This window comes from Dipteris shenzhenensis, chromosome 3, assembly GCF_047967505.1.
Source record: "Dipteris shenzhenensis isolate YYH24624 ecotype China chromosome 3, Dip_SZ_1.0, whole genome shotgun sequence".
Taxonomy (NCBI): domain Eukaryota; kingdom Viridiplantae; phylum Streptophyta; class Polypodiopsida; order Gleicheniales; family Dipteridaceae; genus Dipteris; species Dipteris shenzhenensis.
In genome coordinates this window covers 5,982,682-6,054,770 of record NC_141598.1, presented here as the reverse complement: position 1 = coordinate 6,054,770, position 72,089 = coordinate 5,982,682, and the positions used below count along the sequence as shown (strand labels likewise).

General features: G+C 41.3%; 1 long non-coding RNA gene and 1 pseudogene across 2 annotated transcripts; one reads left to right on the top strand and one right to left on the bottom strand.

Moving 5' to 3' along the window:
• Nucleotides 1–24,154: 24,154 nt before the first annotated feature.
• Nucleotides 24,155–25,326, bottom strand: LOC147903280 (uncharacterized). The gene is made up of 2 exons (XR_015543739.1): nt 24,998–25,326; nt 24,155–24,877 (listed from the first exon to the last, which is right to left on the bottom strand). It is a non-coding gene; the product is annotated as an uncharacterized LOC147903280 (long non-coding RNA).
• Nucleotides 25,327–36,832: 11,506 nt separating this feature from the next.
• On the top strand, nt 36,833–65,350 carry LOC147903279 (mannose-P-dolichol utilization defect 1 protein homolog 1-like; annotated as a pseudogene). The gene is made up of 9 exons (XR_015540802.1): nt 36,833–37,253; nt 37,878–38,031; nt 38,201–38,270; nt 63,787–63,853; nt 64,024–64,083; nt 64,209–64,269; nt 64,565–64,606; nt 64,947–65,092; nt 65,230–65,350. The product of XR_015540802.1 is annotated as a mannose-P-dolichol utilization defect 1 protein homolog 1-like (transcript).
• The last annotated feature ends 6,739 nt before the right edge of the window (nt 65,351–72,089 follow it).

Sequence of the window (72,089 nt, the reverse complement as noted above, 5' to 3'; positions counted from 1 at the left end):
CTAAGAAGCTAAAGAGTTCTAGAGAGCTATGTCTCTCTAGGAGGTTTCTAGCATGGTGTTGTCATGGATGGGGGCTTAAGCATTGTTGGTGGGCAAGGTGGGTGGAATGTCATCCTCTTGGTGCAGTACCATTGCAAATGCTCTGTTCAAAGTAAGCTTGCAATTGGACTCTAGCTACCATGGATACACCATTTTGATTCTCCCCTTCTGTGCTTAAGGTCACGTATCCCCTTAACGCAGTCCCACTCTATATATTATATAATATATAAATATAAATATATATTATAGTTTATAGCATATTATATATTTTATATTATAATATCATACATTATACCCGTTGCATTTGTATTTATTTATTTATATTTATATAGTTATATATTGATATAGATACATAATCTGTGTGTGTGTGGGGGGGGGGGGTGTAATGTATAAAATATAACGAGTAGCATGACCCATCATAGACGGGTTAGACACCCACTCCACTGGGTCTCAAGGTTTGGATCCTCGGGTGCCTCTAACTTTTATTTATAAATCTAAATATTGAATGCTTTTTAAGGAAATCTCAAGTTGTATCTGTAGCATTACTTTCAGTTTTGGGAAAACTAAAGCTGATGTTATAGTCTCTCATGGGCCTTTCCATATTTGTATGCCATTAGTGTTTCAGTTAATGGGCATTTTTTAAGACATGGATTTCCAATTACCACCTCTGCCAAGAGGAAAAGGTGAACACACACACACACACGTAGTACATGGGGTGCAATGTGGGAAACAAAGCACGTAGTGTTTACTGATGACAGAGCTACAATCCTACCAGTAAACACTGCGTGCTTTGTTGCCCGCATTGCACCCCATGTGCTCTCTCTCTCTCTCTCTCTCTCTCTCTCTCTCTCTCTCTCTCTCTCTCTCTCTGGGTGCCCAAACCTCTATAAAACCTCTCGAGCCTCCCTTCTCTTTCCCAACCTCCAAATCCACTCCACGTGCTAGGTTTGGGATTAGTCTCTAACATGTCACATACAATGCTCACACACTTACCTTAGGACAAATTGGAAGGCACAACCATGTACCACACCCACCACCCTCCCCTCCACCCATGTCATCCACCATACCATGTAGATGTGTGTTGTGCAAGAATGTGTGTGTGTGTGTTCCAAGTGTATCTACTTGTGTGTACGTGTGTGTTTGCATCTATGTACATATGTAGAGTGTGGTGTGTGTGTGTGTGTGTGTGTGTGTGTGTGTGTGTGTGTATGTGGCACGTGCACACGTGCATATACACATGAGTGTAAATCTATATGAAACTATCAATGTGTGTGCCTCACATGAAAGCACTTGTGAATGCATCATATGTATCTTTATTTGTGTGGCTATTGACATATGTGTATGTGTATGTGTATGTTTAACCTTGTGTGGGTATATGGCTATTGTGCTTGTGTGTATGGATGCATGTGTATGTAGGGGTGTTTGTTCTTGGGTATGACTTCACTAAAAATAAAATTGTGTTTGGATATGTGTTGCCATATAGTGACGTCTTCTGATGTTTGAAGCTAGTTGTCTCTCTTTGGGACTATGTTTCATAATATATACATTTGTGGAAAACGTGAGGGGGACTATGACATGGGACCCAAGGAAACACCCTTAAGGCCGTGTGAAAAGAGGACACAATAACTTGGACACCATGACATTATTGATTGGCGAGCATGCCATCCAACATCTCACAAATTGCAAAATATATTATTACCCAAGACCATAAATATATGCGTCAATAAATGCATAGATAGAAAAAAAAAGGGAGGCATCCATTTCTATTAGCTTTTCTTCACCACCATAGTTCTTTTGCTATGCCACCTCTTCTTCCTTCTTGCCACCACCAAACTTTTGACTTGCTCTATTGGACATTTCAATTATTTTCCCATGTACCCAAAGCCATTCAAAAAAAGAAAAAATAATGCCTTTTTGCTTTTTTAAATGGCTTTGGGTACATTTGAAAAAGACAAACAAAGAATGGCAGCCATGTGTGTTAGCTATTCTTTGTCCCTTTGTCATTTTTAATACCTCCTCTTCCTTCTTACTACCGATAGACTTTGGAATCATTGATGTCAAACATTTTAATCACTTCGCCATGCACCACCCACACTTTGCCACCTCCTCTGGATCCCCATGTTTTAGACTCCTCTACCTGCCACAAATAAGAAACAAAAGAAATAAGAACATAAGCGTAGGGGACATGTATTTTGTTGAGGAATATCTAATTGTCAAGCAATTTTTTGTGCGTAGAAGTGATTGCTACTTTTCAAAGTGAGTTCTCATTAAAAAGTTTGATGGGACAAGCTTTTCTTTGTGGAAAGAACAAATAAGGGATGTGCTTACTCAAAAGAAGCAGATAAAACCCTTGCAAGGGATTGCAGCTAAGCCTACAGCTATGTCCACAAATGAATGGAATGAGTTGGATGCATTGGCAAAGTCTACCATTAGACTTCTTCTTGGGGAGACAGTTTATTTCACATAGTCACTGAAAAGACTACGGAAGCTTTATGGAAAAAGCCGTGTGCTACATATGAGAAAGAGACTGCCTCAAACAAAGTCTATCTCATGAAGAGATTTTTTGAGTTGCACATGAAGGAGGGAGTCTCCATAGCTTTGCACTTGAATGAATTTAATATCATTTTTAGTCAGCTTCAAGCTCAAAAGCTGAATTTCGATGCAGAAATGAGGGCAATATTTCTCTTATGCTCATTACCATCTTCATGGGATACTTTCCGTACTGCTATCAGTAACTCTGCACATGATGGAGTATTGAACTTTGATGATGTGGTCGGTAGCTTGTTGGCTGAGGAGATTAGACAGAAGTCAATGGAAGGCAACAAGCAGGATGCAGCCTTAAATGTGCAAAGGGGCAGATCACAGTCCAAGGGGAAGTTTCAAGAAAAAGGAAAGTCCCGTAGCAAGTCTAGGTCACGGAACATTGAGTGTCACTATTGTGGCAAGAAGGGCCACATGAAAAAGGATTGCTACAAGCTTAAAAGAGAGCAAAAGGATAAGAAAGAGAATGCAAATTGGGGTGCAAATCAGAGGAAGAAAGTCCAAGGGAGAACAAAGGAAAAGTGAAGATCGAGGAGATCAATGCAGTCACACATGATAGTGACAATGACATTCTCTTCATGTCTAGTTTATTTGCAGAGTTGCTTACCACTTCAAATGATGCATATTCCCAGGATTGGATTTTCGATTTTGGTCCTTCATTCCATGTTACTCCCCATAGGGAATGGTTCTCCACTTATGACAGTGGAAAGACACGATGTGTGCATCTTGGAAATGACTATGCATGTGACATAGTGGGAGTAGGTGACAAAGTTTTCTTTTGCAAATGGGTCTACATTTATTTTGAAAAATGTGAGACATGTGCCTAAGCTGACCAAGAGTCTCATTTCAACGGGTCAGCTAAATGATGTTGGTTTTTAGACCATCTTTGGTTTTGGGAGTTGAAAAATTCAGAAGGGCTCTATGCTTTTGGCCAGGGGTGCCAAGTGTGGGACTTTGTATCCTTCACATGTATCAGGGGTGTTTGATCATGTTGTTGCAATAATTGAGTAGCCAAGCACTTCTTTATGGCATTGCCAGTTGGGCCATATGAGCCAAAATGGGATGAAACTCTTATTTCATTTGGGTTATGTACCGCATTTGACTTTCTCTGATTTTGAATTTTGTGAGCACTGTCTTTATGGGAAGCAGATTAAATCAGCCCATAAAAGAAGGGGAAAGAAAGAGTTTGAAAAGCTTGATTTGGTGCATTCATACGTATGTGGTCCCATGCCTACACGGTCATTAGGCGGGGCTGAATACTATGTGACATTCATTGATGATGCAACTAGGAAAGTGTGGGCTTATGCTATAGCTAGGAAGAGTGATGTGTTCCAGGTATTTCAAAAATGGCTAGCCTTGGTTGAGAATCAGTCAGGTAGAACACTTAAATGCCTATGGACTGACAATGGTGGAGAGTATCTCTCTCATGACTTTCAGCATTTCTGTGATACACGTCGGATTAAGAGGGAGCTCACATCCCCTGGGAGCTCACATCCCCTCGTACTGCAAAGCCAAATCTAGTTGCAAAAAAGATGAACCATACCATTCAAGAAAGGTTGCAATGCATGCTTTCCAATGCAAGTCTATTTGGTGGTTTTTGGGTTGAGGCAATGAAGACTGCAGTGCATGTGATCAATAGATCACCTAGTAAGAGTTTGGATGGTGGTATTCCTGAAGAGGCATGGAGTGGCACGAAGCCCTCTTACTCTCATTTGCGTATATTTGGGTGTGATGCATATGCACATGTGCCAAAAGAGCTTTGAAAGAAGCTAGATCCTAAGTCTAGGAAATGCATCTTTCTAGGTTATGGTGAAAGTGGAGAGATGGGCTACCGTCTCTGGGATCCAGAAGCAAAGAAGATCATACGCAGCCATGATGTAGCCTTCAATGAGAAGAAGATGCATAAGGCACCCATGAGGGATGGGGAAATGAGGAGAGTCACTTTCCAAGACATGAATCCACCTGCATATGTTGACAGACAGCAAGCTGTCCATGCACCAAATGTGCAAGAAATGGTACCACCAAGTACTCCCATAGGTATGCAATCAAGGGTAGATGATGGATCATCTATTAGTGGAAATGATGAGCCAAATGTGACTGATATGCAGGTGGGACAGCAAGCTGAAATGTCCTTGAGAAGATCATCTAGAGTGTCTAGACCACCTGATAGGTTTGTTCTAGGGGTAGACTATGTGATGCTTACTGAGTGCGAGGAGCCTTCTAACTACAGAGAGGCTATGACGCACGAGGATCAACACAAGTGGGAGTATGCTATGCAATCAGAGATGAGTTCACTTATGAAGAATAAGACTTGGGACTTGGTTTCTTTGCCACATGGAAAGAAAGAATTGCCATGTAAATGGGTCTACAAGATGAAGGTCACAGGTGATGATGTGCCTAGGCACAAGGCGCGTTTGGTCGCTAAAGGGTTCAAGCAAGAGAAGGGTGTGGACTTTGATGAGATATTCTCTCCAATTGTGAAGATGACCACACTTAGATGCATGTTTGGTCTAGTGGTAGCAGAGGATATGGAGCTTATGCAGATGGATGTCAAGAGAGCTTTCTTGCATGGGGATCTGCATGAGGAAATTTACATGGTGCAGCCGGAAGGCTTTGAGGAAAAGGGCAAAGAGCATTTTGTTTGCAAGCTAAAGAAGAGTCTCTATGGTCTTAAGCAAGCGTCTAGAGAATGGTATCAAAAGTTTGATACTTTCATTCGATCCCAGTTTTAGAAGGAGTGAAATTGATCACTACCTCCACACTAAAAGGGCTAAGGATAATAGCCCTATACTCCTGGTAGTATATGTGGATGATATGCTATTGGCTAGCAACAATACTTGATTCATTAAAGGCCAAGTTGCATGAGGCCTTTGATATGAAGGATTTGGGACTTGCATGTCATATTCTTGGTATGCACATCACGCGTGATCGGAGTAGGAAACTCCTTTGGCTTTCATAGAAGGAGTATGTTAGAAAAGTATTGCAGCGTTTCACTATGGAGGGGGGGGAAGGCAATGAGTACTCCATTGCCTCCATATGTGAAACTGAGTCATACAGATAGTCCCAAATCAGATGAGGAGAGGGCCGTGATGGCCAAGGTTCCTTATGCATTAGTAGTTGGGAGTCTTATGTATGCTATGATAGCTACTAGACTAGACATTGCATTTGGAGTGGGAATTGTTAGCCGATATATGGCTAATCCAGGAAAGAGGCATTGGGAGGCGGTTAAGTGCATCATGAGGTACATGAAGGGTACCAAGGAGATGTGCATCTACTTTGGTAGAGGAGACATGTGTGTACTTGGGTACACATATTTAGACTATGCAGGGCATGTGGATAGTAGGAGATCCACTTCTAGTTATGTGTTCATCTTTGCAGGTGGTGCACTATCGTGGATGTCTCATGCACAGAAGTGCATTGCTTTATCTACCACAGAGGCTGAGTATGTGTTGCAGCCATAGAGGGTTGCAAGGATGCTATATGGCTTGATTGGCTAGCGGGAGATTTGGGGATGTAAGAAAATAATACAACATCTATGCTCAATAGATAACGAGATCTCGTACACAAGATAGAAAGCTGATAGTATGGAGGATTAAAAATTTGATTACTATAGAACTGATACAATAGATGGCGCTGCCTCCCAGCCATGCGCTCCTGTGAAAGAAGCTTCGATGGTGAGCTGGAAATAGTAGAGGACGAAGACTGAATGCTAAGGAATCAGGGTTGTTGTAGCCAATGATGAAATGGGCTTCACGGGCTTGCTCTTATATAGCCACTAATCGTAGTCGGTTGGACCCAATTGGGTGACTGACCCAGTCTGCCCAAAACGGTCGACTAGGGATCGGTCCTGAAATAGGCCACTGGCCACATGATAGAACCGTGGCGTAAAATAGAGCAACCGACCTTTGGTCACCGTTCGGCCCAGAGCCATCCGGGATCATCAGGGGCTCCAAACGGACCCTGCAACCCGAGAGTGGTGGGCTGCCCCAGGAAATGCTCCATCTACCCTCAATGCAGTCAGTCATGGGATGCCTTCCCGCACTTGCATGTGGCCTTGTTGGCAGTGTGCCAACTCCGTCAAGCCATCAGGCCACACATGGCCCCCATCTGGTGTTCGAACCAGGATCTACGAGATAACTGAGCTACTCAAATTCCTTCTCCTCATATGGGGGGCTTATAAGTAGAGTTAGCTGGTTCCTGCGTAGTTACATGAGAGTGGAGCATTGATATCTAACACCCCCCCTCAATGTCCACCCGTAAGTGAACTTACTTTTTCGGCCCAATGCCAAGTCGATGAAGATGCCTCTCCAGCAAGTCTCTTCCAAGAGCCTTCGTGAAGATGTCCGCAGCATTCGTGAAGATGTCCGCAGCATTTGTGAAGATGTTGACCTCTACATCCATGATGCGTACAAAGTGATATTGTATCTCAATGTCTTTTGTGTGAGCGTGGAACACCGGGTTTTTTGCAATCACCATGCAACTCTGATTGTCATATGATAACTGTGTAGGCTTGTTCTACACTACACCCATGTCCCCTAAAATCCTCCTCAACCACACTGCCTCGCAAGAATCAAAGCATGCTGATTTGTACTCAGCCTCGGTAGAAAGGTTGCTTCTTGCTGACCCATGGCACAGCTCCAGATCCAAGTGAGAAACAGGAACCTGTCACTGACCTCCTGCTGTCCACGTCTCTTGCCCAATCCGAGTCACAGAATCTGGTCAAGATGTTGCCCTTGGTATAGGTGATGCCATAATCAAGTGTGCCTTTGATGTATTTCAGCACCCGCATCCCTGCCCTCCAATGGTTCTCTCAGGGCTTATTGGAAAACCTGCTTAGTACACTAGTCGCAAAGCTGATGTCCGGCTATGTGTTGCACAAGTAAATCAAACTGTCCACAAGCCTTTTGTACTTCGCTTCATCCACTAGTGGTGATGAATCCTCATTTGAGAGCTTCACGTCAACCTCCATAGGGGTGCCAACTGTCTTGCACTCAGCCAAGCCAAATGCCTTCAGTATCTCTCCAGCATACTTCAACTGTGAAATGAAGATCTGTTTCGGCTCTTGCCAAACTTCAATCCCCAAATAGAAATGCATCAGTCCGAGGTCTGTCATTTGAAACTCTCTTCCTAGCATATGCTTTGTCTGCGAGATCTTCTCTTTATGGTTCCCTGTGATGACAAGGTCGTCCACATAAAGGACCACGATCATACACTTGCCTCCTTCTCTGAAGATATATAAATTTGCATCAGATGGGCTCCTCCTAAACCCGTTTTGTAGAAAGTGGGCATCAATGCACTGGTACCATGCTCATGGGACGTGTTTCAGCCCGTAAAGTGCCTTCTTTAGTTTATAGACTTTACCTTCTGAACCGGGGATCACAAAACCTGGTGGTTGTTCCATATATACCTCCTCCTTGAGATCTCCATTCAGAAAGGAGGATTTTACATCCATTTGAAACACGGGCCAACTTCCCTGGGCTGTTAAAGCCAAAACACTGCGAATTGTGGTTAGTCGAGTTGTGGGAGCAAAAGTATCCTGGTAATCAAAACCATGTACCTGTGTAAATACTTTTGCCATGAGCCGAGCCTTGTACTTATCCAACGTGCCATCGGACTTATACTTGGTCTTCTACACCCACTTGGTGCCAATTACCTTGCATTTTGGTGGACGATCCACAAGGTCCCAAGTGTTTTTCTTCATTATGGAGCCATACTCTGACTGCATAGCCTCCATCCACCTATCATCACCCTGTGCCTCTTCAAGACACTTGGGTTCATCAGCACGGATCACTTCTATCATCAAAGCATAGTTGACCAAGTGTTCCTACACCCTTCTTTGCTCCTCTAATCTCTTGGACTGGCAGTGTTTGGATGGTTTCTCCTCAATGGTTGGAGGTTCTCTGCCATCCAAAAGCTACTTTACCCACTTCAGGAGTGGCCGTTGCCATTGTGGTTCTGCAGGCTCTTCTTCATCTTCTTTATCTTGAATCCTCCCAAGCACTGTTGGGGGAGTTCGGTCTACTGTTGGTGGTGGTACTGGATGGATATCCTGGTCCTGGTTGTTTGGCAAGGAAGCATCCTCCTCCAATTAATGCAGCTGTTCTAAGAAGACCACATCACAACTTACTATTACCTTCTTGGTAACAGGCTTATAGAGATGGTAACCCTTCGCCTCTTTATTGTAGCCCAAGAAAATACACTTTCGGCTCTTCGGTTCCCATTTGGTCCCGTTAGCATCAGGGACATGCACAAAATAGTCACATCCAAAAACTCTGAAATGTGCAACTGAAGGTTTCTTACCAAAAAAGGCCTGCAATGGAGTCATCCTGTTCACAGCCTTCGTGTAGCTACGATTGAGAATGTAAACTGACGTGTTACATGCTTCAGCCCAAAAAGTCTTTGGCAAATCTTTCCCTTTCCTCATACTCCTACCCATTTCACAGATGACGCGCATCTTGCATTCTGCTACTCCATTTTGCTGTGATGTATGTGGCAGGGGTTTCTGCCTCTTGATCCTGTGACTTTTGTAGTAACTTTCGAATTCAATTGATGTGAACTCTCCACCTCTGTCTGATCTTAATTTCTTCACCTTCCTACCCGTTTGTTTCTCGACCATTACATGCAATTCCTTGAACTTACTAAAAGCCTCGTCTTTAGTCTTCAGGAAGTATATCCATATCCTTCTACTGTAGTCGTCGATCAACGTCATGAAGGAGTAGGAACCACCCAAAGCTTCCGTCTCCATCTTTCGGTAGAGGTCCGTGTGAACGAGCTGTAGAGGAGCCTTTGCCCTGCTGGCCTCTTTAGGAAAGGGCTGCCGATGCTACTTGCCCATCACGCAAGCTTCACATACATCGGGCAGATCTGTAATTTTTGGTAGGTCTGCAATCATTCCACTTTTATGCATCTCCTTCAAAGAACTAAGGTTTAGATGACCAAACCTCTCATGCCACAGCTTAGTTTTCTTCACATTGGCTCAAGCAATTGGCTCAAGCACTGAAAGCTGAGAGTTCATAGATGTTGTTGTGCCGTGTACCTTTACCAACGACCTTCCCTTGAAGATCCAAAATCTGTGCACCATTCTTATCAAATTGAACTTTGATGTCCCGATCCGTGATCGCAGAAATGGACAACAAGTTCCTCTTGATATCTGGCACATAAAGAACATCGGACAACTGTTTTACAACTCGATCTGACTTGAGAGCAATCGTACCTTTTCCTTTTGCTGGATATTTTGCATCATTGTCTGCTACTAGGATGTCATTCCCTACCGGCTGTAGAGAGGTATACCAATCCTTCCAACTGATCATGTGGCACGATGCACCACTGTCAATAATCCAAGGTTCATCCACAGGTAGATGAACTGCCTTCGTGCAAATCTTCTCAATTGCTATGAACAGCTCTACTGGTACTGCCTGTGTACTATTGCTGGACTCTTTCTTTACTCCGTTCTTCTCATCTGCAATCTTCTTTCGGCATTCATTCTACTTGTGCCCTACCTTGTTGCAATAGAAGCACTTGATCTTCTTCTTTCTCTTTTTATCATCAGAAGAAGATGGGTTACCAGAGTCCTTACCTAAGCTTACCTTTCTTTGATCCAATGCAGAAAGCCGAATCTTATCCACTCCTCATCTTTTGATGCATCTCCTCCTCCAGAAGCATCGTGTTGAAATCCTCAAAGTTGAGGGGCAGATTTCTATTCTGTGTATTCTTCGCTGTAACAGGGCCATCGTACTTTGGTGGGAGAATCCGTATGCACCTTCATGCTAGATTCTCACTGGTGATGGTGATGCCAATCGCAATCATCTGATCACACATATTCTTCACCCTGGTGATGAACTTCTCTGTCGCTTCAGACTTAGACAATTTCTCATTCGTGAGTTGAGTCTCCAAATTCTGAATCCACGTGTGATTCATGGTCTCGTACTGATTTTTCAAGACCGTCCATGCCTTCTCCGCTATGCTGACATGTTGACTTAAATCACTTACACTATAGACAATAGAACACAGCGCATCTGCATTTCTTCTTGTCCAAGCGAGAATCTCATCCGCAGTTGGTACTATCTGTTGTCCTGCATTGGCTGGATCCGGTCTCGCAACCGGCCTCACATCCACCCCAGTAGCAGTATCCCAAAGCTCATATGCGCTTAGGATGGTCTTCATCTTGAACTTCCAGAGTGGATAGTTAGAGCCGTCCAACTTTGCACTTTCGCCGAACAGTGGGATTCGCAATCTTGCAGGCTAGGCCATCTCTCACAATCTGCTCGCAAATAGAAACACACTACCAAATCTTCTTGCTAAAGTCTAGGCTCTGATACCATGTAAGAAAATAATACATTTGTGCACAACAGATAACAGGATCTCGTACGCAAGAGAGAAAACTGATAGTATGGAGAATCAAAATTTTGATTACTATAGGACTGATACAATAGATGGCGTTGCCTCCCAACCGTGCACTCCTGTGAAAGAAGTTTCAACTGTGAGCTGGAAACAGTAGAGGACGGAGGCTGAATGCTAAGAAATCAGGGTTGCTATAGCTAGTGATGAAATGGGCTTCATGGGCTTGCTCTTATATAGCAACTAGTCGTAGTCAGTTGGACCCAATTGGGTGACCGACCCAGTCCACCCAAAACGGTCAACTGGGTGTCGGTCTTGAAATAGGCCATCGACCACACGATAGAACTGTGGCGTAAAATAGAGCAACTAACCTCCGGTCGCCATTCGACCGAGAGCCATCTGGGATCATCTGGGGCTCCAAACGGGTCTTGCAACCCGAGAGTGGGCTGCCTTAAGAAATGCTCTGTCTACCCTCAATGCGGTCAGTCATGGGATGCCTTCCTGCACTTACATGTAGCCTTGTTGGCAATGTGCCAACTCCATCCAGCCATCAGGCCACTCACGGCCCCCATCTAGTGTTCAAACCAGGACCTACCGGATTACCGAGCTACTCAAATGCCTTCTCCTCATATGGGGGGCTTACAAGTAGAGTTAGTTGGCTCACGTAGTTACATGAGAGTGGAGCATTGATATCTAACAGGGGATTCATACAAATGTACCAACATTGCATAGTGATTCCATGAGTGCTATTCAGCTAGCACGGAATCTGGTCTTTCATGCAAAGACTAAACACATTGAGGTCAGGTACCATTTCATCAGGGAGGTACTTGAGGACAAGTGCATAGAGCTTGTCAAGGTTCATACAAATGATAACCATGTAGATATGCTGATGAAGAGTCTACCTAGTCAGTAGTTTGAGTATTGTCATGTATTGATGGGCATTGGATAGTATGCTCACTAGTTGTTCTCCCTTAAAGGCACATTGTCCTCTAAGTGGGAGGTTGTGGGGGTTAAATGTCACTGTGCCTTTACCCCAATTATGTACAATACTCACATATATAAATGAATGAAAAAGAAGATTAGGGTGTTCTGCACCCACCAAAAACTTGTGTGGCTCTCTGTTTATCTCTCTCTCCCTCTTCCGTTCTATTTGTTGGGAGCACTCTCAATTAAAGCATCCTCAATACTTGGTAAGTCCAATCAAACCTATTATGCTCACCGATTGCCATCAAATTATTAAACAGATGACTCTCTTGATTCGGAAGTTCAAAGTGACACTACTATACATAATCATACGAGAGTAATGAAGCTTCATTAAGCATATGACTCTATTTATTCGAAACTTTAAAGCGACACTATTCGACATACTTGTGAAATAATAATGAAGCTTCATTCTTATATTATTACTACAAATGAAATTGTGACTGTCCTAAATGTGTCCTAAACCAGCCCAGTGGTTGCTTGTCAACCAACTCGGTGATTGAAATTGTGACTGTCCTAAACCAGCACAGTGATTGAAATTGTTTTGCTTCTAGTAGCTTGATTAGTTCAATTATTAGGTGATTAGTTCCATTTAGATTCATTATATACATTAATTAGACCGATTTTTTGCATGTACTATGTTTTGTCTTGTTTTAGTAGTGTAAAATTGGCGCTCACTGTACTGTTGTTCCATTTAAAAGAGGGCTCATTGTTCTGTTGTTCCCGCATGTTGGGTCAGCAGACAGAAGTGGACATAGAATACAAGATGACAATCCATACAAAAAGCTCCACTAAATAGTTCAAAAATTTAAAGTACAATTCGTAAGGTATATAGAAAACCTAGATATGAAGAAATACACTAGACTAGAATAAATGAGCTAAGCCTAGCCTACAATACCATACCACTGTAACATTCCTATAGTCGCTCATCTGGTGTACTATTTTTCCTTGTCTTGTTATTATATTTTGAAATTAATTTGTGTGGGTCTAAGTTGTCAAGCAAGTCTCTCAAACTCGTTTGACACTTACCATCGTTTGCTTCATGTCCATCACAGTTATGTCATATGGCATGTGTATTGCTTCATCATATAAAATGGTCTTTTCAATCAGGGAGTCGACAGGCTATACTTGTTTCCCAGACTATGTTACATGCATCCCTTCCCTTGTGTAGATCATTTGCCACTTATGATCATGGCCTCACTTATCCCATCCAAGTCTAGCCTACCTACACCAGTATACCAAGTTTACCTTCAACTAGACACTAGACCCACAATGGTATAATCTCTTTGCTCCCTTTCAGCTGACATCCATTTACTCCCTTAAAATAAGAAAGCCGTAGTTCCCATTAAATTTGTCCACGTATAGCATCTGTCCATATACAGAGATAGTTTGAGAGGGTGAACCTGGCCATCCAACACCTCTGCGCAACTGGCTCTCCATGTATGCCATGTTTCAATTTTGCATCCAAGATAGCCTAGACCCTCATTGAAGGAAGCTATGAATTCATCATATGTGTCTTTATTTTTGTGGTTTTGGACATATGTGTATGTGTATGTTTAACCTTGTGTGGGTATCTGGCTGTTGTGCTTGTGTGTATGTATGCATGTGTGGGTGGGGTGGTATGTCCATGGGTGTACATGTGCACAAACAAAAGCCTACCTCCCACATACATACATTTACGTTTTTGTGGCTATGTTATGTTGGCATGTTGCACATGTTCTCTTGCACAAATTACTTCCTTGTTCACATTTACTTGTGTAGAAAACTTGGGGGGTGATGACTTAGGACCCAAGCAAGCACCCTTAAGGCAATGCACATGTGACATGATAACTTCGGCACCATGACATTGTTGATTGGTCAACATGCCATCCCAACATATCACAAATGACAAATTTTATTATTATCCAAGCCATAAATATATCAATAATATCCGTCAATAAACAGACAAACAAAGGGAGGCATTCATTTCAATTAGCCTTTCTTCACCACCATAGTCCTTTTGCTACCATCACCTCTTCCCCCTCCTCACTAGCACCAAGGCTTTTGACTTGTCCTCTTGGACATGTCAATCATTTTTCCATGTGTGTGCCACTAAAAAAAGAAAAATGAAACAAAGAACATGCATTGACAAATAAACATACAAAGAATTTCAGCCACCATAATGTTAGCTTTTCTTTGTCACTCCAGCATTTTCAATACCTCTTCCTCCTCACTAACACTAGACTTTGGAATCAATGATGTCAAACATTTCAATCACTTCAGTATGCACCAACCATACTTTGCCAACTCCTCTGGATCCCCATGTGTTAGCCTCCTCTACCCACCACAAATAAGAAACGAAAAAATAAGAACATAAGCGTAGGGGACCCATGTATTGTTGTGGCCTTCTCTCTACACAATGCATATGGTGCATCTTCTCTCTCTCTCTCTCTGTTTCTCTCTCTCTCTCTCACTCTCTCTCTCTCTCTCTCTCTCTCTCTCTCTCTCTCTCTCTACACACATAGATACATACACGCATGCACGCATGCCCACACACATGTGCATGTGCATGCGTGTTCACACACGTGACACATGTGCATGTGCATGCACGTTCACACACACGTGCACATGCGCACATACACACACAAACGCATAGACACACAAATTTTTTATGAAATCTATGTCTCTCTCTCTCTCTCTCTCTCTCTCTCTCTCTCTCTCTCTCTCTCTCTCTCTCTCTCTCTCTCTCTCTCTCTCTCACGCACACACACACACACACACACACACATGTGCATGCGCCCGCACACAAACACACACATCTCTCTTCTACATGTGAGATGCTCACACACTCACCTTATGACAAATTGGAACGTACAACCATATGCCATCATCACCCACCACCCCTCCCATCCACCCATGTCAACATCCACCATACCATGTAGGTGTGTGATGCAAGCAAGCATTTGTGTTCCAAGTATGTCTAATTGTCTGCACCCATGTGTTCTCCATGTGTTTGCATCTATGTACATACATACATACATATATTATTTATGTGTGTATGTACATATGTATATACTCTGTGTGTGTGTGTGCACGCTTGTGCACACATGCATGCGTGTATGCATGTGCGTGCACATATCCACGAGTATAAATGTGCATGAATGTACCAATTTGCATGCCTCACATGAGAGCACTTGTAAATGCATCATACAATGTCTTTATTTGTGTGGGTGTTGTTGGCATATGTGTATGTGTATGTTTAACCTTGTGTGGGTATACGGCTATTGTGCTTGTGTGTATGTATGTATGTGTGTGGGGGGGTGTTTGTGCTTGGGTATGTGTGTACATGTGCACAAACAAATGCGTACCTCACACACACATACATTTACGCTTTTGTATCTATTCTATGTTGGCATGTTGCACATGTGCTCGTGCACAAATTACTTCTTTTTTCACATGTACAATTACATCTCTCTCTCTCTCTCTCTCTCTCTCTCTCTCTCTCTCTCTCTCTCTCTCTCTCTCTCTCTCTCTCTCTCTCTCTCTCTCTCTCACTCACATGCACTTCCTATTCATTTCTTCCTTAACATTCACTTTACATTTTTCCCTTTCCATTCCACAACCCCCCCCCCTCCTTTTTTCCTTGCATTTACACTCTGTGTCCTTTCGCTCTCATTACACTCCCTATTTCCCCTGACCTCCAAAAATTTCCCCTATTTTTCCTTTACCCCCCCCCCCCTTTTTTACATCAAAACTCTCAATCCTTTACACACCCTAATTTCCCTTTTTTTTTTTCCCCTATATTCCTTGTTTTCATATCTTCTCTATTTTCTAATTACCCTATTTTTCCTACCTTCCCTGCTTTCCTTTTGCCTAATCTCCCTAATTACCTTTCTTTCTGAAAACCTTTTTATTTAATTTCCTTATTTTTCCTACTTTTCTATTTTCTCTATATTACCTTTTTTCCTATTTTTCTATATTTTTTATTTAACCTTTTTCAATATATTACCTTTTTTCATATTTTTATTACTTTTTTTCTATATTGCCTTTTTCTATTTTTCTATATCACCCTTTTCCCTATATTTTTCCATTTCCCTATTTAATCTTTTATATCTTAAACTAAAATTTTTAACTTTTCTAAACCCCCCCAGCCCGCACGGCCGCCCCCCTTCTTTTTCTACTCCTTCATTAAAACTCCTCATTAAATACCCCTAGTTTTGCACAGCCCTTACCTTTTCTCTCTCCCTCACTATGTGTTAAAGCCCTATCTAAATCCTTGAAGCACGAACCTAATACCTTGCCTCACATCCCACTAAACCCCTTACCTCCCCCGACTCCCTGACTACCCTACCCTCCCTATATATTAACCCCCACCCTTCTCCTACTTCTCACTACACTACGGTCCTCCCCTCACACTAGCCCTCTACACATAGCTCTCCAGTTTCCCCCACTACCTGTGCACTCTCTGCTTGCTCTCGTAGCTTCCTTGGTAGCCCTCCCTTCTGCACCACCTTCCCCGATCACTTACTGCCTGTGACTACTACTCCTACTCTACTCCGTGCCCATGCTACTCTAGTACTAGCTAGTGCTACCTTCCATTGCAACCTCCCATAATCCTCTCCTCTCCTTCATTAGCTGGTCAACGAAATCTACATGCCTTTTGCAACTAGTGCATCTACTTCCCTTATACCTTTTCTCTCGTTTGTCCACCGGGCGATGCTGCTAGCACGATGCTCGATTCACACCATCATTCCACCTCTGAATTCTGTGCGACGATTCTACCATGGACTTTGAGGTTCCTTCCATTGTTACTGCTTTAGTGTTTATTCTCTTGTCCCCCCTCCCCCTTGTCTAGTTTCCTTCCCTTGTTACTGCTTTAGTGTTTATTCTCCCCCCCCCCCTTTCTAGTTTCTTCCGTTAAACCCCCTTTAACCCCTCTCGGCTCTTTAGTTTAAACAATTAATATTGGTCTTTCCCTTCCTCTTTTGCACCTTTAACTTTCCTTTCCTTCCTTTCTCTTTACTCCTCTTTTTAGATAGTTTTTTCTAAAAAATCCCCTACCTTTTACTGACTTTCCCCTTCCCCCTATTTACCTTTAATTTTCTTGCCCTTCTTTTTCTCTTTACTGGTCTCGTTCCCTTTCTATTAGTCTTTGTAACCCCCCTTCTATATAAATACACCTAAACCCCCTCTATCTCTATACATAATTCCCCCCTTATTTTTAAATTTCTAGTTTGTCTCCTTACCCTTTCTTTTGTTCAAAATAAATGCACCCAAACCCCCTCTATCTCTATACATAACTCCCCCCTTATTTCTTAATTTTCTAGTTTGTCTCCTTACCCTTTTCTTTTTAATTGCCATATCCCTTATTCCTTCTCTTTGGCTTTATCTCCTCTAAATAGTCTCTCCAAAATTTTCCTTTCTCTCCCTATTTTCTATTTATTTATGACTGTCATTTTGACCATTTAACCTAGTTTCTCTTTCATTGGTTACGCATATGTCTATTTCTTCACCATACCCCCCACTTCATCACCCCCATTATTCTCTTAACATAATTCTACACACCCCTAAGGTTAAAATGATCATACTAGGGACCAGGTGTAGCCTTGAAGAGAAGCGGTGGCATCATACTAATTATGGTTTATAGGCACTATGAGAATCTTCTTCATCCCTTTCGTAGCATTTTCCTTCATAGTGTTGCCTTGTAACATGGATAATTTTCGTACACTATCCCCTATACCAGTTGCAACCTCTACTTTCGGGGGCTATGAATTTCTGTATCATATCTCCTACAAGCTGCAAGGTTCAGGACATCCTTATACCCTGAGCATCTTTGCTGACAAGCGCTGCACCTCCCTTATCCCTAATGGGGACATCCAAGGTATGCAACAATAATGCATTTCTTTCAACCCTCTTTCATTTTGCCACGTAATAGTTTTTGTTTTGCTCGTGTTCTCACAATACTTCCTATACTTCAGTAACTGGCTCCCTGTATCGTCTGTGTTAGGAGAAGTAGGTATTTACTTTAGCGTTTATCGTGCTCCATTTGCTTTCTAATCCCATTCATCACCTCATGGTGGCTTGACGATAGCTTTCGACCTCCTCCATTGCTTTAGTTCCCAAAGTTAAAGCTCTTGATGATGATCTACACTACTCAATCAATTGAGATAAGCGTTGATCTACTTCGGCTCTTTAATTTTGCAAATTGCCCCATCTGGTTCTCCCGAGGTATGCACTGCTACCCTTCTCATCAATGATTTGCTACATTTATAGTTGTCTCATATTCAAAAGAAAGTGAAATATTTTCATGTTCTGTACACTAACAAAATTCTAACTAAAACCCCTCCTAAGTCCCTTTATAGAAATACTCTACTTTTACATTTGAATTCCCTTTCAGACACTGTTCAATCCTTTGACACTTTTGCTTTTAGTTGGAAATATATGCCTCCCCTTAGATCCCTTCTCTACAAGCCTAAACTCACTTTCTTAGCAGAAAACTTCACCTTGTCTTGTCTTTGCACTTCTCTCAAAAGGTTTAAACCCTTTCTCAAATCCTTTAATAACAAACTCCATATTTGTACCTCTGACCCTAGCTTCTTTCATCATCCCTTTCTCCGCTCCCACATTCGTTATGGCCTTAATCACATTCCTATCACACCTCTAGATCCACATCTCGCTCTTCAAGCACTCATCCAAACCTTTCACGATGTCTGTTTCTCCCTAAATTTGGACCCTAACCCCCTTTTAGAAAGCCTCTCCCTTCTTTTTTGGAAATATTTCTGTGCCTTCTTTCCCCTCCGTAAAACCCAAAAGTCACCTCTTGAAGATAAAACTCTTCTTGATGAAGTTAACTGGCATCTTGGCCATGTTTTCATCACCAGTCTAGATAAGGCCTCCCAAACCCCCATCATTCTTTGCAAATTTTTAGTACACACCCTAACCCGGCTTGAAAGATTAAACTCCTCTGAATTCCTACCCTCATCCAACACCCCTTCTACCACTCTTTCATCCCTTGCTTCTAGTCTTGTTTCGCTCAATCTTCCTTTCTCTTTCAACTCTTTACCCTATCTCATGTGCAGCTACAAGGCACACAAACATAGCTTTCGTTGGCTTACCAATGCCCATAACTGCATCTTCTCCTCACTTACTAATCTCTTAGCCTCAGGGCTCAAAGAGCTAAAAAACGTCATCTCCGTAGAGGGAGAAAAATGACATTCCACTCATAAAAACTTTCTCAATGTATCCACAAACATGCTTTGGGGCATTAATTCTAACTTACAATTCCTTGTAAATTTACCCCTTGAGATTCACTCCTTATATACTGTTGACATAGCAAATCGCTACGAAGCCATTCCCCATTTTGGCCCTTTTAGCCTTATGGAATCCCTTACCTATTTTTGCGAACATGCTTCAAAAGTAGGCTACAAAGGCTTCTATCTCACTTTTGATAGTATCCAGCTCACAAAAAGGGCTAATGTAAAAACTCTCTTTAGCTTTGATACTTTTCTAAGCTACAACCACCTTCTTCTTGATTCCTGTGTTATCCAAGCTGGCTCTCTCTGCTAGACCCAATCTAAAGGCATCCCTATGGGCTTCTCTTGTTCACCTCTTTGGTGCCACTTGTATCTCACTTCTTCCGAGTTCAAGTTCATAAAGAAGTTAGCATGTCTTGGCCTTTTTGGCTTTCTCTTTCTCTTTCTCCTTACCTTTAGGTATGTCCGGTGACATACTCTTCATCATCAATAATCCTCTCATCACCGATTTCCTCGACCCCTCCAAACCTCTTAATGAGGATGACCCCCTTACCATCTACCCTCTTTACATCATCTCCCTCAAATGCAGCTTAACCTCCTCCTTTATCAACACCAACCAAAATCTCATTGAACTCTCTTGCACCTTTTTAAACACTCACATCTCCCTCTCCCCCCCTTTTCTTGGAGATTTATCTTCCACATTTGTTTGGAAGAAAAAAACTCCTCAATTTTCCCACCATCTCCCTTATTTGCTGCCATAACAACCGACCTTTTTCATCATCTTACAAAGTCTGCCTAACCTTTATTCTCCCTATCCTTTACTCATGCTCTGATGAATTTGATGCCTTTTTTCACTTATCGTAACTTATTGACGTTTGCAAGGACAATGGCTTCCTTCCCCACAGAATCAGTAAAATTATCCAAAACTACATTGCCTCAAACTCATTTCCACACCTTTAACTTAATTTACACACACTTCTTTCCCTTTTCGTGTAAACAGTAGGTCATCACACTATGTGATGACCTACTATCTCACCTTGTGTGATGTACTCTACTAGGGCAAAGGAGGGTACACACACACACACTTCCTATTCATTTCTTCCTTAACATTCACTTTACATTTTTCCCTTCCCCCTCCCAACCCCCCCCCCCCTTTTTACATCAAAACTCTCAATCCTTTACACTCCCTAATTTTAAAAAATCCCCTGTATTCCTTGTTTTCCTATCTTCTCTATTTTCTAATTACCCTATTTTTCCTACCTTCCCTGCTTTTCTTTTCCCTAATCTCCCTAATTACCTTTCTTTCTAAAAACTTTTTTATTTAATTTCCTTATTTTTCCTACTTTTCTATTTTTTCTATATTACTTTTTTCCTATTTTTCTATATTTTTTATTTAACTTTTTTCAATATATTACCTTTTTCTATTTTTCTATATCACCCTTTTCCCTATATTTTTCTATTTCCCTATTTAATTTTCTATATCTTAAACTTAATTTTTAAACTTTTCTAAAACCCCCGCCCCGCGCGGCCGCTTCCCTTCTTTTTTTACTCATTTAAAACTCCTCATTAAATACCCCTAGTTTTGCGCAGCCCTTGTCTTTTCTGTCTCCCTCGCTATGCGTCAGAGCCCTATCTAAATCCTCGAAGCACCGACCTAATACCTCGCCTCACATCCCACTAAACCCCTCACCTCCCGACTACCCTACCCTCCCTATATATTAACCCCCACCCTTCTCCTACTTCTCACTAAACTATGGTCCTCCCCTCACACTAGCCCTTTACACTTAGCTCTCTGGTTTCCCCGCTGCCTCTGCACTCTCTGCCTGCTCCGCAGATTCCTCGGTAGCCCTCCCTTCTGCACCACCTTCCCCGCTCACTTATTGTCTGCGACGACTGCTCCTACTCTACTCCGCGCCCACACTACTCTAGTACTAGCCACTACCTTCCATTGCAACCTCCCATAATCCTCTGCTCTCCTCCGTTAGCCGGTCAACAAAATCTACACGCCTTCTGCAACTAGTGCGTCTACTTCCCTTATACCTTTTCTCTCCTCTGTCCATCGAGCGATGCTGCTAGCACGGTGCTCGATTCACGTCATCATTCCACCTTCGAATTCCGCACGATGACTTTACCATGGACTCTGAGGTTCCTTCCATTGTTACTGCTTTAGTGTTTATTCTCTCGTCCCCCCCCCTAGTCTAGTTTCCTTCCATTGTTACTGCTTTAGTGTTTATTCTCCCCCCGCCCCCCCCCCTCCCTTTCTAGTTTCTTCAGTTAAACCCCCTTTAACCCCTCTCGGTTCTTTAGTTAAAAAAATTAAACCCCCTTTAACCCCTCTTGGTTTTTTATTTTTCAAAAAAACCCCTTTGACCCTGTCGGTTTTTAAAACCCCCTTTCATCTCTCTCCTATCCCTAATCCCCCAAGCTTCTATTCAACCCTTTAATACCATCCCTCATCGACATCTTAATCCCCCTCCTTATTCCCCCCTTGTTTCTAAAAATTCCCCTACCTTTTTACCGGTCTTTCCCTTCCTCTTTTGTACCTCTAACTTTCCTTTCTTTCCTTTCTCTTTACTCCTTATTTTAGATAGTTTTTTCTAAAAAATCCCCTACCTTTTACTGACTTTCCCCTTCCCCCTATTTTCCTTTAATTTTCCTTTCCTTCTTTTTCTCTTTATTGGCCTGCTTCCCTTTCTATTAGTCTTTGTAACCCCCCTTCTATATAAATACACCCAACCCCCTCTAGCTCTAACATAATTCCCCCCTTATTTTTAAATTTCTAGTTCGTCTCCTTACCCTTTCTTCTATTCAATATAAACTTATCTCTATACATAACTCCCCCCTTATATCTTAAATTTCTAGTTTGTCTCCTTACCCTTTTCTTTTTAATTGCCATATCCCTTATAGACCTTCTCTTTGGCTTTATCTCCTCTAAATAGTCTCTCCAAAATTTTCCTTTCTCTCCCTATTTTCTATTTATTCATGATTGTCATTTTGACCATTTAACCTAGTTTCTCTTTCATTGCCATACCCCCCACTTCATCAACCCCATTATTCTCTTAACATAATTCTACACACCCCTAATGATCACACCTTACAATTTTTTAATTTTTTCAACTAGCTTTGTAAGTCTTAAGCATTTAACTTTATTGTGACTCCGATAACAAGGGGTGTTTATGACACCTATCTTCCAACTAAGGTTTAACTGGTTCTCACCATGTTTTTCTTGTTGAATGATGGCAAGTAGGCAGACTCCCCTCTTCAATAAAAGTGATGCTGCCAATGACTTTTTCAAAGCATTACTGCTCGCTTTATTTCTTTTAAAAAAATTGTTCTTCCTTTAATGATGTCAATTTCTTTTCTATGGATATTTATTGCAAAGTACTTCTATTAAAACATCTCTTTTTTCACTCCAAATTTTGTCTACTTTTCACTATGAAAGGGGTGTTGTTAATGTCTACTACACACACACACACACACACATGCACGCACTCATGCAATCGCACACGCACCTGCACACACATCCAAGCATGCATACACACATGTCTTTATGTTTAGATCTAAAAATTCCATCAAATTAAAGAAACATTTCTCTCACCAAAGTCGTCTGTTTGATCGAATTCCTATGACCTCCAAGATCATCAACTCCCTTTTCTCTTAACATCTGATACATTTAATAGAAAATAGATATAGCTCGAGGCACAGAGTTGTATGCAGTTTTTACAAAGGGAGGATCTTGGAGGTATTGAGCTTAGGAAGGCAAAGCCAAAAATTTGAAGCAGAACAAGATTTTGTAGAAAAATTATGGTTTTTTGGCCACACAACCTTGCCATGAATTTTAAGGAGAAAACCAACAGAGAGTCAAGGTCATGAGAGAACTTGTGGCTTGCAGAGCCAAAACAAAGCCCTTCTACACATGAAAGGAGAACAGAAACAGAGAAACAATAGCAAATGCATGGCAGGGCCATTGGCAAGTTTACCTGCAATCCAACACACGTAGACCTACTCAACATCCTGCTAAGATAAAGAGATTGTGCTAGCTTCATATTTGAGTCTCCAAATCCGTTTTGGGTGTGCTATAGGATCAGAATTGTTGATTAACCTGGTCCTTGTATCATAGACTTCATCCTATCCTTGTTTAGAAGATACAATTTTCCATGAGCTGAGTACTGAAAAGAATCTTTGTTAGCATCTAGGTGATGCATCGGCCTATTGCGCGAGTGGATGCACCGTATGGAACCTGAGATGTAAGCAGATCTTACCATCGTCAGGGGATGACAGAAGTTTCAAGGATCACGCAACAACTGGCTTTTAATTCTTCGATAGGTAGTCTGAGATTCCTAGACTGTTCATCGATGATTTTATCATGTTTTATAAAATTGATTTTCCCGTCTCACTTCCTCCTTTTCTGGAGTGAAATCGTTTTTTAATATTGAATGTCTTACTAATTGCTACCAGAGTGTCGATGGAGAAAAATGCAAGATTGGTGATATGTAGGATCATTGGATTGTGAATCGGTAGAATTGATTGCAAAGGGAGCATCTCTCATCACCTTTGCTTCGTTGCTTTGTGCCCTTGATTGCGTCTTCTTTACATTTGTTTGCTCACTTTCCTGTTTCAAAACGATGTCGCTTAGGTGATCATTTACAATGTCGCTAAAGGAAAGTTGAATCACTCGGCCACGTTGTCTAACGCGCTTTTGGATTGCTCCATTCCCCTCTGCCATTGTGCCTAAAGCTGCACCACATTGTTTCGACAGTAGTGAGCAAGGCATCACTGGGGCTAAAGCCAATGGATCGGTCATTACAAACAACTTACAATCTCACACGAATCCTAAATGTCAAGAGGTATTAATAAGGAAAGCCAGAGTAAGCGCACACAGACTTTCAGAGATTTGAGATTTATTTTCGTCGGGTAAAAGCTATTTAAGCTTCTATACTTCTGATGTTGTGAAAGAACACAACTCAAATGCAATATCACATGAAGCTAAACGGCTTCAAGCCCATAAACGGAGATAAAAAAGACGCCCGTCGTAGATACTATGGAAACGCCTATGTGGAAGAGATTGGTCTTCACGAACAAAGTGGACTTGAAAGGAGGCCTCGGGATAGCCTGGTAGCACACCTGAGCAGCCAGCATCAATGCGTATTTGTCTGATGGAAGGAGTCGTGCGAGAATTGTGCTATCAGGAGGAGGTGGAGTGGTTGTGAGTTGGGCATGAAGTTGGAGGTGGGCTCACAGAGAGAGAACTGGAGGTAGAAGTTGGCTAGAGCTAGGTCAGCGTGCTCACAGAGATAGTCGGAGGCTAGCAGGTTTCCATGCTGGAGGTTAGCGTGGAGGTTGGCGTGTGCAAGAGCGCGAGCTCTAGAGGTCTGCATGAGGACTGCAACGTGAGCTCAAGGTTTGTCGCAGCTGTAGTGTGAGCGTGCTGCAAGTCCACAGAATTTCTCTGCACATAGTCTGAAGGTCCCGTCATCAGAGCACCGGAGCAAGCTAGAGGTCCATCATAAAATTGGAGGTCCATCACCAGCATGTTGTGTAGCGTGCTGCAAGTCCATCACCAGTGTGCCGGAGGTCCGTCTCATCATCAGAGGGAGCAGCTTCGTTTTGCTGAGTGCGCAGGCAGCGTAGGATGTCCTGCCACCACTAAGAGGGATCTGTGAGATAGTCTTGCCAGAAGCACTCTTTCGGGTGTCCCACCACTGAGAGGGATCCGTCTTGCCAGAAGCGCTCTGTGCTTAACCCATCTGCAAAGCATGACCACCATGAAAAGAAGTTTCCCCCGCTGACAGAAGGTTTCGTGAAACAATCTTGCGCTTTCCTTGACCCATCTGCAAAGAATGACCACAACCTATGTCCTGCAGTACCTGAACTCGAAGGTTTTGAGGTTGTTCGGATACAGCCCTTCACCACGGGTATGACTCATGAGGATAGGAAAGCACAGGTCGTAGGGGACAATCTCGCATGCCTGGCTTCTTCAGCAAGGGACCTCGGGGGAAAGGCAGGTCTGCGTTTGATGGAGGGATCCCGAGCGTTGCTCAAGTTGTTGGAGGTCTGACGAAGGGCTTTGATGGCATCACTACGGGAAGGATAGGCCTTGTCGAGAGAGAGCTAGTGCAAAGGGGTCCGAAGAGAGCGGGGAGAGAAGGCGAGCGATGCCAGAGAGGGAGGTGAGGGAGCGTCTCGTGAAGAGAAAAGGGGAGGGTATTGGAGGAAGAAAAGGACAGCCAGGAATCCGAGAGGCATTGGAATTTGGAGGAGGAAGTAAAGAAGCCAAGCAACCTTGGCTAGCGATGGAGGAAATTTGAATGTGGGCGGCAAGTTGTAGGAGAGTTAGAGCGAAATGCCGTGCTGCATTCGAATTGGAGGTGGTGTTACAAAAGCATTCAATGCTGATCTACCCTTTGTAGCCTCTACACTTCACAATCTCTTCACTCCAGAGTCCAGCCCCAACCTTCCACGTGGAAGCCTCCAGCCTCCTCCCTAGAAACTCCCTTTGTCTGACGTGGGCTTGCTAGAGCCTCCCTCCATCCTTAATATAAAGTATATATCAGATAAGATAAGATAAGATAAGATAAGATATATATTTAAAAATTATATAGATACTGAATATATGATATTATATATATATATATATTATAGTTCATATAAATTTATAATATATTATACCTATTACATTTGTTTCTTTATTTATTTATTTATATTTATATACTACTTTGCTAATAATTTGCCCACAAACACTTAGATTAATTTGCACCTCCCATCGTCAATGTTTCTTGCAAGTGAGGAATTGCATCAGACCGATACAATGCACCTAGACACTGATTTCAATCCCAAAGAGGATTTTGGGCACCTATTATGTGTGTGTGTGTGTGTGTGTGTTGGTCTGTGTAGTATATAAAAATATTGTGTGTGTGTGTGTGTGTGTGTTGGTCTGTGTATTATATAAAATATAATGTGTAATATATAATATATATTAAAGGAGAAGAAATTTTTTAAGAAAAAAATTCGCTATATATATATATATATATATATGTATGTATAATATATATAATAAAAATATATAGATACTCTCTCTCTCTCTCTCTCTCTCTCTCTCTCTCTCTCTCACACACACACACACACGTCTCTCTCACTTTGTTGATATATGTATATGTTTATATGATAAATAAGTATATATATACATACATACATACATACATACATATATATATAATATATATATATATCTACTACTTCTTGCGCTCTCTCTCTCTCTACGTCAACTATGCTACCATGTGGCATGTGCCGCTCGCCAATTGTTGCTCGACTGCCACGTGGACCATGGTTACTAACATGTTGTCTTCGTGGGACTCGAGCTGTTGACGATCGCCGGTTGCGTGCCTTTTCTGGATTAGATATTGCTCCAATGCTCCAACATCACCTCACAATCTGCCTTCGCGTGACAGAGTCCAGACTGCCTCGCCCTGCACGACTGTGCAACTTGTGAATGCAGCAACATTGCAACGTCTCTGGCTCTTTGCAACTGTGCAGCTCGCTGCCTCTGTCAGCTCCATGTGGATTGTGCAGCTCGTGAGTCTTGCCACCGCCACGTGTTCTGGACCGCAGTTTCTCTGCCTTTTGCCATGTGTTGAACCTCTTGAACCTCGTCCCACATCCCGAACCTCCCCCGAAGCTCCCCCAAAGCCTTTCCTCATTGTGATATCTCTCTTTCTTTCTTTCTCTCTCTCTTTCCTCCCCCTTCCCAAATCAACTAGTCCCTGTTTCTTTCTCTCTCTCTTCCTAATCAACTCATCCCTCTAAGGGCATTGCTCAGTACTACTAGTAGTCGCTTTGTTAGCACTGCCTTCCAGGTAGCGCTATAGTTACACTTTTATAAAAAAGTGTCCCACACACTTTCTTGCCAAGTGTCCAAGATCCATTTTGGTTCTCTCTCTCTCTCTCTCTCTCTCTCTCTCTCTCTCTCTCTCACACACACACACACACACAGAGTTTGCAAATCATTCAAACTTTGCTATGCACGAGCTTCCATCATAGGAATTTGAAGGCATTGTTCACGAGTACTTATACTCACTTGTTACGGTAGGCAGCCTAAAGGGATGTTTGGCTTTTAAGAGCTCTCATGAAGCCACTTGTCTCAATTTCGTACGTTGATTTTGTCAAGATCTAATGGTATGGATTGAGGAGTGCTTTGCTTTGTGCTTTTTGTGCTTTTTGTGTAAACAAAACTCTTGGTAAAAGCATATGAAACTTAAAAAGCATACACACACTTTTCATGATAAATCTATATAAACGTTCCAACTTTGAAGCTAGAGCAAAACTCGTTCTGATTGAGGCATTGTGAAGAATACCGTAAAAAGAATACTCGTTCCAAACTCCGGTTCCTCAGAAATCCCAAGATCAAAGGCTCTGTCAAAACACATCTGCTCAGGTACGTGTTTTTTTGTCGTTTGCATTGCTTTTTCTGTCGTTTCCATTGCTTTGCGACCTTCTCTTCGCTAGCTAGGATGCCGAGTTGGGCGATTTTTATTTTTACATGCTTCAAGGAGAGAAGCCTGGATCTCCAAAAGCGCGGCACTATTGGTAAGAACGGACACCCACAGCGAGTGCCAGAGATCAATCCCTCGTGTGTCCTACCCTCCCAGCCTCCTCCTTTGTGATTGCTTTATTCTTCCTGCTCCCCAGCCGCTCTCTTAAGCCTCCACGCTGAAACAAAGTTGCAAGCTTAGCGTAGCTTTGCAATTAAGTGCCCTTGGCCTTCAGTCAGTACTGGCAATCGATTTCTGTGGTTTGGAAGAAAACATAGCCAATGCTCCAACCTTCACGGTGGTCGCAGATGAGATACATCGCTCCCCTCACAGCCAGCCAACCATCCCTTTCTGTCACCCTCAGCTCCTCCTCCACGATCTGTGATCACCCTTGCCCCACGAACCGAAAAGAACAAAAAAAAAGGGAATTCGAGGTAGCTAATCCCTCGAGTCTAAAGGGAGCCATCCAAGCAACAGTCCCCAGCATAAGCAATGGTGTTTGAAGTAGCTCTGTGGCGCTAATTAGTTTGATAGATAGCCATTTCAATTAAATTGCAAGTTGCTCATGATCCGGGTGGTGCTTTAGATCGTAATGAAAAGTTTTGCTGAAATCCTTGCAATTATTGGCGCTTCTCAAAGCTGTAGAACTAACTAATTTACGCTGTAATGGATTAGTAAATTTATGATTCGATTATGACATCGCCTCAATGTAGATTGCGATGTCCTTAGAATTCATCTCCTACTTGTTCTTCTGCTTGCCTTCGCTCGAACTTCGCTCGAATACAACGTCAATATTGGCAACTGGTATACTTCCTTGTAGGCATTCCCGCTTGCTTTCACTCCAATAGAACGTCCTATGGGCATTCACGAAGCCATGCATATTTCCTTCAACTCGCAGCCTCACTTTTCGAGTTAGGAACTCTCGATCAGCGTACCTCCTAACTGGCTTTCCTGAGGGGTAGTTCCTCCTTTGTTAATGGTATTGGGTAGATGTGATTCAATCAAATGGTTACAAAATTCTATCGTCACTTCAGAACAATGCTCTACGCTTGACAATAATGCCCAGTAGATTCACTAAACACTTAATGCTAATGCCCATCTAGATTTGTATGTAGTCAAAATAGTGCCTTTCACAAGGTAAGCTCTTGTAATCGTAGTTCCCAGACCCCTCCATAGTACAAAGAATCATTTATTCTGAAGACTTATTTTCAAACAGTCAAATCGTTTGCAGCCTTCACTTAACATCGAATGGGTTTCTTCTGAGGAATGGAATAGAGAGAGGTAGCGTCAAGCTTGTGGCCGAAACCTTGGTAGGCCAAAATGCCCTTGTAAACTAAATTTTGGTTCAAATGACTTATGGGAGGCTTCATCGTGCATTACATTTTTTCCACATGATAAAATTTTAGAACTTGTAAAACTCATTGTACGATATCAACTTTTTATCTTGGGGTATTTCCGCAAGGATCTGCTCATATGGTATATTGTTTGATTTCGTCTTAATTACCTTAAAACCCAAAATAAAAAAATTACAGATGCATGATAATGTTTTTGCACATGCTATTAACTTTGTACCTTGGAGTATTTCTGTAAGGTTTTGCTCAAATGGTATATTGTTTGACCATGTTTCCAACATAAAATTTTTTAAATATTTGTTGAGTTCACTATGCAATATCAACTTTGTACCTTGGGATATTTCTGCAAGGATCTGCTCATATGTTATATTAGCATAATTTTGACTTTGCAATTATAATATTATCACATAATTTTAAATTTCCTGTCGCTTAACTTTGTATTTTGCTTTCGTTTAGGATGTGTTGAACGTATTGACATGGCAACCAAAGAACATTCCAAAGAGTTGAAGAGGCTTTTTGCTTATATTCAAAGAGAAGTACTCTTACTTGTCGCACACATAGACAAGACAATGATCAAAAAAATCGAGGACGATGACACTTTGTTAGATGTATTCAAACAAAATCTGATGCAAAGGCTAAATAAAATCAAAGAGGTGTCAAACATACGAGATCAAGTAAAAGACATATTCAAAGATGTAACTTGGTCAAAAGAATTGGAAAAGCATGTGACGACCATCATAGGAAACATCACATATCATGCACAATATGTAGATGAATCACTATCTTCGAATGAGAACTATTTGGCTTGGCATAGTATGTGGAAACAAAGGAAAACTCATGGTATACGAGCAAATTTGTATGCGCCAACTAAGAAGAAGATTGGTCCAAATCCGCACAATGCTTCTACGCAAGAAGTGGACAGTATTGCTACGACTTTTTCTATAGCAACCTATACTGCCTGGTTGCAAGATCATGCATATGAAATATATAAGGATAAAAAAATCGGTGCTGGGCAACTTTTCCTAGCAAGAATCAAAGAAGTATCAGGCATCAATCCGATTGCTTATTATGTAGCGAAGAGTTTTAAAGGCAATCCAGAGAAAAGGGAGTCTACTTTTATGAAGGAATCAACAATGCAAGTTAAACATAGCATCCTGGTTCGGCCAATTGCTATGTCAATAAGTGCACCACATTGGATTTTCACACCATATTTTAATGGAGGGGACACTGTGCACATTTTTCAAAGAAACCAAAAAAAGGTTCATGCATTCCAAGCCTGAGTTAGAGATAAAGCAAATTCCTGCAAATAACATAGAACAGTTTGTGACTCTGCTACCAAAACTTTGTTTTGCTCTTTGCCTTGGACTTTAGAAGCTGCACGAACAAGGTTGGATCCACAATGATTTGCACAGTGGAAATGTCCTTCTAGACTATGCAACTACTATGCGAGTGCAGATTGGTATTTATGACTGGGAACGCGCTACACATGTAATAAATTCAAAGGAGAACTTGTTAGCCAAACATTCTAGTGAGGAAGATACTAAGTACAAGAATAGAATTGAGCTCAAAAGAGAGAGACTTGGCAAGATGGTTTGGCTAGTTCCTGAGCTATATGATGGTACTACAAAAAAACCTTGGACACCTACTTCGGACATTTTTTCTCTAGGTTGGATATTCTCAGAGCTTTGTAAAATCAGCCTTTACATACTAATTTCAAGTGTGCGACTGATCCATGCAAACTACTTTTTTTAAAAGATCCAAGAAATCCCGTTATAAGCTAGATTAATAATTTATTGTCGAATGATACCATATTTTGACATTGTTTCTATTTCAAACGTATTGCAGATGCATATGGTTGGTTTGTACAAGAACTTGGACGACGCTCAACTTGGAGTACAGATATGCTCATTGAGATCTAGGTAATATATTAGTTTCCTACATAAACGTGATACTCAATCTCCGCACTAATACTCTCGGTGATTTTAACTTCAGTGCACGAGAAAGGGCCCATTCCCTCGGATTATAACTCTTTGGGGAAGGAAGCGCACCACCTCCCCGCCCACACTATGTGGTTATATAAATTATATATACATACACACACACATATATATATATAATATATATATATATATATATATATATATGTTTTCCATTTATTTTTTTTTAAATAAATCGCTTTTGCATATTCTAAATTCTTCTTTTTCTGTTTCTATGTCGAGGTGTTCGCAAGAAGGGAATGCTCAACCACACACGTCGACTCGACGGACCTACTATTCTCAGCTTAAATTATAATCAGGTATTTTTCTTTTTTTAATTTTCGAGAAAAAAAGAAGGAAACTTTACAATGAAGGAAATCCTTCATAGTTCTACAAAGTTCATAAAGAAGAAACTCGCTACTTCAAGTTTGTTCTTTGTTAATGTTAGATTATTTGTAGAACACATAAACTAATTTTGTACTCGCTTGCTTATGATAGATGCACGACACCTACATTTAGAATAATGGCAATAGACAGGATTATAAAGAAACGACGCCTAGCTTTAACTAGGACGTTAGAAAAAAAGAAAAGGAAATTACAGCCCTCAACAATATCCTAGATGTTTTTAGACAGATTGCTAAGTGAATGGAATAGTGACTACTTGCAACACATTAAGAAGCTACAATTATGTGCATCATGTGGAAAATGCGAGCTTTGGACTGGGAAAAGAAAGAAACTTACACAATCTAATAGTCTACGACAATCCAACATAGTACCTCCTTGTTGCTTCTCCAATGTCTTGTTACACATACATGCAGAGAAGTCTCACGAAGAACTAGCAACATGCATGACTTGCAAGGCATGTGTATAACATCCTTTTTGAAAGCTCTACTCTGTTCCTTACGAAGCCGAGTACATGCAATCGATCCTTCGAGCAAATGTCTTCCATGTGCAAATGTTGTCACTATTAGATGTCAACCTAAATATAACAAGAGTCATGTGGTCTTTGGCAGCAGGACAATTGACATCAAGGTCATTATTGGATAATCCTTTAATATGTTGGAATCGCGAAGAGCGATTTTGCCAAAGCACTGAAGATTTTTTATCAGATACTAAAGACATCCTATCTCTAAATCTTGTCTCAAACCCATTGTTACAACGATACAAGACCATGCTTGAGAGGCCTCATCCGAGGCTAGGAATCAATGTTGTCACATTAGATGTTATCACAGAAATAATAGAAAAACGTTCGACTGATTCTCCATTTGAGGCAATGGGTGGTGCTCATGACATGAACTATTTGTCAGTCTTAGAGCGAATTGACCATGTTCCAAATAAATCACAATTTTCCAAGCCAACGACGAGAGAAGTCGGAACTATCATGATATGTACAGAGGGAAATTTGATCGAATGAGAAGTGATTGCAACACAAAATGCCATGATACAAGGCGAGGAGCTGACACTTGAGAACACGCTTTTTCCATTCATATTCCCTTTTGGTCATGATGCACATCATGGCCGACTCTTCTTTCATGAGTACTTAAAAATGAGAATTTCAACATTCTTCTCGCTATTCACATTATACAAACCATATTTATTGCTCATGTACCAAGTCCGCCAAGCATTCACAATAGCGCATGGGACACAAACTGCTATTTTACAAAGAGATATCGATCGGAAGCACTGCGAAAGACCAAACGTGACAAACGACGAGTTAATGAGAGACGTTTTAAAGTTTGAAATCCCGACAATAATCCCAGGCTCGCCCTCTTGGCATCGCAGGAACTTGAAGGATCTAATGACAATGGTTGATGAGTGGGGCCTACCTCACATATTCTTAACGTTGATAGTTGATGAGGTTATGGACACACGATGGTTAGAGTTTGACGACCTTGAAGAACTCGTCAAGCAATATAATCTGCAATTCACTTGGCAAGACTATCCCATCAAGTGTGAGTGTGCAATGATTTTCCACCTGAGACTCCAAAAGTTTTTACAGCAATACATCTTAAGTGACAACGGCTTATTGGGAAGGGTACAGCATTACTTAGTTGGATACAAAGTGCAGAGTCACGGATCACTCTATGCGCACATTATGCTATGGTTACATGACGATGACGTTGAGCGAGTAACGAATGAAATAGATGCTCATGTCCCGTTCGAAGAAGACAAGGCTTCACAGCTTCCACACCATTCTTTAGAAATGAAGTTATGCAAGCTTGTCTAAAGAAAGCAGATGCATAGATGCAATAGCGCTTGTAAGACCGATCCACGACCGTCTGCCAAGTGCAAGTATGGTTTTCCTTTTGACAACCATCCAGAGATGAAGGCATCTGTAGATCCACAGACACATCGATGGATGTACTACCGACCCAGCTAACAACACTGGAATGTGGTCCCATATCATGCTGCATTATTGCTATTATGGCAAGGGCACATGAACATTCAAAGAATCACAAACACCGGCCTCTCATACTACTTGCTAAAGTATGCCATGAAGATGGAGCCCGTAGGAAATTTAAACTTGAATATTGAAGATGCAAAGCGATTGGATCTTGAGACACTTGATCCATTAAAGCTGAAGATGGTTGCCGCATACGTGCTATCCAAACCAACATCACCAATTGAGGCAACATTGACGTGTTTACAAGTACCCACTATTCATCGCAGCGAGGCTATATACTCGATCGACTCCTCACCGCTCGAGCTTCGACAAAGGTACTTGCGAAACTACTATGTCACAATAATCCATCCTATCGATACATATTGTGGGCATCCAATCGTACTAGAGCAGCTCACGTTTTATGAATATTGGAAGTCATTCACACCCCAAAAAGAACGAAGGTGCAATACAACACAGGGTACAATGATAGACTCATCCAACAACTATGTATATCCGAGCACACGGCTCATCCGCTTCACTGACTACCATCCAGCTCACCACTTTGAGGGCTTCTTCTTCAATCAGCTGCTTAAAAGGATCCATTTCAGAAATGAACATGAATTGCTCTCTCCATCCATCGAACAGGATCGTACTTTCTCAAATGTCACATTCGTGGAATTATCCAAATGGAGTAGGACATCAAGATGCTCGTCTCAGCTTACAATAAGATTCATATGCTAGTTGATGAAAAACGATAACAATTAACCAACATGATATTGCAAAAGAGTCCTTTACGAGCGCTCGACGATACTTCCCTCACCATTTGCGACGATGCAAGCGACAATACACTAGAAATCAGTCGCATAAGAATCCTGCAACTACTAGATGAGTTCAAGGAGATGCAGACCTCGACCTTGACCGAAGATCAAAGAGCTATTTACAATAACATTTTTGAGACACCAACGGGATTGCATATTGTTTGCGGCACACCTGGGTCAAGAAAGACGTTCATGATCAAGTACATAACTTATCATCATGTCCTACATGAGTAGAGAGGATGCACGACGATATAACAACAATATCCTGAGATCGCAATTTCCAATAATTGACATCATGCAAGTACAGGTCGTATTGAATGCAGATAACATTCCAGAATTACAAGATTGGATAATCGATCTAGATTTCCACGAGCTTTACCACATAGCGATTGGTGCTAGGATCATGCTAACAGAAAATATTAATTTGACAATAGCTTCTGCCAATGGGACAATAGCAACTATTCGCAACCTGGAGTGGCATGGAACAACAGGCATGTTGACAAAGATTCATGCCATCATCTCTTCCACATGCGAGCCTATTACACTCAGATGCTCAAAGCACACACGAAAGGTCCTAAACGAGACTTGGTACCACAAGACAACATTTCCAATCACACTTGCTTATGCAATAACTGGACACAAGTCACAAGGCTTGACACTACATGGAAAGACATTAATCATCATACGTGAATCGTTTGCTCCAGGATTGATGTACATCATGCTGTCTCGAGTCACGAGCCGACGACCTCTTCGTATCTTGCATAGCATAAAACCTTCCGACTTTGTGCCCATGCCTCATATAGTATACCCACCACAATCTAATTAAAAAAGGTCATATCCATTCACCATCCATTAATCGATACGACATTTTTATCAATTAAAAACTAAAACGCTAAATATATAGTTTAGCATATAATCTCAGACCTGCACTTTGAAGCCAATCAAACATTCTACAGTCCTTCATTGTATAACTCAGTCACTATTTATTTTGGCAGATCGTACAAAAGGGACGCCTCTTTTTTACTCAAAAAATGGCTACTACGAAAGAGGTACGTATGCATTCCTAACTATTTTCTTTGAGAAAACCATTCTATTTAACATCAATCTACATTTTTATTCATACATTTATTCTCATTTTTCAACTTTTCCAACTGTTCAAATGAAAAGCCATAGAAAAAAAGGAAGAAGAAGAATGCACCTAAAAAAACAGAAAAAAGAAAGCAAGATTTTCTTCAACGATAAATAGATGAGAAGAGCAAACGTGGCAGGCATACAACCACAAGAATATATCTTTGGATTTGGTTCATATGAGAAATACCATCCCTTGATGGAAAAAGTAACAGAGATTCTGAAGGATAGACCTAGAGGGAGCAATGAGCTCACAGATGGATTGATAAAACACATTATACAAAAGCTATCCAATGGCCAGGAGACCATGGATCAGTTGTTGCCGTGCACAAAAAGCACAAGTGCACTTTGCCTTTAAGGTCGAACTTGAGGAGCTTGCCGATCTTGACCTATGGGCCATTAGAAGCAATCTTCCCAGAACCCAAGAACCAGCCTAATCAAGGTAAAACTCTACCGACAATATAAAACATCCTTTTGAAGTATGTTTTTTTTTCCATATAATACATTTAACTTTCACTCATGCTTTATTTAATTTCACGATCAGGAAACATAAAGAAGGAACCAGCCATGTAATACATTTAACTTTCGCTCATACTTTATTTAATTTCACGATCAGGAAACATAAAGAAGGAACCAGCCATGTAATACATTTAACTTTCACTCATACTTTATTTAATTTCACGATCAGGAAATAGAAAGAAGGAACCAGCCATGTCAAACAACAATACCACATCGGTAACAAAATTTATCCATTGCATCACTTGTCTACGGAATGGGAAAAAATATATTGGACAAACTACAAACATTGAAACACGTCTGAAACAACACAAAGCTAACCTACCATCTAAAATGATGGATGATGTCCATAGGTACAAACCATTTGAAAAAAACTTCAACGTGGAGATCTTGGCATCAACTCTTAATACAGTGGAAGCGAATAACTTAGAACATCAATACATTGCTCGAATGGACACAACATCGGGCTCAAAGGGTTACAATAATATAAAAGAACACCTTGCGCGCACGAAAAAATATTACTACTTAAAGCAGCACAATTTGATTTAAGCAACAATGTCATTTGTCTAGCTTCATTTCCAAACATTTAGAATACAATTCATATCATTCTTCTTCTTCTTTATTCGTTGTTTTTATTTTTTCTATGCACTCATATACATGAAATTAAATCAAATATTCGTAAATATAGAATTTCAAATTCCACTTTATGATTTTCATTTATTCTATAGCTAACATTACCATTCATGCATTAACAATTTCTAATTCTAGTTTAATATTTTATAGGTAGTTTTCCATTATTTCAAAAAATACTTTCTACATGGTTAATCTCATTGCTCTCTTTCACCTTAGTTTTCGTTTCAAATTGAATTTGTTCTTACTAAAGGCGATTTTCGAAGTTGGAACATTCGATTGGTAATCAAAATCAACATGGCCCACTCTCGTGCTGCCACCATTCTCAGCTCTACCTGCAACACATGGCATCTCGGCTTGGGTTCCTCGTCCTCAGCGATGGGCGAGCGACCAGTCAAGTACTCATTGCAGAGTGTAGAGCAATCTGAACAAGGTTGCATTTGGGTCCGAGGGAGGTAAAGATATTAGAGAGCGCATGCGCTCTCTTTGTTTCCAATCTGTATTATTTAGCGGCAGTTGCAAATCGGGGAGAGAGAGAGGCGAGGGACTGATTGCTCATCGTGTTATTTAGATCACATAATTGGGTCGTTCTTTCAGGTTTTGGTTTCGGCGAGAAATTTTTCATCCTTGCGATCCTCAATGTCTTTTGAGTTTGCAGACATGAATTTGTCCTGTGTAGTAGAATCTTTGGGCAGACATGAGGTGCCGCTCAAGGGTTGTGTGCTTCCCTTGCTCTCGAAGCTCATTGGCTACTCCATCATTGCCTCATCTGTAGTTTGCAAACTTCCATAGGTGCGTTAAATTTCATCAAGAGTTGCTTTATTAGCCAAGGCAATGCCTTGTCTCGTCCCTTAATACGTTACACGACGTTTTATGAACTTGGAATCACACAAGCGCAGAAACTTAGAGCTCAGATTACCTGCCTACTTATGGAGTGCATAATGGTGGATGCGATGTATAACTTTGCATGGTGCAGCCTATTGAAAGTCTAAAAGTGCCGAGACTAATGGCTCAGACCCAGTGCTACTTTCTATCTCTGTTATCGGCACGATGATTGAGATCTTTTAGTGTCAATTGAATGAAGTGGATTGAGATTTTACGTAGATCATCACGTAGTCGAGTTTTTGAATCGATTACATGAGGGAATTCTTGATGTACAATATAGACACGCTGTTGGGGCTGACTAAGTCGATAGGGAATGACATTACTCCATGCCACACTATGTTGTCAATGACTTGCGACCTATCCTGCTTAGAAAAGTGATCTTCGTTTTATTTAGTTTGGGTATGTTATTGAGTTCATGTTGATATATTTTCCTAATACTGTATTTATTAAATGATGCGAGGGTTCCATTTTTAGGCTCCTAGAGTTTGGCATCTACAGAAGGCCTTATCACTAATGAGGCATGTTCTGCAGATATACCTGATAGTAAAGAACAAAAGCATAAAGGGACTTAACACTGCAGCTTCCGAATTAGAAGTTGTTGGTTTCACCATTGCTTTGGCATATTGTATGTTCAAGCAACTCCCATTTTCAGCTTATGGGGAACTTGTTTTCCTTCTAATACAATGTAAATTTTTTCGTCTTTATCAAATCTTCATGCTTTCAAAGAAGTTTCAGCTCACTATAATCGTTATTTATATATAGATTTACTCAGAGTGAAGTATTTTAGTAGGTGAACTTTAGTGACCGGAAATGAAATTAGAACAAAAGTGCACTTACAGTTTGTTTTTTCCTAGCTATCATATAGATGGCGCTAATGTATTACTATTCCCCACTTGGCATTAGCACATGGATGAAAATTGGACTGTATCCTCAACTGTAAAATTTGTGGCAATTTTGAACCAGGTTGTGGAAAGAAAGTTTCACTTATTTCATCTCTATAAGGTCGATATAGAAAGGTGGGTTCTTATTCCCTATTTGGCTCCCTTATTTTATTACCACATTTGTTTATCCGTGAAAAGAATTTCTAGTTCCTTGAGTTAATAGATGGGATGGTTCTCATACTTCTTTTATTTTTTACTTCTCGACGGCCGCAGTTCTGCTCAGGTCTACATCCAGTCCTCATATCATTTTCCTTAATGCTAGGGAATTTTTTTCATACCAGTGAGGTGTAGGAGCCTTGGCACTTTGGAGATGAAGCTTGGTACACAGTAAGCTATAAGTCTTGGAAGGCCTGGCTTAAAGCTGCGAAGAGAAATTAGGGATGTATTACTTGCTTCAGATCACTTTATGTGAGAAAACATTAGAGTGAGTTATTTAGTTATGCCCATAAAAGTGATAATGCTAGGGTTGGCATAGCTAGAAATGATGAGGTCTATAGACATCTCTCTCTCTAGATACACTTGGAGAGAGAGAGAGAGAGAGAGAGAGAGAGAGAGAGAGAGTGATACCAGCACTCCTGAAACCTCTGATCTGCAAGCAAACATAAGAACACACCAAATGTGAGGAATCTGAGCAGGTTGCTCACCACCCAACCATGACATCTACGGGATGCGATCTCGAATTAGGAGATGTCCCCTTTGAGCCATGAGCCGAGCTACTAGCACGAACCCCCAGCCAGATCCTAATTAACCTGGTGTCCCATACCACTAGGTGGCACCGTGAAGCCTGGGATCTACTGTTGGGCGTTGGGCTATGCTATGATGCAGGTGCGCGGTCGTGACTCATTCCAGGATCAGACCTAGCACCTAGGAATGAGACTTGCTCCTATCGGCTCTCTAAGAATTGAACCCTTGGGCCCCTTATATAGACTCGGGCCCAGCGTCAAAAATATGAAGACCGCTAACTGGTTCGTACCCTTGCCACTCAACCCGAGAATCAAGTCTGCCTAGCCCTAAGCCTCCCTAGGCTACCTGAGCTAGTCTTGTGTACCTAGTACACGTAAGATACCAATCCATGCAGATGACATACTTCCCCTCCTTTAAGAACTCACTCTTGAGTTCGCTAAAAAACTTGGGAATGTCCTCTAGAGGTTCTGTAATGTCTCCCATGTTGCATCCTCCTTAACACGATCCTTCCACTTGATCTTATATTCCGTGAGAGTTCTATTACGAATCTGTCTTTCATGAAATTCAAGAATATACTCAGGTTTGTGTGGAATAAAAGTCAAATCTGTAACGTCTCTGTAACTTCTACTATTTCTTGAGGAGAAATAAGTTCATCATCCTCACCCAGTAACTCTTTTAATCTACTAACATAAAATACTAGATGTACTTTAACATCAGGAGGCAATTCTAGTTTATATGCAACTGTAGGAAGTTTGATTTACATGACTATTACCAGGCCAGATTTGAGCTATGCTGTTGGGTTGGTAAGTCAGTTTATGCAGGCTCCAAGGAAACCGCATTTGGATGCGGCTAGACGCATACTCAGGTATGTGAAGTCCACATTGCAGTATGGACTATTTTATGAGGCTAGGGTTCAGATACAGTTGCATGGATACACTGATGCTGATTGGGCTGGTAGCATTTCACATAGACGATCTACCAGTGGATATGTGTTCTCTTTTGGGAGTGCTGCAGTCACTTGGAGCAGTAAGAAACAGCCTACAGTTGCCTTGTCGAGCACAGAGGCTGAGTACAGGGGTGCAGCAATGGCTGCATGTGAGGTAGCTTGGTTGCATAAGCTACTCTATGATATGCATCAGTCTACAGATGGGCCAGTTGTCATTTATTGTGACAACATGAGTAGTATACATTTGGCAAAGAACCCAGTCTTTCATGCCAGAACAAAGCACATTGAGGTGCATTATCACTATGTGTGGGAGAAGGTTTTACTAGGTCTTATTGATCTAGTTTATGTCAGCACAGAGGATCAGGTAGCTAACATATTCATGAAAGCATTGGGCGCAGAGAAGCTGCGCAAGTTCAGAGACCTGCTTGGTGTGCAGGATTTGGGATTGAGCTCGAGGGGGAGTGTTGAGATATCGAGCTCCACTCGCGATATGCCAGGGTGACTGTTGTGCATTTATGTCACCAACTTGTTAGCTGGAGATGCGGTTGGTACACCGCCCACGAATAATAGCTGGATGACAGCTATCCTTATCTACACTAGTTCGTGGCTCAGTTAGTATGCCACCTTAGTTAGTTGAGTTTGGTTTGAGACCCACATATAGGGTTCTTCTATTTTCTTTGTACGAGAGTTCTTTTGGCTTTCACAACTAAGAAGAGGAAAACTGTTTTCAGCCTCCACCTTTGTGTGTATTCCCCCATTGTGCATGTGAGAAAGCTGCAAGTGAGACTCCTTCCCTCTCTCCCACAATCTTCACATCTACCACCCCCATTCCCACTCCCTCTCCCACTCCCACGCCCATCCTCCCACCCCACCCCTCCCACTCCCTCTCCCACTCCCATCCTCCCACCCCCACCTCCCCCATTCTCACTCCCTCTCCCACTCCCACGCCCATCCTCCCACCCCCACCGCACTCCCATCTGCCCCATTCCCACTCCCTCTCCCACTACTCCCACTCCCACTCCCACCCCCACCTCCCCTTTTCCCACTCCCTCTCCCACTCCCACTCCCATCCTCCCACCCCCACCCCCACCCGCACCTCCCTCAATCCCGCTTCCTCTCCTTGCCTCTCCTACTCCCACTCCCACTCTCCCTTCTCCCACTCCCACCCTCCCACCTCCCACTCCCATTCCGACATTCCTACTATCAATTCCACTCCTAGTTATGAATCCTAATTAAAACTATTGCTTAAATAAATGATATTACTAAAAACACTCAGGATTTAAGGTTTAGGGTTTGGTGGTTTGGGTTTAGGGGTTAGGCTTTAGGGTTTAGGGTTTGGTGGTTTAGGTTTAGGGTTTGGGGGTTAGGCTTTAGGGTTTAGGGTTTAGGGTTTGGGGGTTAGGGTTTAGGGTTTAGGTTTTGCGGGTTTACGAATTGGGGTTTAGGGATTAGGGTTTAGGGTTTGGGGATTAGGGTTTAGAGTTTAGGGTTTGGGAGTTAGGGTTTAGGGTTTAGGGTTTAGAGATTAGGGATTAGCTTTTACTTTCTATCCCAAAACTGCTTTGCAGCTGGAAGCTGCACCTTGTAGGTGTGATTGCTAGGTGTCGTGGACAGCCCTATCCTATGCACAAGTTTGTAATTAACAAAATTGTGAGAGTTGCTTGGGTCAAAGAGAATGTGAAGTCTTTGGTCCCTTACTTCTACATAAACTTGGGAGTCATAAAAGATCATGGGGGTCAAATAATGAGTTATTAAAAGTGCAATTACATGACATTTACAGAAATACCTGTCATTGAAACTTGATTAGCTCCCTTAGCTTTGGTACCTTGACCCGCATGGAGCTTCGGTCTCGACACTTGCATCTGGTTCTTACGCTTAGGACATGTTCTTAATCTGAAGCTTGCACGAGTCAAGCAAACCATCCACAAAGAAACCTAACAAGGTAACTGGATCCATCTTTGTAGCTCTGGCCTGCAAATCCCGAAACCTCTGAAGATAAACCTAAAAAGTCAAATTCAGCTTGGACATATCGAGGGCCTTGAGCTTGCCTACGATATCGTAATCTTCCTCCTTCAAAAATTATTTCCTGAAGACCTCTTCAAATTCTATCCATGTTATAGGCTTGGGTCGAAGTTCCTTCCACCACAATAAAGCCTTCCTTGACATATACCCTATTGCAAGTTGCATCTTCTTGTCATCTGGGTAAGGGTGAAATTGGAAGTGTACTTGCCACTTGTGCAACCAAGTGTCAACCCCTCCTTGGTACGAGACTTGTGATCTCCAAGAAAAGGATCTGGAGTGATATTCGGACCTAACACTAAAGCCAAGGCGTCCACAGTGAGAGCACCTGAACAGTGCTTGTGAAAAGTGAGAGTGAATTTTGAATCCCTTAGAGTCGTTATGTCAACCCCGTTTGATTCGTATTAACTCGCTCGAACTTTTCATCGAGAGAAGTGGTGAATTCACTAAAGGCAGTCTTCATAATCAAATCATCATAGAGGCCCTAGTCATCATTTGCATGGTAGTTCATATCTTGATCACCCATAGCGAGCCCGGGGTTTATTGAATCAGCCATAAAGAAAGTGGAGTAAGGGAAGCTTTGAAGGCCAAAGGGAATCACGAGGAAAGGAGTAGACAACAGTGAAGACAAAATTCCAAAGCAGGCAGCAAGCAACGAGCTGCCAAGAGATTGGGTCAGGAGGGAGCAACGATGAAGCAGAGTGGTAGCAGGTTGACGAACTGGAAGGCAATGAGAGGGGAGTTGTTCTTGATTGGGAACTGTAGCGAGCCAGCCCAGGCTGACGGGTTCTACTCGAAGATGGCGAGTGAATAGCTAGATGCATGCACTCATGGACTATGAGCTGGAGCATGAGAGATGGCTGCTTGAGACAAGAGCGCCAAATTTAGGTTTATAGTAGCCTGCACACCTAAAAAGAACACCCCTACTTTTAGTGGGGCCTTTGCTTTTATTTAAAGCTTTCCCAATTCGAATTGGACGTAGCTTTCCTAGACCGAATTGCATCCAAACCAGTCTCGAGAGACTGGCATCTGTTGCGCACCACTTCTCGCTTCTGCCATCAACACCCGCTCCCTAGTACTCATCCCAAAGGATGCATGCAGCCTTCCATCCCGTCGTCCTTGCTCTTGGCTTTCCCTCTGGCATCTCGCTCCTACTTCTTCCCTAGGCCATCCCCTAGAACTAACGATCAACACCAAAACTCTTTCCCTATCAAACGATCTTTCTCTTAGCCTCTCTTCCACTCCACCCTGCTTCCTTTGAATTCACCCTTCTCTCTCTCTCTCTCTCTCTCTCTCCTTCCTTATTTCCCAATCCAAAACCACAACCCTTAACAAGGAACCAATCAAGCACTTGCAAGGCATGAACATGAATTTTGAAATTGAGGCATACCTGGAGAAAAATTCGTCCAAAATTCTCGCAATAGAGATTCCTACCTCAGGAGTTGGCTTTGATACCAACTGACACGACCCCAACACTTTTGAAACCTTTGAACTGCAAGCAAACACAAGAACACACCAAACATGAGGAATCTGAGCAGGATGCTCATCACCCAACCATGAAACCTGCTCACCACACAACCATGACATCTATTGATACATCCCAAACTGATTTCTTTCAGCTTTTCATTGAATCACGGGCATAGGCACTTGGTTTATCCTTCTAGCCAACCTCGTTGGTTGCAAGCTTCTCTGCTAAAAATCCAGAAGGATGTGTTTTTATAAAAGCTTTCTGCTTGCTTAATCCCAACGAGCCCCAAAACTCCCTAGATGAATCTAGTATGCCACATGTCTTAAATTTAGGGTCCTTCCTTAATGCATTATTTACACCTCTCTTGGGATACACCTCTCTTGGGATATCTTTGAAACATTTGCCCCTAGGCACATTTCATGCATTTAGGTCCCTTAGCCTTAGATCCACCTAGTCTAGTGCCATGTCACCCACACCAAGGACCTTGACCTTTATTCCTTTTTGATCTTTTACATGAAGCCCAAACAAATATAATACAAACATTGATCCTTTAAAGGAAAATGTCGACTGACCCTTTCAAGGTCATGTTACCTCGACTTGAGCATAACATTCCTTCCCTCTTCAGCATCAGCGTCCTCGATGATAAAGTCTAGGAACATTATCTGTAACTGGTATACGGATTCCCAGGTAGCTTCTGATAGAGGTAGACCATGCCATGCAACCAACACCGTGGGTATCTTTCGATTGTGTACTTGCATTATTCCTGGGTCCAAGATTCCTGTTGGTTTGCGTCTTGCATTATCCTCTATCTCCTGAAACAAAACAATACCCTCGATTAGTGAGTCACCTGTATGCAAAAATTTCTTTAAACGAGAAACATGAAGCACTGGGTGCACCTTATAACCCTGTGGCAATTCTAATTTATAGGCTACCTTGCCTATTCTTTTTAGAATTAACCATGGCCCACAATATCGAGGTGATAACTTAGCACACTTTCCTGCAGTCAAAGACTTAGAGTGCAAAGGAACTCTGAGAAAAACTTTTTCTCCTTTCTTAAATTCTCTAGCGGATCGGTTTTCATTCGGTTACGCCTTAGCTCTATCCATAGCTTGGCGGATGTTAGTTCTCGCAAGTGGCATCTCCCGCATCTGAACCACAAAGTTCGCGGCACTAGGCACTTTCTGAGGTATTCCAACTATAGTTGGATTCGCTGGCCTATAACCATAGTTTAGCTCAAACAGACTGAACCCTGTAGCAGATGTAGGCAAGTTCTAACAATGGCAACCACTTGTCCCATATATGTTGCCTCAATGACACATATGCTCTAAGCATATCCTCTAAAATTTGGTTGATTCTTTCCGTCTGACCATCTGTTTTTGGATGATCCCCACTGCCCATTCCCAACTCAGTCCTTAGTGTCTCAAACACCGCACTCCAAAAATGACCGGTAAATTTGACATCTCTGTCTGACACTATGGATTTGGGTAATCCATGCAAACGAAATATATGTCTAATAAACAAATCCGCCACTTGCGGGGCACTAACAGACTCTCTAGTTGGAATGAAGTGATCCATCTTGGTAAGACGATCAACCACCACAAGTATAAAATCATATCCACCTTATGTCATAGGCAGACCTACAATAAAGTCCATGGAAATGCTCTCCCACTTACCTAGTGGTATCTCCAAGGGCTGTAAAAGTCCAGGTGGCTTCACCCGCTTTGCCTTACTTACCTGACACGAAAAACAACGCGTCACATATTCATGAATATGCTTTTTCATCTTTGGCAAAAAAAAATCTCACTTCACGAGATCATATGTCTTCTCGACTCCTGGATGTCCCGCACATGGGCTATCATGGCATTGTTGAATGACTCTCTGCCTGAGATCATTCTGATTAGGTACTACTACCTTGCCATTTCTTTTCAGCATACCATCCCTTATGGCATATCTTGCATAAGTTTGGCCTTTTCTGGATGCCAGGTCATCCTTTTCCCCGGGTTTTAATACATGAGCCTTAGGCCAAAGGCTCTGGATGAACTCATCCACCTTTTGAGTTTCTTTTATCTCGGTTATTAGAGCACTCTCTAACACCGTGAAACTCATGTTATGCATAATGCATGACAGCGCATCAGCAACTTTATTATCCTTCCCTCTTCGGTACCGAATCATCAAATTAAACTCCTGCATGAGTTCTGCCCACCTAGCCTGGCAGCCTCTCAAGTCAGGTTGTTTACAAAAATGTTTCAGAGTATCATGATCAACATCCACATAAAACTCTGATCCATACAAATAATGTCTCCATGTTTTCAAAGCATGGACAACAGCATACAACTCTAATTCATGAGTTGGCCAATTACGTTGAGAGGGAGAAAGCTTCTTGCTTTCAAAGGCTACTGGCCTTCCCTCTTGGAGGAGAATTGCTCCTACCGCAATGCCACTTGCATCAGTTTCAAGGAAAAACGGTTTCTGGGGATCAACTATTTTTAACACCGGTCCTAAGACCACAACTTATTTTATGGTGTTAAAACTTTCCTGTTGATTTCGTCCCCATATAAAAGGTACTTTATCTGAGGTCAGATCAGTCAATGGTGATACTATTTCGGAATATCCTTTGATATGCCTTCGATAAAATTGGACAAATCCCAAGAATGAACGCAAAGCCGTCAAACTCTGAGGGATTGGCCAAGTCAATATCGCAGCCACTTTCTTTGGATCCATTTCTACCCCCTCAGGAGTAATTATGAATCCTAAATATTCAAGTCTTACCATACACAGTATAGTTTTCTTTTTATTTACATAAAGACTGGCTTTCCTCAAAGTACTAAACACTATTCTTAAGTGTTCGTGATGCTCAGTAATACTTTTACTGAATACCAAAATATCATCAATAAAGTGTACTACAAAGTTTCCGATATACGGACGTAGTAAAACGTTCATAAGCATGATGAATGTAGCTGGAACAAAACAATACCCTCGATTAGTGAGTCACCTATATGCAAAAATTTCTTTAAATGAGAAACATGAAGCACTGGGTGCACCTTATAACCCTGTGGCAATTCTAATTTATAGGCTACCTTGCCTATTCTTTTTAGAATTAACCATGGCCCACAATATCGAGGTGATAACTTAGCACACTTTCCTATAGTCAAAGACTTAGAGTGCAAAGGAACTCTGAGAAAAACTTTTTCTCCCTTCTTAAATTCTCTAGCGGATCGGTTTTTATCCGGTTACGCCTTAGCTCTATCCATAGCTTGGCGGATGTTAGTTCTCGCAAGTGCTAGCATCTCCCGCATCTGAACCACAAAGTTCGTGGCACTAGGCACTTTCTGAGGTATTCCAACTATAGTTGGATTCGCTGGCCTATAACCATAGTTCAGCTCAAACGGACTGAACCCTGTAGCGGATGTAGGCAAATTCTAACAATGGCAACCACTTGTCCCATATATGTTGCCTCAATGACACATATGCTCTAAGCATATCCTCTAAAATTTGGTTGATTCTTTCCGTCTGACCATCCGTTTGTGGATGATGATCCCCACTGCCCATTCCCAACTCAGTCCTTAGTGTCTCAAACACCGCACTCCAAAAATGACCGGTAAATTTGACATCTCTGTCTGACACTATGGATTTGGGTAATCCATGCAAACGAAATATATGTCTAATAAACAAATCCGCCACTTGTGGGGCACTAACAGACTCTCTAGTTGGAATGAAGTGAGCCATCTTGGTAAGACGATCAACCACCACAAGTATAGAATCATATCCACCTTATGTCGTAGGCAGACCTACAATAAAGTCCATGGAAATGCTCTCCCACTTACCTAGTGGTATCTCCAAGGGCTGTAAAAGTCTAGGTGGCTTCACCCGCTTTGCCTTACTTACCTGACACGAAAAACAATGCGTCACATATTCATGAATATGCTTTTTCATATTTGGCCAAAAGAAATCTCACTTCACGAGATCATATGTCTTCTCGACTCCTGGATGTCCCGCACATGGGCTATCATGGCATTGTTGAATGACTCTCTGCCTGAGATCATTCTGATTAGGTACTACTACCTTGCCATTTCTTTTCAGCATACCATCCCTTATGGCATATCTTGCATAAGTTTGGCCTTTTCTGGATGCCAGGTCATCCTTTTCCCCGGGTTTTAATACATGAGCCTTAGGCCAAAGGCTCTGGATGAACTCATCCACCTTTTGAGTTTCTCTAATCTCGGTTATTAGAGCACTCTCTAACACCGTGAAACTCATGTTATGCATAATGCATGACAACGCATCAGCAACTTTATTATCCTTCCCTCTTCGGTACCGAATCGTCAAATTAAACTCCTGCATGAGTTCTGCCCACCTAGCCTGGCGGCCTCTCAAGTCAGGTTGTTTACAAAAATGTTTCAGAGTATCATGATCAACATCCACATAAAACTCTGATCCATACAAATAATGTCTCCATGTTTTCAAAGCATGGACAACAGCATACAACTCTAATTCATGAGTTGGCCAATTACGTTGAGAGGGAGAAAGCTTCTTGCTTTCAAAGGCTACTGGCCTTCCCTCTTGGAGGAGAACTGCCCCTACCACAATGCCACTTGCATCAGTTTCAAGGAAAAACGGTTTCTGGGGATCAACTATTTTTAACACCAGTCCTAAGACCACAACTTGTTTTATGGTGTTAAAACTTTCCTGTTGATTTCGTCCCCATATAAAAGGTACTTTATCTGAGGTCAGATCAGTCAATGGTGATACTATTTCAGAATATCCTTTGATATGCCTTCGATAAAATTGGACAAATCCCAAGAATGAACGCAAAGCCGTCAAACTCTGAGGGATTGGCCAAGTCAATATCGCAGCCACTTTTTTTGGATCCATTTCTACCCCCTCAGGAGTAATTATGAATTCTAAATATTCAAGTCTTACCATACACAGTATAGTTTTCTTTTTATTTACATAAAGACTGGCTTTCCTCAAAGTACTAAACACTATTCTTAAGTGTTCGTGATGCTCAGTAATACTTTTACTGAATACCAAAATATCGTCAATAAAGTGTACTACAAAGTTTCCGATATACGGACGTAGTAAAACGTTCATAAGCATGATGAATGTAGCTGGAGCATTGGTAAGTCCAAAGGGCATTACCAAAAACTCATAATGTCCAAACCTGCTTCTAAAAGCGATTTTATGCACATCCTTGGCTCTAATACGGATCTGATGGTAGCCACACTTAAGATCTATCTTACTGAAAATTACGGCCCCATGTAATGCATCTTGCAGATCATAGATCCGAGCCATCGGATACCTGTGCTTAATATTGATATTATTCAATGCTCTGTAATCTATACAGAGACGAAAAGTATCATCTTTCTTCTTCTTTAATATCACTGGCAAAGCAAAAGGTGAGAAACTTGATTGAATCTATCCCAACTTGAGGTATTCTTACGGTTGTCTTCGCACCTCCGCCTCTTCAGTAAAACTCAACCTATAGGGAGGTCTATTTACAAGTTCTGCCCCTGGGATTAGTTCAATCTTATGCTGAACATTCCACTCTGGAGGTAACCCATAAGGTAGCTCATCCCTAAAACAATCAGAGAACTCCTCTGTTATTTGATCAGCCAGCTTGGCCATCTCTCCATTTTGGGCAACATCAGTGCTAGCCGAAAAATCATCAATCAGCTCTACCGATGCTGTGCAAAGAAACAAAAACTCTTCTTGAGCTTTTTGAATTTCCATCACGAAAACCAACGGTCCTTGAGGTATATCCCTTTCACCTCGTAAGACATACAGCACATCATTCATCTTGAATTGATAAATGTGCTTTTTCTAATCTATGGCCGGATTCTTCCTAGAATGCTAAGCCTTACCCAAGGCTATGTCTGCATGAGCAAGCTTAGTCATTTCAAAATCAAGCTTCTCAGCATAGTCCTGAATTTGAAGCTCCAACTGGGTAACCCTTTGGTCCCATACTTCAGTTGAACTTCCGTTTGCCATCCTGACTGTATATGCATAGTCAGACGGGCTAGTCTTTAGTTTCAGCCTCTTTACGAGCTTGGAGTTAATTACATTGTGCGTTGACGCTGAGTCAAACAACACAATGACCTGATGATTAGCTACTTGCCCTTTTATCTTAATTAACTCCGTATCATTAAAGGCTGTATACCCCGTTGCTGCGGGCTTTGACACGATATTATCAGGTACACTAGTTACTAACTTAGCAACAGACACACATAACAAAAAAGGTACTGACCTTTGAGAAGATCCCGCTAGCTGAATCTGCATCTGTTCTGCTCTGGGACTTCCCTCCATTTCCACGTCGCATTCTGAGACCATCATCTCAGCCATCTGACGATCTTTGTTCCGTGGACAATCTTTCCACTGATGAGGCTGAAGGAAAACCAAAACACAAGCCTTCTCTCCTCGCTTTTTCCCTTTGCTCTGGGTTCAAAGAGGACTTCGACCAAGCCCGGGCTGCCATTGGTGTTACTTTTCTTTTCATTCCAATGGTGGTACTTGATTTAGGAGTCTCAACTGGTTTCGCCTACTTGCCTTGACCACTAGGCTGTGAGGCACCCCCTTTGCTAATCCACTTCTTCTTAAACCCAGTTTTCTTTGGGTACCCATATTGAATCCCAACCTGCACAAACCCACTTGGTCTGTTAGCGTGTTCGCATACTTAGCCCGAACTTCCATCTTTATCCGATCATTCAATCCAAAGATAAAATCTTTTACTTGGATTGACTGAGATAGGGGTTCATCAACCTTCATTACACTTTCTCTAAACTTATCAGTGTATTCTGCCACTGATAAATTTCTTTGATGAAGGTTTTGATACTGATCCCAAGCTCGGGATGCTTCGTTAGGAGGTAGGAAGTGTTTTCTAAATTCCTTTTTAAACCCCTCCCAGGTAGTGGATGATACTCCATCTTTCTGCTATTTTATCCACCACCTATCGGCTGCCTCATTAAACATATGGGTGGCCTCGCGGATTTTCTTCATATCATTCCTGATTTCACAAATGGCAAATGCCTCGTCCCATTTTGTGTAACTAGGTGTCAATGATATCGGAACTACGGTCAGACATCCGACCAGAATACTTTTCTGGCCTATAATTGGCAATATTAGGCACCTTAGTCCTCCTAGGCTCGACCGTACAAACACTGGACTCCAGTTCCATCAGAGATTTACCTTTCTCCTCACGAGATGGTCTGGCAGACATACTATGTACCATTTTCCTGAGCTCAGACTGCCCTACATTTGTTTGTAACTGCTGCGCTAAAATCTGTTGCAAGGCATCCTCTAACATTGCAATTCTTCCGGACAATGTATGACCTGCTGGGCTCGACACCTGTAGGGTCGGCCGGACTCCCGACTCTACGGGATCCATCCTGGAAGCTTCTTCTTCTACTTCCATTTAGGTCAATGGGGTTTTGTGTGGTTTTTTTTTATTTTTAAAATACCGCTTGAAACTATAATTACAAATCGAAAGTCCAACTTCCAACTTTACAGCTGACAAAGCATATATCACACTGTAACCAAACCCGCTTTTCCCTATACTAGGGAAACTCCTACAATCTAAGTTGACTCAAACCCTTAAATCCAAAAGCATAATTTCGCTCCCAATCCAGCTCACATAGCTCGAAGCTTTAGAAATTTAACCAAAAAATAAAACAGAGGGAAAAAGGAAATCGAAAGCCCCGTGGTATCTCCACGAGATCAACACACGCCAAACTGCTCTCATGGATGGTGCGTCATGTGCTAACAGCAACCGTACATAGCTCTCTACAACGATTAACTCTGCCAAGGCTGTTAAATTTGTTTGTTTTTTTTTTTCAGAACTCATGTCTCTTCAACATAGTCAGCTCAACAATCAATAAGCCATGACCAGAGCGTGCGCCACCCTGATGTTCAACGTCCACCAACTGATGAACTACCCGATGGCCTGAACCAGATGGCGCAAACAATCTACAACCTTAGTCTTTTCTCTGATCCCGTAAAACAAGATCCCAGCTCCTCGAATGGCTTCACGGTCATAGTTCGTTAAAGTTAACGAAGAACCTTAGCAACAGACCGACGCGTTTCTACACCTTCACAGATCGATTGGCTCTGCAAGCTGAATACAAGAGCCCACCCACGTATCGCTTCCTTGAACAACAGACTCATAGCAATTCCCTTACACGCGCAGCTCGTATGCCTTCTGAGATACCAAGATATGAACCTGCGGTTTAGCTGTATTGTCATTCGTCACCAGCTTACGTGAACCGTACCCTCCTGTGACAACTAGTGCCGTGACCAGCACTACAATGACATGCGTGAACCCACAGTTGCGCCATCACTTGCGGCAACTAATCCCATGACCACCCAATAGCCCTCATCGTGCGCTGTTCATCCACGCTACCCAAACTTACGAACCCCCAAATTACTATCTACGTAGAGTTTGGGCTTCGTACTGCCCGTCGTCAAACGCCCAATTTATTTTGCGCTCTGATACCAAATGATACATCCCAATCTGATTTCTTTTAGCTTTTCGTTGAATCACGGGCACAGGCACTTGGTTTATCCTCCCAGCCAACCTCGTTGGTTGCAAGCTTCTCTGCTAAAAATCCACAAGGATGTGTTTTCGTAAAAGCTTTTTGCTTGTTTAATCCCAACGAGCCCCAAAACTCCCTAGATGAATCTAGTATGCCACATGTCTTAAATTTAGGGTCCTTCCTTAATGCATTATTTACCCCTCTTGGGATATCTTTGAAACATTTGCCCCTAGGCACATTTCATGCATTTAGGTCCCTTAGCCTTAGATCCACCTAGTCTAGTGCCATGTCACCCACACCAAGGACCTTGACCTTTATTCCTTTTTTATCTTTTACATGAAGCCCAAACAAATATAATACAAACATTGATCCTTTAAAGGAAAATGTCGACTGACCCTTCCGAGGTCATGTTACCTCGACTTGAGCGTAACATCTACGGGATGCGATCCTGAATCAGGAGATGTCCCCTCCGAGCCACGAGCTGAGCTACTGGCACGAACCCGCAGCCAGATCCTAACCAGCATGGTGTCCCATACCACCATGCGGCGCCGTGAAGCTTGGAATCTGCTACTGGGCCTTGGGCTATGCTATGATGCAAGCGTGCGTCTGCAACTCAATCCAGGATCAGACCTAGCGCCTGGGAACAAGACTTGCTCCCATCAGCTATCTGAGAACTAAATCCCTGAGCCCCTTACATAGACTCGGGCCCCAAGCGTCAAAAATAGCGAAGACCTCTAACTGGTTCGTACCCTTGCCACTCAACCCGAGAATCAAGCCTGCCTAGCCCTAAGCCTCCCCAGGCTACTTGAGCTAGTCTTTTGTACCCAATACACGTCAGATACCAATCCGTGCACATGACCGAGAGAGAGAGGGGGATGATATGGTATGGCTGTATTAAAATCTGCTGTGAGACCGTTCAGGATCGATGGGACTGGCGATCACTATGTGCTAGTCGCAGTACCTTGTTACGATGTTTCAAGACCTCCTTCAAGTAGCTCCCTAACTTTTTGGCTGGTTGATCTAGGAGATTCTTCCAACTGTCTCTGCTGCATTCATACCCTTCTCTGATGTGAGCATAGGCTCTACATCTGAGGAGTACATGCTGCTCATCTTCTACCTCCCTCGTTGGGCAGATTTTGTAGGTCCGTTTCTCTCTGGGGATCTTGGATCGAGAGAGAGAGAGAGAGAGAGAGAGAGAGATATGATATGACTGTATTAAAGTCTGCGGGAGACCCTTCAGGATCTATGGGACTGGAAAATACTATTAACTAATAGTTATCCCTTACATATAGTGAGAGAAAACATTACAAACTTGTCACGTATTCAGTACTTGTTGGGCTAGCTTGTGTGCTAGACCTGAAATCTTATTGCGATGTTCTAAAATCTCTTTCAAGTAGCTTCCTAGCTATTTGGCTGGCTGCTCCAGGAGATTTTTTAGATCTCTGCTGTCCCCATAGCCTTCTTTGATGTGTGTGTAGGCTCTACACCTCAAAAGTACATGCTGTTCATTTTCTACCTCCCCTGTGGGGCACATTGTGCAGGTTGTTTCCTGTCTGGGAAGAAACCGTGGCATTGCCAATCTACCCGTCTCTACCTCGAGATCATTTGAACTAGTTCTGATTTTCTAATAAAACTGCATTTTTGTACCCGGGTTTTGCCAGAGTTTCTGTAGCATTTTTTCCGTCACAATCTCCCTTATTTCACATGCATCTTTTGGTATATCAGCGGCTGCTATACCCTATGATTGCATCCACTTCATTCCCTCTCTGTGCCAGCCCATGGTTTATGTAGCTTCCACCGCCTTGTGTGGTATCCTATTGGTATCCATCTTCTCAACTTTGTTGAGGTAGGCCATGAATTGACATAGCGCTTCCCCCTCTAGAGGTATCAATCCGGTTTCAGCCGGTAGGATGGGGTAGGGTGTTTGTGCCTTAACCCGTAGCTCTCTATCAAAAAGCGTTTATGTATAATTTCTTTTCTGTCCCACTGTCCTGGACAGCCCGGGTGCGTAGGCAGGGCATCCGTAGAGGATTACTGTCTACACAAGCATGGTGTATAGATTTCACGGGGACGTGAATTTCATGTGCAACTAAACTTGTGGGCATTTTGGCGGCGAGGGACTGGCCTAGAGGAAGCGCCAACTTCCTAGAAGTCTCTAGTCTAGTTCGAAGTGCACCCATTAGGCCCAAATGCTAGGTCAAGGCAAGGCTAAGAGGGGTCTAAATGTTGGGCCTAAGGAAAATTAATGTTTTATGGTAAAAGAGGTTTAGAGCTTTAATGTGGGGGCAATCTAGCTCCTGAATATTGTTTCCGTATGTGCTTGGCTTTGCTAGATCTATTTCTAAGTGGCTGCAATAAGTCTTGAAGTGGCTATAATTGATGACTAATGGCTGTAATTGAAATGTATGCAAGTTAGTTATGGTTTACTGTCCTTTAGGAAACTGAAGGCCGGTTTCAATAGAAACTCTCTCATTTCCCAATTCCACAGATGCACCTTCCTGCAGTTATTTTGGAAGCTATATAGAGCTTTCAGACCTCCCAAAATCCTTCTTTCCACGCATGCATTCCATTTGTAGTTGTCCGTGAAATCCAATCTTTAAAGTATTTATATGAGTTAACTGTTTCCAAGGGCTCTCCTCCAAATGTGACATCCACTTGTTTGTTGCATGTCCCGATGGCCATTACCTTTGTTTTGTATGTATTGACTTGCATCCCCGAGTGTTTGCAGAATTCATCCAGAGCATCCAAATGTGCTTGCCATGTCTCCTTATTCTTTGCGAAGAAAACTGCATAGATAAGCATTAATAAAGCATACCCCACAATCAGAACCCCTTCCTTGGTGTGCATTCTCATCCACTCTTTCAACTTATCAATGAAAATACCAAAGAGTGTTGGTGAGAGGGGGCAGCCTTGTGTAACCCCTATGTCACTCCTTATTACAGCTTTTCCCTTGGATCATTACCCATCCAAAATTGGCTGTGCTAACTCAGCTAGTAACTTCTCATAGAGTCGGTATGTGGCTTCTCTGAGTTCTTGAGGAACTTTGAGCTTTTCCAGTGTTTCACATAACCTCTTACGTGGCACTGTGTCGACGGCTTTCTTGAAGTCTATGAAACAGCAGTAGACAGCCTCTTTCTTTCCTTTAACTCCTTTAGATGCAGCTGTTATGGCAACTAGATGATCAATCGTTGAGTGCTTCGGGCGAAACCCTGCCAGGGATGATGCTCTCACTCCTTGTTCCTCTGCCCATTTGCTGGTTTTCTGTTTAAGGATAGTTCCATATAACTTTGCCATTAGGCTGCTTACCATGATTGTCTGATAATTCTTGCCATCTTGCTATCTCCCCCCTTATGGATCAGTATAATTCGGCTTATTTGCCAATCTAAAGGAAACTGTTCCTCTAGAGCCATATTCATAAGCCTGGTAAGCATTTTCTTTGTTTTCTCACCTCCTCATGTTAACATCTCTACTACTAGCGCTTGTGTGTTTGGAGCCTTCCCATTAGCTAGCTTTTTCAGGCTGTTTTCCATGTCTTCCTCTATTATGTGTGTGTGTGTGTGTGTGAGAGAGAGAGAGAGAGAGAGAGAGAGAGAGAGAATATTTATGTTGGCAAGAGGCCTCACAAGCCTATAACCAGAGAGTTTGTGGAGCTCATAAAGCAGCTCATCCCCAAATTATTATAGCATAACTAAGTTCTAGTACTATCATGTAGTGGCCACAATTACATCAGTTTAAGACTGAGAGTTTTGGGTTTAGATTTGAAGATTCAAATCAGTGCTTTGCCCATCCTGATAAACAGCCCATTTACCTCCTTTATGCACTTCCTTCACTTAACCGAGCTCGGTATGTCTTTGTTTAAGGTGAGTCGGAGTGAGCTCTTCAGATACCCAAATTTTTGTACCCTTCAGCTTGCGTGTCTGTCTGATAATATTAACTCTTGCTGTCCTCTCATTGAATTAAACCTGTGCTTGTGTTACCTTTGATAATACCTCTTATGGCGTTTTCTCTTATTCAATCTGTGGTATTTGTTTCTTAAGGCATGTGATCTTTTCTTCTTTGAATCCTGAAGCCCCCCGATGCGCAAATCATCTTGTCGTGTACTCTCTTTTCCTGCTCTTTGACTTAAATGTAAGGTCAAAGTTTGTTAACTTTATCGCTAATGTTTTCAGCAATATGATATGATATAATTTTATTGAAGTCACACACAGGATCTGTGGGACTAGAAACCACTATCAAATGAAATAGTAGTTCTTTTACATCTGGACTTCCCATTGTGAAAGTCGGATAATTATCTATGTTGTTCATATGTGTGTAATTAGTCTGTATGCCATATCCAGAATTTAGCTGTGGTGTCCTAGAACTTCCTTCAAATATGAGCCCAATTGCCTGGTTGGTTGACTTAGAAGTGCTTTTAGGGTGTTGCATCACTGCTGTACTTTTCCCTATATGCATGTGTGCTGTGCGCTCTTCATTTTCTATCTCCTTTGTCAGACAGATTTTGCAGATCCTCTCTTGATTAAGTGCAGAGAATATCCAAGAGGATGAAGAAAAATCAAAGAACTAGTCATGCAGAAAATGTTGGATCATTATGGCAAGAACCGGGAAAGAAATAGAAATTTGTAGGCAAGCAATCAACTCAATAGAGAAGCACGAAAGGCAAGAATGCTAGGGCAAGATACATCGGTATTCAAGAGGCACATGATCTGCAAGATAAGAATTAGCTCTCACAACCTCAAACGAACAAGACCAAGGATTACAAATCCATCTTAGCCAGTTTGCTAAGGTATCTCATGTATTAGCATAATGCTTCCCCTTCCAGAGTATCATTCTCGTCTTTGCAGCATGATCGGGTAGGGGGTTGCACTTTGATCCCCAACTCTCCTATAACTCTATTGTGTATTTTTCTATTCTTTTCCAATATGCTATGGAGAGTGCAGGTACCCAGGCTTGGCAGCCATAGAGAACCACCGCTTGTAGAAGATTCTGTTCAAAAACTTTCTCATTTGCTAGTTCCATAGAGGTGATTTCTTGCATTTGTTTTTTACATTGATAAGGCTTTAAGACATCTTGTTACTCTGCATTTGTTCCACTTGTAGTTCTAAAACTGTTGTGACAACTTCTATAATCTGCCCTTCAAAATTTTGTAAAGGATGCTTTCTTGTTTCGTGTTCCGATTACCATGACCTTTGCCTTCGCAATGTTGACTTGCATCTGCAGTTAGGTTTTATTTAATGAATCTAAGTGTTCTACAGGTCCTTTTGTCTTTTGCAAAGAGAACTATGTCATTTGCGTGTACGAGGAGTAAGGAGTAAGCCTTAGCATATTGAGCAATGTGTTGTTGCTCTCCATTATGTGCCCTCATACGTTCTTCAATGAATAGACCGACGAGGGTTTGCAAGAGGAAGGATGTCACTGCTGATGATTATTTTCTCATTTGAATTTGATACATCCACTAGTGGCTTTGCTAGTGCAGCTAGTATCTTTTCGTATAGTTTGAGTGTGGCTCTCAGTTCTTGAGGTATTTTTGACTTTTATAACCTTCCTGTAACTTTTTACAGGATACTATGTCAATGCTTTCTTGAAATCAAGCAACGTATGGCTTTCTCTGCTGCAGCTCTTATTGTGACTTGGTGGTCCACCATTGAGTGTTTTGGCCTAAAGCCCTCTTTGGATGGTGCTCCTATTCTCTTTTCTTCTAACCATGTATTAATTTTCTATTCAAGAATGGTGCCGGTGGGGGTGTTGATGTGGGATTCCTGTTTTTCTGCAGCTGTTCTTGTTGCTTCTATCTCAAGGGAAAATCCATTGTGGTCAGACTCAAGAGTCTCTTCATTGAGCTTGTGATGTTTCATGATTTTCCTTGCATGTGGGTTGATGATCGTGTAGTCAATCAGACTTGACCCTTGTGGGGCTTTACATGTGTATCCTTGAAAACTGTGCGCTATTGCATATTTGTAGGCCGAAACATCCACAGAAGGTGAGCTGTTGCTTTCCCATCTTTGTGATTTCTCCTTTCTCTTCTGATGTGCTTTCTCCTTTCTCTTCTGATGTCCTCTTCCATCCTTTCCTTTCTTCACTATACTTGTTCATTTCTTCCATCCACAGTGGGTCTTTTCCTTCCACTGTTTGTTTGGCGTTGATTCTGTTTGTGCATTCAAATCTTCCACTAGTATGTTTGCATGTTCGTTAGAGTACATTGCTATCTCCCAGGTCCACGAAGGGTCATCTCTTGATATGTTATCATTGTTTTTGTAGATGGGGGATTGTGGGTTCACAAGACGCTTTTAGGGAGCTCTGAAGCAGGATTTAGGACAGCTAGCTTTCCTCTGGAAAAAAGGGCAAAATAAAAAAGATAGCCAATCAGACAAACAACCATACAGCCAACACAGCAGCAATACAAGCTGCAACATCATCATGGGACAGCAGCAGGACATGGGTAAAGCAAATCCAGAAGTACAAGTCCTCTCAAAGAGATCAATGTGGAACAACACTAAATACAATCAGAGGAAGAGGATTCAGTAGAACAGGACACTCCATCAAGAAAGGATGGGAAAATACAATTGAAGTAGTAAAAGGAGAGCCACATAAACAATACATACAAATGATATAAGAGTCTAGATCGGACACTAAAACCCTGAGAATACCATATCAATATCTGATGAGCTAGCAAGCAGTGTCCTCGCACAAAAATCAGCATGTTGAACTATCCAAATGATCAAACCCGTTGCGTTCTTGATACTTATGGCTGGCGGTAACTCAAGAAACTGGAATAAACCTAATCAGGCACCTTCATTTCTGGCACACGTGTCACGTAGCAATGAGACACGCATCACTATAAACATGTGGCCAGCAAAAGTCTCTCACGTACTTTTCATAGTGCTTTGAACTCGTCACTGTTCCTCAACTGTCGAATCATGGACTGCCTGTAACAAAGCTGGCTGGAACTGAGACAACAATGTTTGCCTTTGTAGAATTCCATCGTCGTAGAACAACATTCCATTATGTACGTGAGGCTGTTCATCCAATGTAACCAAGTACCAACACTGTTGCAACTTCAGGGGGTTGCTGTACTTGTTCTTCATGTAGGAGAGGGTGGACTCCTCTACAATGGAAACTGCTGACACCATGAGGGCGGAATCCTCTACAATAGAAACTGCAGACCATGTCCTTCTTGCCAAGAGCATGAGCAGCCACTTTCTATGCTTTGTGTGCAAGCCTAACTTTGAAATAGAGATGTACACAAGTGGATGCACTACATGTGCTTGATCCAACATCTTCCCGAGAGAGCAACATTGGGTAGCAACTGCCCCCCATCTTAGTGTGGTTGCCGAGATACTGAATTGAATAGAACCGTGTGTGAAGGCTGATGCCTTCTTCATGTGAGGATGGGGTGGGGAGAGGCTGATTGCTCTCCCTGTGTTGTGGCAAAGGGGTTGGTTTTGCTCGTGTGTGAAGAGCCACTGAATCTGTGGGGCAAACTTATGGCTGCTGTGACCTGACCTCTGCTGACATTAGCCAACTGGATTTTGTAGTGTAGGTGGTTTGGGGAGCCCCGCACCTAGTGCATCCCAGTGGGGCAGGTGGCAGTACGTGGCAATTTTTTCAACATGTATGTGCTGCCATACAAGCAGAGGGGTCAGTTTCTCGCCGATGCAGCTGCCAGCAGTCGGTCAATCGTCGTACATCCGTATAGTGCCCGGTTGATTGCCCCATCTGTCCACTCTCTCCTTTTGTTCATCAACTGCCTTCCATCAATTACTATACGTCCTTATAATGCTGTAGCTGCTCGTCCTTTTGTTTGCTTTCAGAGTCCGTCTCTGCCTTGTAAATATTTACTAAGGAGTCTGCCCTAACTTTGGCTTCCAACTGGCAAGTCCTATGCAAAGTGCTCTAGGTGCAGTAGGCATCCTAGGTGCCATACCTAAGCCCCAAGTTCTGACTATCCTATGTGCCTTAATTGCCTTAGTCTCCTAGTTTTCCTACCCGCCTTAAGTATCTTATTTAACCTATCTTCCTATCTGTCCTAGCTGCCATAAAAATAGAAAAGAAGAACCAGTAACTTCGCAACAGTCTTATAAACATCATGACGGGAATATATAGCATCATTTTGGTCATTGGAAGCTCTTAATAAGATTTTGTTTGTATTTATATTTTTGAAGAGGCCGTTGGGTTTGCCCTCTACCAATTTCTGGATTTAAATGCACACAAGTTCCAGGTGCATGTTCATAGCAGATCTTTTGAACTTCATTTATCATTCTATTCTTTTTCTTTCACACCTCGACTATATTGTCTATATGTCTTCCCATGAGCACTTGAGCTTATTTTCTGCTGGTCACCATGCCTGATGAAGTGATGGGCTCTTGCCATGATTTGGAGTAGTGGGAGAGAGATCATTCATCTACTAAAGTCTTTTTAGCTTGCAGTTTTCATGTTATGATGCTTTTGGTAGGACTTTAGAGCTAGGACTTATTCCGTTAGTCCACAATATATGAGCATTGATAGTAATGCACCAATTGGGATTCACTATGTCTCACCAGGGGAGTGGCACGGGTGGCCAGCCAAATCTTGTTGATGACAATATGTCATATACTTTGTGGTCACATTGTGTTCTACTGGAGAACATTAGAGATGAGATGCCATGTCTTCACTATGTGAGCCTTGAGAGGGGATGGTGCAGGTGGCTTTGGAGGGGGTCCGCCCAAAACTATGCTGCCAAAGATGGTAAAGGACAAGATCATAGTGCATAAGTTTCAAGGGGAGACACGAGCCTCTAATGAGTTGGAGGAAATGGTTCACAAAGCTTGAAACCTAGTTTTATCCCAAGGGGAACAAGACAAGGTCATAGTGCATAAGTTCCAAGGGGACACTCGTACCAGTTCGCAAAGCTAGAAAACTAGTTTGGTTTCTATCCCAAGGAAGATGACAGAATATTGTTCTTTGGGAATGCACTTACAGGATCATGTCCACATGTGGCGATGCTATGTGTAGGATTCCCCTGACCAAACTTGCATTCAGGAATAGTTCAAGACTTTGATGGTACATTTGTATCTCCCCTCATTTATTGCAATGCTTAGCGCAATTCTTACTTTATTTTAGACGGTCGCTATGTAAGAGCACATCCAGCTTTGGAGGGAACTATTTAAGTCCACCTACCACTCATTGTGCCCACGTTTTGATGAACCTTCTAGTAGCCCTTTCATTCCCCTTTCTTTCCCCTCCAATGTCTCCCCTCCCCATTTGTTACATCATTTGGGCTCTCCGAATATTCCTAGAGCTGGATCATGACCAAACTGTGCTCCAAAACTTACTCTATGCTAAGTCGGTCCGAAAATGGACTAAATCCACGTAGATAAGTCACATGGATGCATGTATAAGCCCATGGATGGTCAGGGTGGAAGTTTTTCCCCAGTGCACATGATTTGGGGGATCTAGAAAATTTTCCAACTGATTCTAAAAATAGAGCTTGAGGTTCTGATTTTCCATACTAAGCACTTAGTGATATTGGTACCTCGGTTCAGTGTCTTCCTCTAATCTCCAAGACAGTTCTGAATTGCATTCTTTCTTAGCTCCTGCTCTAGGTATGCATGAATTTATTCTTGCTGAGAGGGCCATGCTTGTAACGTGCAATTGCTTCCTACCATCTGGATTTGGAGTTCGTGCATGTTAGATCTCCATTGTAACTCTAGGAGTAGGGACAAAACAAATTTTCATTTTTTCCACTGGTGATATTAATTCTGAGGAGCCAAAAGGCCTTGTCTCTAATAACTAACCTCCACTACTACCTGGATTATCAATTATAGGTTCTCTCTAAGGCGCAATTATCCATGCAAGGCCAACCTGATTGCAAGAAGACCATTTTGGATCTAGCTGCAGCTTGAAAAGAGGCAACCTGTTCCACCTAAAAAGGGTTTTTTCTTTTTGGTGCTAGGGGGATGCGTATGGATGGATGGAAAAGGTCCGTTAAACCTTTGGGATTGCGCATGCCTTGAGAAAGGGGTTCAGTATGTTGCACTCCCTCAACATTGTTTGGTGGGGAACTCTCAAACTTGGGTCTTGTCACATATGCCCAAATTTGAGCTTATTAATGAGTCCTATATATTGGCAACTGGATAGCATGCATCTACCTCTGCTGACTGTCTAGGCCATGCTGGTTACATTTGGGGGGTGCTACATATAGGTAGTCTTAGCCTTCACGAATTGTGGTTCAAGGTAGTTTGCAGTGATCTTGAGCATCGCGTGGATTGCCAGCAGGCTAGTGGGCGTCTGTTCCTCTCTATGGAAATGCCTAGAATGTGTTGTGCAACGTGATGATAATGTTTAGTTGAATGTCTAGCTAAATTTTTTTGGCATTATGTGCTTAGCATCGATCTGGTTTATGGTGAGGGAGAAATCATCATGGCATTGCATAGGGGCAAACCAAACAAGATGAATGGCCAGGTTGTGCATTATGATCATCAGTGTGAATCATATTGAGCTCAATCCTGTAGGCCTAGAATGGAACTGCACTCTTTTGGTAGATGGAGTTCTTTATGAGAGCTAGATAGAGTTAAGCTGCCTCTTGATGCTGCAGCAGGATTAAACAATCATTGTGGTGCAAGGCTTCAGTATATTCGACAGACTCGAATGCTATGTAAGCCTGAAAAAAATTTGCTGGGATAGAATGGGACTTTGTTAGCCCTGTCCTACCCCTCTATAAATCAACATAAAAGAGTGTCAAATGTGTATAAGAACCTTTGAATGGGCATGGATATGTATATTGCAAGATATATCACAAGAATTTCATCGAAGGGGCATGAACATATAATGCTAGATGCATTGCAAAAATTCCCTCAAGGGGTCATGAAGGTATATGGGTACAAGGTCAATTACAAGAAACCACAAAAAGGATATACAAACTAGCTACAATCTGAGAACTGGCTCTGCAGAGAAGTATGTGTAGCCCTCATTGATCTCCTCAATCTGCATCGCCCTCGGAGGAATCTATCTTGTTCTCACCTCCGCCTCCACCGACTCGTGATCCCTGCCCTCTCTAGAGGTACTAGCTAGGGTAGCCTACATGCAATACAGATGTTAAAGTTTATTAAGTACTTAAATTAAAGTTGGCTACAGAAGTAGTAAGAGGGGCTAGAAATTTACCTCTGTCACTGCTGCGGACAATCGAGATATGCTCCCTTTTACTTAATCTAGTCAATGAGAGCCCGAGTATTATGCTTGTAAGAAATTTTATTCTCATTCTTGGTTGGCATACGACCAACAGTACGAGTCTGCAATAACAAGAGCTGTCCATGAGAAAAGAGGGGCAAGAATAGCTATGAAAAATAGCATATATCAAACAAAATGCATTAAATGACAGGATAGTAAGTATTGAAGATATGTACAAAATACGTTGTGAAGCAACCCTTGCCGTCACTCCCAAGGTGAGGTCTGACTTTCTGTTGTCAGACCTGTGCCACCTGTCATTGCTGATATCAATCCTGCGATTGTTATAGCCATTGTACTCTGCTAGTTCTCCTGAACCATGTTTCAGTTTATAAATTTTCCTCAACTCCTGTTTCTGGTATACAGATGCACATGAAACATAGTAGTTCATTTTGAAAACTTGGGCTTATACAGAGGGCTACACTATTCACCCACTTGTGGAATTCTTTCCCATCCACTTGCTCATGTAAAGGTGTTTTCAATGCGCTTTCATTTTTGGTTCTATCTTCAAATTAGTACACAATGATTTGCAAAAAGGGAACCTTTGCAAGGGGAATAGTAGTCATGAAAGTTCTTTAGCCCCATAGGGATTCACTTTTATGAGTTTCTGGAAATGACATCGGGGAAATTTATTAGTTTGACCTTGACTGTTGCCAAGCTACTGTGCCCTTGTTCCTACTCTCATGGCAGGTCATCTCGATCCGATCATGTTTGAGGTGTTATATGTAAGTAATCTGTCTCTTCTTTCAACATATATTCGTGTAAGTGGGTCCACTACAGAGCTATAAATAATGACTCACATTTCTGTGAACATCTCTGCCCTTTCAAATTTCAAGATATTTTCGAAGCTTGTCATACCTAGATGATTCACATGCTTTTGCAATTCGTTTTACAGGTTTCACAGCATGCAATTTTTATCATTTCTAAGATACCACAGATCACAGAAAATTATCAGGTTGGTAGTCCATTAGTTAATTACAGGAAGAACAATGAGAGATTTATACCTTCTTCTGAATGTGGCCTTATCGATTATTTGTTGCCCAGTATGTCATGTCCTATTGAAGCATAATTTGATTTCAGAACAAGAGCACGGGTCAGCTAAGCTTTATTTCAAATTTCTTGAACTTTGGTGGATGTTTTGGTGAGTCGCTTTTCACCTCTGAATATTTAAGTAAAGTCAAGAAAATAGAAAAGAGTAGCTGTATGTGGTCCTTTAATATAAGATGTACATAAATACACAGGCACAAATCTGGACATAGACACAGAAGTAAACGTATTTGATTCCTCTCAAATTCTGAAGGGATTTGAGTAGTTAAGGAAAGCATGATCCTGATTATTAGCATCCATTTTTGGGATTTTTCTCTTTCTAGTTCAGCTTTTACTTTCGAAGGGCTGACACTTACTGGTGGACTTGGAAATTATTTTCTGTGCTGCAGGTCGATTATTTACGAGTGTTCAAGAGAAGGCACCTTTAAGCAGTATCCTATGAAACTAATTAACGTGATATTCCAGACGTGTCATTGATAATTAGAATCTAGGAGAATAATGCATGATCTGAACATCTCCAATGATATAGATAAAAGAATTCTCACTATTGCCATGTCATACACTAAGAACTCTAAACCTGAGAATAATGCGTGACCTAAACGTTTCCAATGATGATAGAAAAAAGAATTTCGTTATATTGCAGTGTCATATAGATAACTGAACTCTGAACTTGAGAGTAATGCATGACATAAACATTGCCTATGATGATAGATAAAAGTGTCATACACCTAACTGAACTCTGAACTCATTGGAACCTTGACTGATGCTTAGTGGTGGTCGGTAGCATTCTTGGTATTCTCACAAATGGTATCGTGGTATATCAGATTCTTTATTATGGTGGCAGAAAAACAAAAAATAGTAGAGAAAATATATAAGGCTTCTTAGCATGTTGCAAGGTCTGCAAATAATTCTGCAGGGTACTTATCCTTCTCAGTACATTATGCTGCAACATTGTTTTATTTAGGATGTTTTTGTCGTCTCCTATTATTGTAAGGATTTTGAAAAACTGAAGTGTAAGCGTTTAACTGATCCCAATCCTCGATTTCAATTGTAGTCAATCATTGGCTGGACATGACTGGAAGCTGTCACGTATTCAATGCCATGAATATTTTGGCGTGGCATCAATTGCCAATTACCGCATTGTGATTAACTGTATTGACTGGAACATGAAATTGAAGAGCTTCATACTTTGTCCTTTTTTATTGTGCTGTAAATTTATTATCCTATGTCAATTTCATGCAACATTGAGTTTTACACTTCCAACCAAAATATGGATGATCCATGGGTTAGTTAACTATCATATGAAATTTCTCAGTAGCCTCATGTATGATGTTCAATCATTGTGGGGACATGAATGATGCTGTTAGGTTAGTATATTCAAGTAAATTTATTATCCTATGTCATTTAAAAGCGTGGCAGTAAATTTTAGATGTTCCAATATTGATACAACGCAAGTAGAACATTTCAATGTTTGTCAATTTTGTGTGAAATTGTTGGGAGTAGTGATGAACTTTATTATTATATTAAAGGTTAATCTTTCAGGGTTTTTCACAATCTTCTTCTCCATTGTATTGTCGGCATCTTTTTTGCAACTTTCTTGCTTTGTATCTTTCCATACTTCAATCTGGATTGTGCTTGGCATTGTAAATCCTTTTGACAAAATTCACATAAATTTCATGTGGGTTTTTTTTTTCGAGAAAAAAGTATATAATATTAAAAGGAAGATTACCGAAAGTAAAAGGAGAGCTTATGAAGCTGAAGACAAATTACAGAGCTGACTTAGAGCCTTAGTAGCGGCTAGCAGGCATTCATCCTTTTACGCAAAAAACATCAAAAGATCCAAGATTTCCTGTTGTAGACGTGAAGGTCTGTGGGAATTTTGCGTAATAAATTTCTTGTTTTCCATATAAATCTCGCCACGTGCCCGCTTTGATTAACTGGCACAACTTAATCTGGGAGTCGTTCATTTGGGCTTTGTATCCAAGAAAGATTGCTGTCCATGTAATTGGAATGTGGATGTGTGTTCGAGATAGCCATTGCTGCAGCATTCGCCAAATACCATGGCATCCCAAAACAGGTGATCATGCGATTCCATCTGAATTCTGTAGAATGGACACAGTGGTGAAATGTCTCGCCATTTCACTAAGTCCTTGGTGGGTAGCTCGCAGGTAAGCATCCTCCATAACATGAAATTAAGCCTATAAGAAGGCGTCAAACTCCAGACTCTGCGAAGATGAATAGCCAAATAATGAGAGTCTAAAGGGGCTTTGTGTTGCCAGGCAGCCCGAGTATTGACAACCTAATCAAAGGAAAAGTCCTTACGGCTCAGGCACGGTAAGTATTTCCCTGACTGATTCACCCAACCACGAAGGTCTAATGGCCATCGAAAAATCGGACTGGTGACCAAAGGAACCTTTTTTCAGTTGGTAGCAAATGAAAGCGCCGGAACCGTGCAAAATCTATGACCCTCGCGATCCGAATTTGTGGACCACGTAGTCATACCTTTTCGGTGCAGTCTTAGAGACATGCAAGGGCGAATCTGGATTGGCTATTCCCTAGTGACCTATCCTAATCACTCGAGTCATTTAGAGCCTTCCTCCAAATGGGAAAAAGTTTGTTAAGAATTTCGGAATGATTGATCTTCGACCCGAACTCAGAAAGCAGCAGTTCTTGCCATTTTAACGCCCTCTGTGAGAAACTTAGAACTCCGACTGTCTAATCCACAATCTAGATATAATGGACCAAGGTTGCGGCGACTGAAGCCTGATTCAACAATCAAGATATAATGGACCAAGGTTGCGGCGACTGAAGCCTGAGTACCCATTTAGCAGATAAGTTGTTACACTTCGAGTTGTAAGCTTCTAAGCTTAGACCACCATATATATGCATACTACCAAGAAAAAGCATGCCATTCATGCAAAAGCATGCCATTGGTCACGCCAAAGCAGCTCAAATGTCAATCGCTCCAATTCGCGGGAGAAAACAGCAGAACCGATGAGGGGCAAGAGAGGTGGTCAATTTGACCGGTTTAGTGGGGAGACTATGGTTAGTGATGAGGTCAATAGGATGGTTGGGAATATTAGGCTGTTTATATTAGGCTTATAAGTGTACACCATTGTGGAGTTACAAGCTAACTTGTCTCATCTCTATTGGCCACCTACATATGTCATACTCTTATATTCTGCTTTGTTAAAAAGTATACTAATTTTATGTTGATATCCATGGCCTTGTGAACATGATGTTGATGAGGCAGTGAAGGTAAATGGTGGGCAGGTAAATGAAATGGTGGGGAATGGTCAACATAGGCTCCTCATTCTAAGAAAGTGTTAACATTTTTAGACTTTAGGATTTCTATGTGTGTGTGTGTGTGTGTGTGTGTGTTTCTCTCTCTCTCTCTCTCTCTCTCCCCCCCCCCCCCCCTTATGGTGCATGTACTATCAGAAAATTCAACAGCAATAATAATCTGAAATATTTGGACTACTATCTCCATTCTCCTTGCTTGAGCTATTTGAGACGGGTTAACTGGCAGGGTTCTGGATTAGCCCAGCATAGAGTGTGTTACTGGAGCTGTGAATACACCTCTGCATGTTGCTATATACAATCGATTGAGTAGCTCATGTGTCAGGGTATTACTTGTTGACATGACACAACTTGTGTTGGTCCGATTTAACCTAGCGCAGACTGTGTTACTAGAGCTATCAATACACCTCTTCATGTTGCTATATGTATTTAATTGTGCAGCTCATGTGTCAGGGTGTTAACTATCCACATGACACAGCTTGTGTTGGTCCATAAGTATGATAATCTACTCATGTATCAGTCATATTTTATTCACAAATCACAGGTGCTCTATATCCCCCAGCCTGTGCTGAGATGTCATGTCACTTTGTTCACTTTACATGCAGGCTCATAAATAGGATAGTGACTGTTTTATCTCTCATATTGAAGTTAGTGCATAGTGTACACAATTCTGGAGTTAGTTCATAACTTATGTTATCTCTTTTGGCTAGTTATACGTCATGTTCTTTCTGTTTTGATAGAAAGCATATTAATTTGACTGTTGATATTCATGACAGTGTGGTCAAACTTTGTAATTGTCAGTTACATTTTCAAGACAAGATTTAATTCATTTGAAGACGGTTGTTGTGATTGATGACAACGCATTGTTTATGTATGTTCTTTCCATTTCTCATTTTTATGTGTGTTCGTCCTGAAGAACATATGGGTGGACAAAGGCTTAAATTTACCTCCCTCATTCATACAAATGCTTGAAGATGGCACACAGTTCTTGAAATCAGAATTGTTCGACCAGAAAATTGAAGGGAGATTTTTGATTAGCATGCATGGACTTATCTCAGGATTCATTCCTTTGAGGTATGACAGTGCTTAAGTAGTCACTTGGGGAGATGTCAACAGTACAGTGATGCAGTTGGTAGCAGTTCATCATCACTTTTTCCTTGGTTTTTGCAATTCATAGCACAAAGTCAGTATGCACATATAGTTTTCCATTGTACAGTGCAAGGTCATTAGTTATGTTGCTTTGATCTCCATTGTACAATGCAAGGTCGCCAGCTTTGTTCCTTTGTAGCATCATAGCAGCTTGCTTTTGTACAGTCCAACTTTGATGTTCACTAAGTGAAGGAGACATGTTGTCTAATGTCCTCTTTAGTAAAGAAGTAGAAAAGTTGTACATAGAAAATGCTTACATTCTTATCTCTGTCATAAGTCATTCCTCATTACGCATGATGCGATTTGTTTACCTATGAATTTGAAATTTGTAACCTTGTGAATCTTAAACATTTTGCCAGCATTAGACATTTTAAAGATGAGGTTACTAATTCAGTACAACTAAATGCACTTGAGCACATTTTACTAAGCTTAGGTTGGTTTGTTACATAGTATATCTCCATTATGCATTGTAAGCCCATTAATCGTGTTGGTTTATTAATTTCATACTAAAAAGTGAAACTACAACATATATTTGAAAGCCACTTACAAAGGTTATTCCTTTCAAAGTAATCACTCGGTACACATTCTATAGTTTATTGACCTACAACTCTCAAATTCGTAATGCAAAGTGTTACTATAATTCCTAAATAGTAGCTATGAGTAGATAATTGTCGAATTCTTAATTTATTATATAGTGCAACATCTCCAATGCTTTTAGTACGTTCAACTCAAAATGCATTACAACTTCTTCATTCATTGACATCCTTAAAGAGAAAGATAATGTATGATAATAAATGGGTTTTCATAACAATTTTCCATCTTTTTGTGGGAGCTTCAAGTACCTCTGTTTGTAAGAAGAACCACTTCGACTTCGAAAATCACTTGGGAATCTCCCAATGCCAAAATCAACACAAGAAAATTTCCCTCATATCAAGAAAAATTAAACCTTCCCTTCAAGACGTCGGTTATAACATATGACTATAAGTACGTACAGTAGTTTGAAAATGAGCTCCCCCAAAAACATACTCTTTTTCAAAAAAATTAACAACAAAAAAAGACCAGCTAAGGAGATACATGCATGACAATGTAACATTTCATATAGGGACAGCTGAAGTTTGAATTTGTTATTACTACAAAGTAGTTTCAATATAGCTGAAGTAGTTCTCTCTTTATTTCTATCACACATTATACAATACTAAATCTGTAACATGCAATCAGTAAAACCCAAGCGTCCTGATGCTAGCACTACACACACTTGTTCAAACACCACTTTACAAATCTAACAAGTTATGTAGAAATTAATGAACAATGGATTGGTCATTTACAACGTACACTACATTTAGAAGAAAATATAAAAGAAGAAGACAAGAAGAATCTAATATATATAATATTGAGGAGACTTACATGGACACTTTAATAGATAACCCTCATTACAGCTGAATAAGTCATAGATTATGAAATAGAAATCAAATACATGGCTCCTTGTGAGACAACAAACCATTAGGACTGTTTCAAGACAAGCACAGTGAAGAGTTATAATTTCCCACACTTTTCTTTGGTTTGGAAAGGAAAATTGGAAATCCTAAACTAACATATCAAGACATCGCAAAGTGGGAGTTAACACATGTATCCCTCAAGTTCTCACAAAACATACCAACCATTTTCTTTAATTCAATTAAGGTTCTAATAAATCAAGTAATGAAATCCATTTGGGTGCACTTACGCAAAGGAGCACTGTAAAATAAAATAATATGTGCAAAAGAAATTGTAAATAACACCAACATTGAAGATATTTTAAAGTCAGGAATTGGATACATGACTTTGAGAACCTACACACTTCTCCAGACCACAAAGAGAGACTCTAAAAAGATGCATTTGTGATGGAAAGATTATTAGAGCCTCCAACATTGTTTGTAACATTATCATGTGTGGAGAGACTATTGGCACCTTCGATAAAATTTTCACATACCAAATATTTAATTAAGCAAGAAGAGAAGTCACATCATACAAGAGAACATGAGCACTAATATAAGAGAATTAATAAGAAATAATCCAAAAATTTGTACATGACATTAGATTCACAAACTTCAATGATTCCTTACTCTAATAATGGACAAAGAATTACTTAGGAATGTCCTTGACTACTCCTTTGTGGTGGATAGAATTCTAAAGTAGAGGAAGCCACCATGAACATGGAATCATGTATATACAAAATTCATCTCTATATAGTGTCCATGAAGCTGATGAGATCACATATTTTGTTGACAAGTACATACCATGCGACAAGAACCTATTAACAATAAATATTAAGGACACACCATCTACATGTAATAAGAAAAAGAACAACCTTTATAGATTCCACTACCCTAAACCTCCACTACATCAAACCATGATACTAACACCCCTGCAAGATAATCAAATGCACATTTATTAAAAAAATATACACAACCATTGCTACACATATAGATTCCATTGAACTTGAAACAAGTATGACTTGCCAAATGGATCAACAATATTGGGTAGACAAATCAGCATACATAATAGCACTACAATCACAAATGCCAAAACCCTATTCTTAAAAAGAAAACCAAAATATATTTTCACAAATGCTTTCCATCCAAGGATGAGATTCTTGTGGCAATCAAACATGGACATACAATACATTATGGACCCATACTCAGCCATGACATACTGCACTTCATACATTACAAAAATGGACATTACAATAACAAGTAAGATCCAAAAAACAATTAAAACATGTATACAAGATAACAATAGCACACATGATAAACTATAAAGAATGGGAGATACATTTTTACATGCACAGTAAATGAGTGCACAATTAGAATCTTTTATTACTTTGTCTTTACCACCATTACATAAGGTTTGTAAAGTTCAACATGGAAAAAGACCTAGAGAAATACTATCATGAATAATTATTACTATACTCCCCCTTCAAGATGACGAGAATCATGAACTATCAATACATGGATCTTGGTAAGAACCTTGAAATTCTTGACGTGAAACTATTCTACAAAATAGATATTTGTATATGCAAGATCACAAAAATGAACAAACAACAGAAGAAAATGGCACCCAACACATGAATAATAATGATACCCAAACAAATGAAAACCATGACTTATAACAAAATGACTTTCCTACATATGACATTGCATTAGACATGAGAAACATACATTGAAAACCATTGAATGATAAATTTATCATTCCTTTAAAAAAACAAATCCTCATGCATAATCACGAATATTTTAAGATGATTCAATCTTTAAACATTGAACAAAGACAACTATTTCATGACATCATGATACGAAAAAGAATTCATCCATCAGACAAAACACACTTGTTTCTAGTAGGTGGAGCTGGCACATGAAAAGCATACCTCCTCATGCTTATAGTGCAAGACTTGGTATGGTTTTACAATCAAATCCTCCCACACATAGATTA